This window comes from Bos taurus, chromosome 6 (genome assembly GCF_002263795.3).
Source record: "Bos taurus isolate L1 Dominette 01449 registration number 42190680 breed Hereford chromosome 6, ARS-UCD2.0, whole genome shotgun sequence".
NCBI classification, from domain to species: domain Eukaryota; kingdom Metazoa; phylum Chordata; class Mammalia; order Artiodactyla; family Bovidae; genus Bos; species Bos taurus.
Genome location: NC_037333.1, coordinates 109608799 through 109680887, shown reverse-complemented (window position 1 = coordinate 109680887; position 72089 = coordinate 109608799).

Sequence of the window (72089 nt, the reverse complement as noted above, 5' to 3'; positions counted from 1 at the left end):
TGTAAAGCATGAGATTAAAAATAAATTCTTATTTTAAAAAATTTCCATACCATCTTGTGAAGCTCATGTTGAAGATCATTGCGTTAGACAAAATTATTCTCATTATACATATACAAATTATATATAAGATAACTGAAGTGATCAAGGTTATTTTCAAAAGATAATGTGGCTTAAGAAAGCTAGTTATAAACATTTAAAATGGAATTAAACTATGTGCAGATGCTTCAAAATTGCACAATATGTACAACAGAGGAATTCTAGTTTGCAAGTTAGTTGGAAGAATAGAAGGACAAAAACAAGATCAGAAAAATATTTACTTGTGTCTCGATACATAAGACCACTCCAAAACGGCGAGTACTGCTGATATGGATGATGTACTGCATTTCTTAGTAATTTTTTAGGCTTTTGAAGTGCTCGTACATACTAATCTTATTGAATTTTTATAAAAACTTTGTGAGGCAGGTTTTGTTTATTTTACAAATGTGGAAAATGTTCCTCTCACTAAAAGCAAACATTTAAAATATTTTCTTTCATGAGTGTGTGTCATAACACTTTAACATCACTATTTGTATTATATTCACTGAAACAATACAATTTATCACTAAAATTGATAACATTTGCTTCTTTCTGCCATGCGTTATATCTCAGCAGAGTATTTTTATACAGTAACAATAGTATTACACTAGTTGGTCATTGTTGTTCAGTTGCTCAGTTTTGTCTGACTCTCCGTGACTATGAACTGCAGCACGCCAGGCTTCCCTGTCCTTCACTATCTCCTGGAGTTTGCTCAGACTCACGTCCATTGAGTCATGATGTCACCCAACCATCTCATTCACTGCAGCCTCCTTCTGCTCCTGAGCTCAATCTTTCCCAGCATCAGGGTCTCTTCCAATGAGCCAGTTCTTTGCATCAGGTGGCCAAAGTATTTAACTTTGGCTTTAGTCCTTCCAAAGAATATTCAGGGTTAATTTCCTTTACGTTTGACTGGTTTGATCTTCTTGCTGCCCAAGGGACTCTCAAGAGTCTTTTCCAGTTGAAAAGCATAAATTCTTCGGTGCCCAGCTTTTCTTATAATAGTATCATTACTGATTTGAGTGTTCTTCCTTGAGCTATGTGTTGAAATTATCCATAATTTTAAAAGTTCACTAAAATCTGGTCTTTTCAACTAAATCCTGACTATTATTACCATCTCACGTCCATTTGGTAGGCCTGAAGTGCCTGCCTGGACTCCACTGTGTAGTATCTGGGGTAGCTGGATCCCAACAGACAAATGACACTGTGTCTCTGCCTCAGCACTAAGGCAGTGACAAAGTGAATAAATTCTCTGCTCAGGTGTTTCCATTTTAACTGAGTTTCTTTAATAAAGACCTGGAAGATTAATTGAAAAGAATCAAAATACCATTACGAGTTGAATCATTTGATACTGCACTTCCTCTGTGGGCCTGTCATTATCCACCTAAGGACAGGCCAACATTGTCCAGGAAGCCATTACTCAGGTGGCTCTGGTTTCTAGTTTTTCTCCTTTTTAATTAGCATTTATAATTCTGAAGCCCGAGTAGATATGAGATCGCTTACTCTTTTAGAATGGAAATTTCTTGCAGCAAAGACACATATCATATTCATCTGATGGTCTCAGTGCATATCCATATTTGTTTACTAGAACTGACAGAACAAAGTATCGCAAACTGAGTACCTTAAAGGACAGAAATGTATTTTCCCAGTTCTGGAGGCTACAAGTCCAAGATCAAGATGTCAGCAGTATTTGTTTCTTCTGAGGCTTTTCTCATTGTGATGTAAATGGTCATCTTCTCCCTGTGATGTTACATGGCCTTTCTCTGTCTCATCTATCTCTTATTTCTAAGTGGAGGCAGATATTCTTAATTCAATCAAGTACTAAGTTAGCAGAAGCTTAGCTTCAGTCATTGTGAAAGCAGGCTTTTTTCAGATTCATACTTAATATAGGGAGAAGATCTTCAAGGTGTTAAGGAAAACTTCTGGTATTTAACAGGAATCCTTTACTTTGATGGGTCCTGAACTTTAGGACTTTTGCCTCCCAGGTCTGTGATCCTGTCCCATCCATGCTCAGCTTCTCAGCTTTACAGCCTCTGCTTTAAGAATAATCAGTTATCTCATGGAGAAACGCAGTACCAAATGAATTGAAAGCACTCTTTCAATTTTACTTCTCTTCCTGGTTTGGGATTCTCAGTTTCTCCCTGCCTGGGAGCTCCGTGTGCCTTCAAATAGATGTTTTAATGGATTTTGCGATCTTTTCTTGTTGTTCTCAGAGGGTTGGTTGTTTCAACAGTCTAGATCACATTGCCAGAATCCTATCTTTTATTTTTCCTTCTTAATAATCTGTCTGCAGCATGCTGGAATGCTCTAGGACCTGGATGCGTACTTTTTTTTTCTCCTTTTCTATATACTTCTCTCCTAGGTGATCAGTTCCAGCTCACAGCCTTACTTTCATTTGTCCTTTGTTTTATTTTCCCAAAAGTATTAAAGGATAATGACAACAAGAAAAAATTCAAACACAAAACAAGAAAGATCATTAATAGCCTTCCCCTAAATCTTCACCACCCAACTCCCTTGAAATAAAATATATTGACAAGTATAGCAATCTAGCTTTTCCTCTCATTTATATGCACATGTACATGTGCTCCCTTACATACTACCCACAAATACAGAAAACTTCTGACTTGCTCATTTTCACAAAAGGCAGCTTATGTAAGTCTTAGTATATATTAAAATTTTCTTTTCATAATTAAATGTAGTCTATGTGTCATGAACAACTCTCCAGGCCAGTGCATGAGCTTTTAGCTCCTTGTTTTTAAGAACTGCATAGTGTTATACAGTTTAAACATGCTTTTATCAGCTATTTTCATATTGAAGGACAATTAGTTTATGTCCACATTTCTATCTGGATGATGCTATAATACTCACTTATATGCATAAATCTCTAATCAAGACTTATCACAGTAGGACTACTGGGTCATAGGTTCTGAGTATCATCAATGGAATGAGTGTTGTTTCATAGCTTTGGGAAAAGTTTTTATCCATTAACATAAACATTATTTATGAACCCACAATTCTCCAAACTTTCTGTTGTATAGACACTTTTGTGATTTTTTTAAAAAAATTTCAGCCAATCTGAGGAATAAAATCCTCTTGTTTGTTCATTTTGCATCTCTCTGACCAATAGAAAACCATTGGAAACTGATTATGTATATATAGCCAAGTCTTTAAAATCAATAATACCATCCCTGGTAACCATACAAAGTCAAAAATACCCACTTCAATGTGCCAAGAAAATGGCAGGATGATTTCAGTGTAAATCTATAGAGAAATCATTAGAATGCCAACATGAACATTTTAAAAGTCAATCCATGATGAATGTATTGACATCTGAGACTGACTGATATTGTCAAATTGAAGGAGGATAAGAGACTATCAAGGAATGTTTGTGAAGATCAGACTGGTGAGACAGGCCAAGCTGAGGGCACAAAATCTCACTGCAGGAACGACATTATAAAATTATGAAATTAAGATGAAAGCAAATGTTTCCCTCCCTTGGGAATTTATTCAGTGTAATATTATAATTCTAGAATTTCATACGCCATTCATCTGAAATGAACAGCACCCTGAGACTGAAATTTGAGAAGATGCTAAGGGAATTTGACTCAGTCTTATGCATGCTCGACTTCTGAACTTTTTCTTTAGCTGTCAGATATCACCCATCTAAAGTAGCTATCTATTTATAATAATGCCTAAGGGACTGGCCTCTGTGATAGACAGGTAGGAATTTTCTTTAAGGCTCATGATATTCTTAGACAATTTGCCCTAATAGAATGGCTAGACTTTGTTTTATGGTCTTTATTCTTTTAATCTTTGCTTAAATATTTCTTTAAAACTCGAATTGTTGATTACCTCTCTTTCCTAAATAATTTTAAACTTTCCTTCTCAACTGGATTCCTATTGTCAACATTTCAACTTCCTCAAGTCTCTGATCATAAGCAAAATAAATGAAGAAACTCCCAAATCATACCTGCCCCTAACTCCTGCCTTCTCCCACTATCCTTCAACAAAGGACTTCAAAGACGGTCTCTATTTCAGCTTCCTCCTCCTCCATTCAGTCCTTAGCCCACTGCAGTCCAGTTTCACCCTCTTCAACAATCCCCACTAAGATCACCATGATCATTTTTCTTATGTTACTGTTGTCTCTCAGCAGAAGTACAGGAAAAACAAGCAAACAAACAAAAACAAAAAAGCCTCCTCAGTGAGTTTCTCACTTTCATTCCTGCCTCCCTCACCTCTTCTTATGCAATGTAATCAGAATGCTATTTCCAAAACAGACACTTGATTATGTTATTTTCCTATGGAAGGTGTTCAAAGGCTTGCCACTGTTCTTAGGATAAAGACCCAAATCCTCCAGCTGTTCTACAAGGCCCAGCGCAGTCTGGCTCTGCCATGTCTTCAGCCTCTTTTATTCCACACCCTTCATACTGACCATCCGCATACCGTGTTCCCTCCACCAGAGTCTGGGTACATGCTTTCCATCTGACCATCACGCATTTTCCTTCCCAAGTCTTATTAACACTACTGGTTCTTCAGATTTCAGTCTGAGGATTCTCCTCTGAGAAACCCTGTCTGATGCCCAGATTTGGTCACATCCCTTTTAGGCACCCTCTTAATAACATGGATCTGTCCTTTATATCGTTCATCACCATTTGAAATTACACATTTCTTAGTCTAATTGTTCTATGTTTTCTGTAAACATCTTGAGGACAAGACCCAAGTCAATTTTTACTCACTAATGTGTTCCTAGTACCTAATATGATTACTTGCATATGACAAGCACTGAACTACTGTTAAATTACTGTCTTCTTTAACTCATTTTTATGGAAGGATTATTTCTCTCAACATATTCTCAAAAAAATATTAATAGCTATCCTGTGCTGGAGCTCTTTGTCTCAGCTTTTTTTTGTTTTTTATTCCTCTCAGCAATTTATTCAAATGTGTATCAAAAATACCTACCCTATAGGGTTGTGTATGCTAAGTTGCTTCGATCATGTCTGACTCTTTGCAACCCTATGGACCATAGCCAACCAGGCTCCTCTGTCCATGGGATTCTCCAGGCAAGAATACTATAGTGGGTTGCCATGCCCTTCTCCTGGGGATTGTCCTTACTCAGAGATCCAAGCCGTGTCTCTTGGGCCTCCTGCATTGGCAGACAGGTTCTTTACCACTACCTCCATCTGGGAAGCCCATACAGTTGTTCAGTTCAGTTCAGTCGCTCAGTTGTGTCTGACACTTTGCGACCCCATGGACTGCAGCACATCAGGCTTCCCTGTCCATCACCAACTCTTGGAGTTTACTCAAACTCATGTTCATTGAGTCAGTGATGCCATCCAACCATCTCATCCTCTGCTATCCCCTTCTCCTCCCACCTTCAATCTTTCCTAGCATCAGGGTCTTTTCTAGTGAGTCAGTTCTTTGTATCAGGTGGCCAAAGTATTACAGTTTCAGCTTCAGCATCATTCCTTCCAATGAATATTCAGGACTGATTTCCTTTAGGATGGATTGGTTGGATCTCCTTGAAGTCCAAGGGACTCTCAAGAGTCTTCTCCAACACCACAGTTCAAAACCATCAATTCTTCAGTGCTCAGCTGTCTTTATAGTCCAACTCTCACATCCATACATGACAACTGGAAAAACCATAGCTTTGACTAGACAGACCTCTCTTGACAAAGTAATATCTCTTCTTTTTAATATGCTATCTAGGTTGGTCATAGCTTTTCTTCCAAGGAGCAATCATCTTTTAATTTCACGGCTGCAGTCACCATCTGCAGTGATTTTAGAGTTCAAGAAAATAAAGTCTGTCACTGTTTCCATTGTTTCCCCATCTATTTGCCATGAAATAATGGGACCAGATGCCATGATCTTAGTTTTCTGAACGCTGAGTTTTAAGTCAGCTTTTTCACTCTCCTCTTTCACTTTCATCAAGAGGCTTTTTACTTCCTCTTCACTTTCTGCCATAACGGTGGTGTCATCTGCATATCTGAGATTATTGATATTTCTCCCAGCAATCTTGATTCCAGCTTGTGCTTCATCCAGCCCAGTGTTTCTCATGATGTACTCTGCATAGAAGTTAAATAAACAGGGTAACAATATATAGCCTTGTTGTACTCCTTTCCCAATTTGGAACCTGTCTGTTGTTCCACGTCCGGTTCTAACTATTGCTTCTCGATCTGCATACACATTTCTCAGGAAGCAGGTCAGGTGGTCTGGTATTCCCATCTCTTGAAGAACTGTCTGCAGTTTGTCATGATCCAGCTGGACAGAGGCAAAAACAGGGAATTGTGATGGTAAAGATGGAAGCTTCTGAGCATCATCTCTTCTTGGAGTTTTATTGATTGTTTTTATGGTAAGTTTACCAACTCTTCCATTTCATTTCTTTTCTTCTCTCTGCTATTTTCTTATTCTCTCTTTGAGTTTGCACTGTTTCTCTTTTTACTACTCAATTCTTACGTAGAAAAATGCCATATACCTTTGATCTTTCTTATTCTCTCGTATAAACATTAACAATGAGCCATCCCCTCTCTCCCTTCCCCACACCACCCCTCTCAACAAGGATCACTTTTTTCAGAACACAGAGCTGTTAAGCTGGAGCATCAGTGTAACTGTAAGGGTTAATTCTGAATCTACACTGAATCTGCTTCTGTGACTTTAATTTTTATTTTGCTGCTTTTGTCATTATAGGCATACATAATGGCCTGCCTCAGGGAGTCCTGCCTGCCCCACTTCTGCCTGACCCCAGGACTAGGGCTTTGGTAGATACATAGGGAGATAGCCTGACCCTGCCCACCTGTGAAGGTTTTAAGGAAGTGAAGGTAACACATCCCCCTGCCTGAGGCTTACCATTCTAGGAGTTATTTGCAAGAATTATATGCTCATTTTATTTTGTTTCCTCACCACCTCCCCCTGCCCCGTTCCCCCCCCCCCGCCCCCCCCCGCCGCCCCTCTCAGATCCATAAAAGAAGCTGGCATCCAGGCCCTGACAAAAAGTTTATTTTGAGGCACTATACTGCCATCTTCCTTTCCAGCTGGCTTTCCTAATAAAGTGATATTCCTAGCCTTAATACCTCTTCTCTCAGATTGATTGGCCTATCAAGCCTCAAGCAGATGGAGCTGGGACTCGGCAACATCAGGACTCAATCTCACAATACCACTGTGCCTACCAGACATTCAAATGGTTGATGAAGAAATGCCTAAATGAAACCAATGGAGTAAGAAGCATCTTTGTTCTTTGGCTTGCCTTCAGTGATGAAGAGAGTGGCAGTGGCAAGGCTTTTGCTTTCTGCCCTTCACAAGTGAAGGGCACTCCCAAGAGGCAGAGATGCCCTGGACATTTCTGAGTGTGGAACTCTGCCTCCAAGACACCCAGAGGTGACAGGATTAACCCCGGGTGCCGCCTCAGTCAAAGCAAGACAATCTGAAATGTGGTACTGGCATTTTGGGACTGCTCAGTAATTCATCATTCAAGTCCCTTGCAAATGCTATGCATTTCTTTTCCCAATCATCCCAATCCTTTTTCTGTCCAGTAGTCACGTTTAGAACAAAGCAAATGTTAACAGAGGAAAAGGCAGCCAATATTTTAATCCAGCTTTAATCATTGGCTGCATTTCAGATGATGCACAAAGAGCTTTGAAGAAAAATATCTATCACCTGTATTATTTCAAGAGAGGGGGGAAAAAGCTTTACTTGAGTTCAATTATTCAGTCGAGAAATCAGATTTTGATTTCCAAAACAAATATCTTGTTTAAAATCTCAAATAGAAGTGTGAACATTCATGGTACTATTTGAAGTTACTATTCCATGTCCTAACTTGTCTCGATGGCTTTTATCTCATCCTCAGAGCATCAGCACATAGCACAGCATTCAGACTGATCCTGTTAAAATACAGCTCAGACTGAATCCATCTTCTGCTCAACTCATCCTAGGAGAGTAAGAGCCCAAATTCTAACAACAGCCACAAGGCCCTACAAAACCGGGCCCTTCCTTCTAAACTGCTGACCTCTTCTTCTTTGACCACTCCCGCCTCTTGGCTGAAACTACTCCAGCCAAATTGGCCTCATCATTGTTCCTTGGACCTACCTGATCAGTCTTCCTCTGGGTCCCTAGTTCTACCTCTTTTCTATGCTTGTTGTGTTCTTCCCCTTGAAAGTCTCGGAGCTTCCTCCCTTATCTTCCATCTTTGTTGTTGCTGTTGTTCAGTCGCTAAATTGTGCCTGACTTTTTGTGACACCATGGACTGAAGCACATTAGGCTTCCCTGCCCTTCACTATTTCCTGAAGTTTCTTCAAACTCATGTTTATTGAGTTGGTATTGCTATCCAACCATCTTATCCTCTGCCACCCTCATCTTCTTTTGCCTTCAATCTTTCCCAGCATCATGGTCTTTTCCAATGATTTGGCTCTTCATGTCAGGTGGCCAAAGTATTGGAGTTTCAGTTTCAGCATCAGTCCTTCCAATGACTATTGAGGGTTGATTTCCTTTAGGATTGAATTGACTGGTTTGATTTTCTTTCAGTCCACGGGACTCTTAAGAGTCTTCTCCAGCACTACAGTTCAAAAGCATCAATTTTTCGGCACTCAGCCCTCTTTGTGGTCCGATTCTCACATCTGTACATGACTACTGGAAAAAACAGCTTTAACTATATGGACATTTGTTGGCAAAGTAATGTCTCTCCTTTTAATACACTGTCTAGGTTTGTCATAGCTTTCTTTCCAAGGAGCATGTGTCTTTTAATTTCATGGCTGCAGTCACCATTTGCAGTGATTTTGGAGCCCAAGATAATAAAATCTGTCTGCTTCCACTTTTTCCTCATCTATTTGCCACAAAGTGATGGGACTGAATGTCACAATCCAATCATATCTGAGAAGTCCGTGTTGCCATGTGAGATACCATTTTGAGGTTCATTGTTATGAGGTATCTTTGGTTGGCGGGAGTGTGTGCATTATTCTTCATATAGCTACTGCTGCTGCTTAGTCACTTCAGTCATGTCTGCCTCTGTGTGACCCTATGGACTGCAGCCTGCCAGGCTCCCCTGTCCTTGGGATTCTCTAGACAAGAGTGCTAGAGTGGGTTGCCATGCCCTCCTCCAGGGGATCTTCCTGACCCAGGGATCAAACCTGGGTCTTCTGCATTTCAGGCAGATTCTTCTCCCTGAGCCACCAGGGAAGATCATTCATCATACTGCTGCTGCTAAGTCGCTTCAGTCGTGTCCAACCCTGTGCGACCCCATAGATGGCAGCCCAACAGGCTCCGCCGTCCCTGGGATTCTCCAGGCAAGAACACTGGAGTGGGTTGCCATTTCCTTCTCCAATGAATGAAAGTGAAAAGTGAAAGGGAAGTCGCTCAGTCGTGTCCGACCCTCATCGACCCCATGGACTTCAGCCTTCCAGGCTCCTCCATCCATGGGATTTTCCAGGCAAGAGTACTGGAGTGGGGTGCCATTGCCTTATCCATTACCATACCTAATACCATGTAAATGCTACCAAAACAGTTGCCAGCAAGGCAAGCTCAAGTTGTGTTTTTTAAAACTTCGTGGAATTTCTTCTGAATATTTTCAATCCAAGGTTGGTTGAATCCGAGGATTTGGAACCTCGGACCCACGGTGGAATGCAAACATCACTTTGCTTTAAAAGTTCCTTTGCTTATAGCAGACTTAAAATCATCACAACTGTATGAAAGTACATCATACTACATCATGTTAAAAAGTTTAGGCTTCCTTTGCGGATGAAGGAATAGCTACCCATTCCAGTATTCTTGCCTGGAGAATTCTGTGGATAGAGGAGCCTGGAGGACTGCCATCCATGGGGTGGTAAAGAATCAGACAGAACTGACATTTTCACTTTCTTTCTGAAGCTGAGTAGGGTCACTGAAGGAGTTGCAGCAACATGTATGCATATTAGAAAGATTCCTCAGCTCTAGATTTCAAACTAAAGATAGAGGAGTGGTCATGTTAATCAATAACAACTAATTAGTGTGGAGTATTAACCACACTCCTGATGCCATTTGAAGTGCTTTGCAACCCTAATTCATCTAATCCTTATAAAAGTGAAAGTGAAGTCATTTAGTCGTGTCCGATTCTTTGTGACCCTGTGGAATGTGGCCCACCAGTCTCCTCCATTCATGGGATTTTCCATGCAAGAGAACTGGAGTGGGTTGCCATTTCCTTCTCCAGGGGATCTTTCTGATCCAGGTATCAAACCCAGGTCTCCCACATTGTAGGCAAACACTTTACCGTCTGAGCCACCAGGGAAATCATGAATCTTATGAGCCACCAGGAAGTCATGAATCACCAGGAAGTTATAAATCCTTATAACTTAGACAATGTTACACTAACAATAACCCCATTGTGTAAATGATAAAATATGTGCACAAAGAATTTTAATAACCTTGCCCAAGATTTTATAAGTAGCAAGCACCAGAGCCAGGATTCAGTCTAGGCTCTCTGGCTTTCAGGATAAATGTTCTCCTTATTGCATGAAACTGCCTTTAACAGTGGAAATAGTTCCTCCTCCCAGAGTTTGAAAGAGAGACAAAGCCTGGACAAGCATATTGGTCTGGGAATACTTTTATAGATACAGTAGGACATTCAAAGAGGATATAAAGAAGAGGGAGGGTTTGAGAGTGCAGAGAGGAGTGGAGAAAGCCTTTTGATAAATAGCTTAACTACAGTCCAATCTACGTCCTCCCTTTTCTATAAAACAGGATCCTTGGCCCCTATAATTGCTCAACTTCTTATATGTTTGAAAGAGTGAATCAAGGGCACCACTGAACAATGTGTCCTGATGGGTGTAGCTTTCCCCTTTGATTGCTACTCTGCAAGTTTCACAAATAACTAACCACCTGAGAGCTGTCTCTCTCATTCTGAATTCCATTTTGATTTTTTCATCCCTCTTGATTCTCATCTCTTTGTGCCAAAATTGTATTTTTCCAAAGATGTTTTCAAAAGTGTTTTTGTCCTGATTTAATAGGCTCAGTTTTCAATGTTTGGGCTGAAATTGAGGAGGTGCTTTTATGAAAAGTGAATGCATTTGAATGGTGAAGTTTCCCGTGAACAGAAATACGGTATTGTTCTACTCTGTAGTTCCTAAGAGTCAGCCTCTGTTATTTTATTTCTACATTCCCTTCCATCTTCTTTAAAAACTTTCAAAATGACATCAAACAGTCTTCCTTTGGCTATGAAATAGAGAAAGCCTTTTCATCTGTAGGTAGGCTGATGGCATGAGGATTACAAGGAGGGACAACCAGAGCTATTGTTCTTGTAAAATATATTAACTTAAAAAAAGGAAACCTTCCTTTCCAGATACTCTCTGTGAAATACTGTCTCTGCATCTCTAATCCTTAAAATAAGAGTTGGTCACAGAAAGAGAAAGCCTATCAAAACCAAGGCAGTGGGCCATCTTGTATATTTCCTTTAAGAATGCATCAATCCTGAAACAGAGAGAGAAAAGGAAGAAGCATTTCTTGATGATCTACTTTGTGCTGAGAGAAGCACTGTGTTACATAAGGTACCTTAAGTCACTGGGTCTTTTGAAACTCCTCTAAGCAAACTTCTCTTATCTCCATTCTACAGATGAGCAAACTGAGATTCAGAGGAGGTAGGCAACTTAGTCAAACGTTTTGTGAGTGTCAACATCAGACATTGAATTCAGATATTTCTTGCAATGATAAGTCATATAATTTACCTTGTCAACTTTAGTATTGTTCTGAGAAATGATTATTTATGGCAGTTTCTGCTTCTTATCAGAAATGTGAAAGAAACAGAAGTTTAGTAAATTTGTGCAGAGGGAAAAATAATCACTTACTGACATCATACGTGTTGAATAACGTACCCCTAAACCTATACGTTAAAAAATCACTTAATAAAATGCTAAATGGAATCCTTCCCTAAAAAAATAGTGTATGTTGAAAAACTAGCATTTCGTATCTAGAGTGGAGATAGTAAGTAACATTTTATTGGTATTCAATTTTATATCACAGACAATACTCTTTAGTGTTTCTTCAGCAGTTTTGAATTTTCAAACAGTTCTAATGCTTTGTCTCACTGAAATCCCCATCTTTCCATGAGATAGGAATTACTTGAGCTCCTATACTTTTATTAAACTATTGGAAGCAATTCAGCCATGTGAGCGATATAATGCAGCTAATAAATTGTGAAGCCAGACCTGGAACATAGTTCTTCAGCTACCAGGGCATAATTCTTCAGGCAATGTCGATTAACATCCTAATTAATCTATGAATAGAAACAGTGAATCTTATAAATACAAAAAGAAGACAATCTCTGTAGGACAGCCTAGGGCAGTTTGACCAATAAGAAACATTTATTCTTCTAGCTTTATAAAATATTTTCTATGTCTTTCTTACTTCAAACACATACCTTGACCCCTTCAGAATTGGTGGGTATAAACCCTTTCCATTGTATTTCAGTTCAACTTTCTTCTACAGCTTTCACTTTGGTTTATGATTAACCATACCAATATCCCCTATATGGTTAGAATTTTCTGCCATGGACATGGACACCCGGATTCTAAACCACACATGCCTAGGCCAGTTTTGGATCCCATTGCAGAAACAAGTAGGACCGAAAGCTGTGAATAAAGGAAGAAATCCTAAGGGGTGGCTTGGAGAAAAAAAGAAACAAGATATAGTCCATGAAAAATGCAGAAGATGCAGTGAGATGAGAGGAGCAACATGGTGAAGTTAAAAGAACCCAAAGCAAAATGAAAGAAATATAGGCTGGGGAGCACAGTCTGTACATGGAAAGAAATGAGAGGCCAAACATTATTCATTAAATCCCAAAGCTGATGCTACAAACCTATGTCAGTTTCAGTTCAGCACCTGAATTATTTGCAGATACACACACACACACACACACACTCTCTCTCTCTCTCTCTCTCACACACCACAAACAGATATGGCTGTTACTTAAGGCTCACAGAATGTTCACTTTCTAGTTAGAAACACATGGACACAAAGGGTTTTGGAGAATTTTGTCAAGATGTAATTATTCCAAATGCACAGTTTTGTCCGTTTTTCTTTTATAATCAAAGTGCTGCAGGGATTTCAAAGTAAATACAATCTTTGTTATGTCAGAAAGCTCTGAAGTCACTGTCTTAAAAACTATAGTAGGGACTGCTGCTGCTGTTAAGTCGCTTCAGTCATGTCTGCCTCTTTGCGACCCCATGGACTATAGCCCACCAGGTTCCTCTGACCATGGGATTCTCCAGGCAGCTTCAGCACATAATTGCAAATCTCAAAGGCATAAAATTCTGATGTATAACTCCTATCAGTAATATCCTCAAGAAGTCATATCTAATTGACATGGCCCACTGTCTGTTTGACACTTTATGATACATAAAGGGGGGAAAGGAAGAAATCCACCAGTTACCGGTCACCTTCTAAGTGACAAGAGCTAAGTGTTTTTCTTGATATTTTCCATGCCATTATATTCTCACAATAGTTCTACGTTAAAATATCATGTGCATTTATAAGATGGCAAAAATGAGAAACAGGTCAAATAGCTCTGTGGAGGTCAGACACCTATTTTTCAGAACTGGGCTTTAGTTCAAGTCTGTCAGTTTCCAAAGGCCATGATATTCACATATTTTCAATTGCACGATTGATTAGTTTATACAGACCTATATATGGGCTTCCCAGGTGGTGCTAGGGGTAAAGAATCTGCCTACCAGTGCAGAAGACACAAGAGACATGGGTTCAATCTTGGGTTCCAGTTATCCTGGAATAGAAAATGGCAACCCACCCCAGTATTCTTGCCTGGGAAATCCCATGGACAGAGGAGACTGGTGAGCTACAATCCCTGAGGCCATAAAGAGTCGGACATGACTAAGCATCTGAGCACATACATATTGCTTTCACTCTGAAAGCTGCATATATATGTCCAGAAAACGGCCATAGCATGACCTCTCTTGATTTATTCCTTTGTTCTATTGATGTACTCATGAACTTAAATGCAAGTTTTCATTTTTGCTTAACTTTGGAGATGGAATACACTTGTAACAATAAGATCTGTCATTTATACACCATAACTTTAATTCCAGAAATTGTCTCTACCAAAATAATAATAATAAAAATAGTTTTGTTCCTACTGGGTCAGAAGAGGCTCACTTCTTTAATGAAAAATCCTAAGTGTCCTTGGGTTAACTTAAGACAAGTTTATTTTTCTCTTACTTTAGAGTCCGCATGGATTAGTCAATAACTTGTGGGTAGACAGTGCTTCTGTCTCAAGTAGTTTTCTGGAGCACAGTGGCAGGGGAATCCAGACTCTTTCCTTCTTTGAATTCCCCATCTTTAGTACATATGATCCAATAGGAAGTGACCAAGTGTAAGGTATGAAGGGCATGTTAAAACCTCAACCCAGAGGTGGCACACATTATTTCTGGGAATATCACATTAGCCAAAACTGGTCACGTGGTCTTACTTTATTAAAGGTGATGGGGGATGTGGTCCTGACTGGAACCCCTTTCCAATAATAATTCTAAACCATGAGAAAAGCCAGTGAATTATTTGGTGGTCTGAAAAGCCCTCTCTTTCACCTTCTATCCTTCTGGTCACTGAATATCCAAGCACAAGCTATACGAGGTGTCTGTTACTTCCTAATGAATTACCACAGACCTAGAGCCATAAAACCACTATATCAAATTTTCCGTAGGTTCAGGAGCTCAAGCATGGCCTAGTTGGGTTCCTTGTTCAGATTCTTGCAAGACCGAGGAGGATCAGGGATCAGTTCTCATCTGGAAGCTCATCTCGAGAAGGGTCTATTTCCTTGTTCTTGCAGGGCATCGGTGAAATTCATTTGCTGTGGGAATAGGATTCACAGGACTTCTCTGGTAATCCAGTGGCTAAGACTCTGATTTTCCAAGACAGGGGGCCAGGGTTTGACCCCTGGTTGGGGAGCTAGATCCCACATGCTGTAAATTAACCCAATCCTTCATAGCAGCCTCCTTCTTTAAAGCCAGCAGTAGACTGAGAGAGATTCTAGAATGTGTCTGTAACATAATAGTCATGTAAATAGCATAACAACAGGAGGAACGTCTCATCACTCTTGCCGTATAATATAATGTGATTATGGTACTGGCAACCCACTCCAGTGTTCTTGCCTGGAGAATCCCAGGGATGGGGGAGCCTGGTGGGCTGCTGTCCATGGGGTCGCACAGAGTCGGACACGACTGAAGCTACTTAGCAGCATGGTACTGGAACTTCATTACCTCTGTTCTTGGTGATTGATAATTGCTGTTGTTCTATTTATCAGAAGCAAGTTATCAATCTTGCCCACACTTCAGGGAAGGAGATTATTAAAGAATGTGAATACCAGAAGGGGAAAACCATGAGGGCCACCAAACATAAGTCCTCAACTACAGAATATATTCAGCTTGACCCCACCGAAGAAAACCAAACACTCCATTCAGTCACTCTATCTTGCTTAAAGTACATAATTTCTGGGTTAGGTATAGTCTTTGCCATCTGTACAGAATGCAGCTACTCTGCATCCAACAAAAATATAAGTTGTCTGCTCCCACACAAATCACAAGAAGGTAAGTCTGAATAGGCCCAAAAGACTGCAATAAAATATTTGCTTCAATAATTGGAAAACTAGAAGGTCTATAACAAGTACTGATCAACAGCAGTTATAGGATCCTACTGGGTGGACATTATTAAGATTGTCTCTCCTGAGAGTGGCAACATTACTTGATCAAGTACTGCTTCTCATCTCTAAGTGGAGCTGAGACTTCCTTAGGCCATCATCAAACTCTATACCCTGACTTTGCTGGATTCTTCCTATTTCAGTACATTTTGGACATATTTGAAGTGGGTATGGATTATCTTGGAATGTCTTGTGTGTATAAGAGGATGTCCAATCTTTTCTGTTGCCCTAAACTATTTGAAGGCTATTTGTTTTTTAAGAAATACTTTTTGTTCAGTGTCTTAGTAAGATGCTGATCTATTGGCTTCCAGGTGGTACCATGTACCAGAAACCACATCTAAACTCCTTCCCTACTAGTCTTTACTTTTCCTATTCTTCATCCATAACACCTTGTGCCTTACACTTTCTTCTCTCTCTCTCTCTTTGGCTAATATTAACTTTAAACTATTGGGATTGAGTAAGAAGTATTTAGCATGCTTGCATGCTAAATTGCTTCAGTTGTGTCCAACTTTTTGCAACCCTATGGACTGTAGCCTGCCAGGCTCCCCTGTCCATGGCATTCTCCAGGCAGGAATACTGGAATGGATAAGAAGACTATACCCTTAATCTGGTAGTGTTGCCTTTCAGTTGTTTAGTTATGTCCAATTCTTTTGTGACTCCATGGACTGCAGTCCTCTAGGCTTCTCTGTCCATGGGATTTCCCAGGCAAGAATACTGGAGTGGGTTGCCATTTCCTTCTCCAGGGGATCTTCCTGACCTGGAGATCAAACCTGTGTCCCCTGCATTGGCAGACAGATTCTTTACCACTGAACTGTTGAGGAGGGCCCTAATCTGCTATGCGTGTATATATGTATGTAGATGTATATTTATATATATATAGATATCGCAATGCTGGATTCTATGAATTCTAATGGGTTTTTGTTACTCAAAGGCCTTCTCAACTTTATTCCTTGACACTTTAATTTTAGAAGAAGTTGACTCCTTCCAAGTCAAAGTGTCAAATTGTTATTCTTCTGTTGTGCGTGCTTGTGACCCAATTGATTCTTTCCCGAATTAATTTTCTTTTATATACTTTGGCATATCAATAACTGCTATCATACATTACTGACATTATGTTTTACCATTTCTTCCCTTGGGCTACAATCTTCTCAATGGAACATGCTCATCATCTTTCCAGCCCATAGCATCTGTTTCCTTTCCACTCACTAAGCCATAGATGCATTGAGATGCATTTTCTTAGGCAATTGCCTATTTCTGGCACCATGTATTCAGTCAGCCACAGTCTGATCAAGAAATTACAAATCATTCTGAGTTGCATATAAAATATTACTTAATACAGAGATTTAGAGGCTTACAATTATCGAGATAGTTGAGGGTATTGGGACCAGCATTTTTATGTATGCATTTACATATTACTTGGCAAGATTCAATCTTCCATATAGTGTTAGTGGCACTGAGTGGAAAAGACAGAATTGTATAGCACATCATAAGTATTTAATTAGTAACAGAGCCATACTTCCATCCCAGAATATTGGGAATGAACTTAGCTATTATGATTTCTGCAAATGGATGTAGAATTCTATTCAATAAATATCTGATATGAAGAGAATGATGAGGAATTAAGGACAGAATTGTATTTCTTGTGATTATTATACAACAAGTCCTTGGTATTTCTATGAGAGCATGTTTGTATTGATGTATTTTTGCCAAGGGGGAATGAAAACATCCATGATCTCATCTTAAACCTTTTCATACCTAATGAGCCAGAGGGAAATTTTCATTGCTTTGTGGCCAAGCAGTGTTATTCAACTAAACAGGAAAATAAAAAGAAGAATAGCCTGAAGGTATATCGAAGATCCGAGAGCCCATACTGACAGAGATCACCACTCAGCCAACCTCGTAGAGAAGGAAATCACTTTTATGTTCTTTCATATCTCTAGAAATATGATTGCGATTCAGAGTTTGAATGACTCTGCCACTTAAGAGCTGTGTGATCCTGGGGAAACTATTTAAAATTTAAGCAAGTTTTCCTTATTATCAAAGATGGAAAATTTTCTTATTTCAAAGGCATAATGGGAATTAAAGGAAAATCAGTATTAATAAAATGAATGTTCAATAAAAGGTAGATGATTTTACATTATCAGAGGATGAAATGAAGAGAGGTAAGAAAAAGAGAGAAATGTAAAGAAAAGAGAATGAGAAAAAGATAATAAATAAAAGGGAACAGACAATATGAGAATAGGATATTATAAAGCTAAAAAGTAAAATGAGTCGTGTTCCTAGCAAGTAGACCAGAGACTGACTTCTGAGCCCCTTACTTGTTGATGGATTCTCGTATTGCTTATGTGTTTAGTTGTCCTCTCTAATATTACATTGCTTCAGTTCACATCAATATTGAACATCTGCTGACCAAGTATTGTGCACTTTGCCAGGCATTATGAGGTAGGTGGTGCTGAGGGGACTCGAGGCAGATGGTGTGGGCAACTCCACGAATGCCACCAGGGCAATAAGAGAGACACCCGCCTGAACACTGTGAAAGTGAAGTCACTCAGCCTTTCCCACTCTTTTCAACCCTGTGAACTGTGTCCATGGGATTTTCCAGGCAAGAATACTGGAGAGGGTTGCCATTTCCTTCTCCAGGGGATCTTCCCAACCCAGGGATGGAACCTGGGTCTCTCACATTGCAGGCAGACACTTTACCATCTGAGCCACCAGGGAAGTCTGTGAGTAGATCTCAAACATAGAAAAGAAGTTACAACAGGAATGAAATGTGGAGGGGTTATTTTTTCTTCATTAATCAAGCACATAATCTCAATAAGATTGACAGCATGTAGCAGCTATCATCAAAAGATCCACTTTTCCATTGAGTTATAAAACATATCGTAGTAACTATAAGCTGCTGAGAACTTTCAATTTCTGAATACTAGATGCTGAAGACATTGCCAATCACAAAATTAAAAAGTACAGATTTAGAATGCTATTATATTTACTTAAAAAAATAGAACCTCATCAGTTCCTAAAGAGCTGACAAAGTATCTCCCAGTGATTTCAAGGTATTTGTTAAATTACAATAAGAATTCATATTTTAATAAAATTCCCCATGAATTCCCCAGAAAAATATTCAGGAAAGTTTATTAACACAATCAAAATTATTTTCTTTCCAAAACAGTTGGTATGAGTAGGCTTTCATTCTGAACAGACTTAGCTTCAAATTCTAATTTTTTTCTATTTTCATATTTGAATTCTCTGATATTTTACTTAAACTTCACCTGTAAAATATGGGGTAAAATGGTGTCAAAAGTGTTGAAGATGATAATAAATGTGTGGAACACAACTATTACAGTGTATATGCTCAGTAAACAGTAGATTTTCCTGCTAGGAGTCGGTAACAGAGGATGAGATGGTTGGATGGCATCATCTACTCAATGGACATGAGTTTGAGCAAACTCTGGGAGCTGGTGAAGGATAGGGAAGCCTGCAGGGCCGCAGTCCATGGGGTCGCAACGGACATGACTGAGAATGTATAGGGAAGTGGTGCCCTAGTGACTCAAAATACCTTTCTTGTGTGGTTCCTGACCTACTTACATTCCAGATTTTAAGAGAGAGAGATCCTTGCTTCTCTAATTAGCACCAGATCCTAATTTCTAAATTCGGGAAAGTTAGAATTCACAAGAGATGGAAATGCCCAGTTCAAGTTCTGGGTTTTACCACAGTGATTTTACAGTTTCACGTCTTATTCAACTCTTTGTTCCTCAAAATCATTTATAGCATATGGATGCAATGCCCGTTTCCTACCTGTGGCTGTAGCATCAGGATTAAATGGGAAAACATAAAGGAGAGCCCTTTATAAACTGTAAAACATTATAGCAACATAGTAATTATCCTCCAAAATTATATCATGCCCAAATACAGTGAGTGATGAATATGTTTGTTGAATTGATTAATTTATTAATTAGTTAATAATCAAAGAATTAGTCTATTTTGCCTCCAACCCCTCCATCCTCAATCAGTGAAGCAGTTTCTGTGAAACCAAAATCTAGACCCAAGAATGCTGAGAGCTCCCTTAGAGCTTTCCATTTTTTTTAATACCAAGAATTTAAAAATATTACTTAGAATGCTATTTCATACATTTAAATATACATTCACAGGGGGAAGGGATATGGTACTGAAGAAAAGGTTAAGAGCTGTGGTAAACCTGATAATTGCCTACACAATATCTATGTCGCATCTTATTAAACAGCCTCTGAGCTTTGTCAGTGTGATCAGTTAAATGAAGACTCTTATACCCCCTTGCACATAGAGATGGGCAGTGACATATAAGTAGAGGTCGAAAGTTCTTTAAAGACATTGACTCAGCTGGAAAATATTGTTTCGTCCTTCCCTCATTTTCCTTCTTCCTTCTTGAAGCCCTGATATAAATCCAGAGCACCAGTTACCCATGAAAAAAGCTTAAGGTTGAAAATCTAAGTGCTAAGAAAGAGAGCAGAAAGACAGAAGGCACTCAGGTGTCTGATACTACTGTGTCTCCTGTGAACAGACAACTTCTGATATTGGTGTTTTGTAAAAGAAAAATAGCCCTTATTTGTCTTGCTGCTGCTAAGTCGCTTCAGTCGTGTCCAACTCTGTGCGACCCCATAGATGGCAGCCCACCAGGTTCCCCCATCCCTGGGATTCTCCAGGCAAGAACACTGGAGTGGGTTGCCATTTCCTTCTCCAATGCAGGAAAGTGAAAAGTGAAAGGGAAGTCACGCAGTCGTGTCCAACTCTTAGCAACCCCATGGACTGTAGCCCACCAGGCTCCTCCATCCACGGGATTTTCCAGGCAAGAGTACTTAAGCCACTGTAATTTCAGATCTCTGTCACTAGAAACAAAATATAATCCCTAACTCTTATAAGAGACTCATTTTTTTCAAAGTTTTGCACAGCAGTTAAAGAAAAGAAATGCCAAGTTAATTATTTTAATAGTATGGAAGTGTTAAAAGTGTTCGTTGCTTAGTCGTGTCCAACTCTAGCCTGTCTGGCTCATGTGCCCAGGGGATTTTCCAGGCAAGAATACTGGAGTGGTAGCCATTCCTTTCTCCAGGAGATCTTCCCAACCCAGGGATCAAACTTGTGTCTCCCACATACTGTCTGAGCCACCAGGAAAGCCCCACTTAATAATCTATTTCAATAAAATATTAATCTAGGACATATCAGTAAGTGAAATAAATATGAATAAAACAATCACTACATAATATTTACTAAATATAACGTTTCTCAAACTAGAATTTAAATTTTATTTAAAATATTACTGTGCATATTTCAATGTCATTCTCCCAAATCATCCCACCCTCTCCCTCTCCCACAGAGTCCAAAAGACTGTTCTATACATCAGTGTCTCTTTTGCTGTCTCGTAACAAGATGTCTTGTTACCATCTTTCTAAATTCCATATATATGCGTTAGTATACTGTATTGGTGTTTTTCCTTCTGGCTTACTTCACTCTGTATAATAGGCTTCAGTTTCATCCACCTCATTAGAACTGATTAAAATGTATTCTTTTTAATGGCTGAGTAATACTCCATTGTGTATATGTACCACTGCTTTCTTATCCATTCATCTGCTGATGGGCATCTAGGTTGCTTCCATGTCCTGGCTATTATAAACAGTGCTGCGATGAACATTGGGGTACACGTGTCTCTTTCAATTCTGGTTTCCTCAGTGTGTATGCCCAGCAGTGGGATTGCTGGGTCATAAGGCAGTTCTATTTCCAGTTTTTAAAGGAATCTCCACACTGTTCTCCATAGTGGCTGTACTAGTTTGCATTCCCACCAACAGTGTAAGAGGGTTTCCTTTTCTCCACACCCTCTCCAGCATTTATTGCTTGTAGACTTTTGGATAGCAGCCACTCTGACTGGCGTGAAATGGTACCTCATATGAAACGAGTTGCCAGTCCAGGTTAGATGCACGATACTGGATGCTTGGGGCTGGTGCACTGGGACAACCCAGAGGGATGGTATGGGGAGGGAGGAGGGAGGAGGGTTCAGGATGGGGAACACATGTATACCTGTGGCGGGTTCATTTTGATATATGGCAAAACCAATACAATATTGTAAAGTTAAATAAATTAAAACAAACAAACAAACAAAAAATAAATAAAATAAACTATTACTGTGCCTTAAAATTCTCTTCTCTTCACTGGATTGTATGTGGGAAATAATACAATGAAATGTATGAAAAATATTCTAAAAGTTTAATGGTGGTCATCTCTGGATAGTAAAATTACAAGAAATTTTTTTTCTTCCTCTTTTGAATATGTTTTTCAAAATGTTCAAACTGAGAATTATAAAATCATAAAACTATACACAAAAATATTTGTCTCATGTTATGAAAATTAAAGAAAGTTAAATAGTAGGAAGCTCAGAGCTGGCGTTTTCTATCCACTCTTTTTACTTCCATGGCCTTTTCAAGTTTCTAAGATGAATATGAGTGCATGCTAAGTTGCTTCAGTCGTCTCTGACTCTTTTTTGACCCTATGGTTGTAACCCACTAGGCTCCTCTGTCCATGGTATTCTCCAGGCATGAATACTAGAGTGGGTTGCCATGCCCTCCTTCAGAGGATCTTCCCCACCCAGGGATTGAACCCAAATCTCTTAAGTCTCCTGAAATGGCAGATTGGTTCTTTACCACTAGTGCCGCTTGGGAAGCCCAAAGATGAGTATGTTTTGAAGTATGGGAAAATTATTTATTATAACTTATAGAAGAAAGTATATGATAAAACATTAATATTTTATTTATATTTAATCTTTTTTCCATTGCATATATATGTATACACATCTATTTTATATATTTTATATTTTATATAGCAACTTTCCAATTTTTTCTGCTTCAAAATATTTTCATCATATTTCTTTGATTGCATATGCCATTACTTACTTTAGTATTTTATAGATATATGACTGTGATACAATTTTCACTATTACAAATAGCAATCCCATGAGCAGTTTGTACCTAAATATTTTTCTGAATCTCAAAATATTTCGTTATGGTAGACTCTCAGACATAGGAATACTGAATTAATGGATGTAAACTTTTACCCTTTATGAGATATAGCTAAATACCTGCCTATGACTGTTTTAAATTTTTATAATCTTTGCATTTGTGGTAGGCTCTGCTTCATACAGTAACTCAACTTCTCTAAGCTTCAGTTTCTTCATCCATAAGGCAGGCCTAATACTGCCTCATGAAAATGAAAGTGAAGTCGCTCAGTCATGTCCGACTCTTCGCGACCACATAGACTGTAGCCTGCCAGGCTCCTTGATCTATGGGGTTTTCTGGCAAGAGTACTGGAGTAGGTTGCCATTTCCTTCTCCAGGGGATCTTCCCAGCCCAGGGGTCGAACCCAGGTCTCCCACATTGTAGGCAGACACTTTACTGTCTGAGCCACCAGGGAAGCCCTAATATTGCCTCATAGTTTCAGGCAAAGATGCCATGAAGTGATTCACCCACAGGATTTCACACAGTGCACAGAGCAGAGGACCAGCAGTGATCATTTTCTCACCCTCTCCCCTGCAAGATAACTATGTCTGCTGAAATTTCACTTTTCTACCCCTAATGCCTTCTGCAATTCATTTTTCATCCAGCCATCAGCAACACCCCTCTAGCTCTGTTGTTTTGTAGCTCTGTCTTCCTTTTTACATTGCTTATTCCCAGCCACATTGCCTGTGTCCCATCTATATTAGAAAGAGCTTATCTTATTTCTGCACTCTATAAATAACAGACTGCTGATAAGAATAATAATGGAAAGTCAGACTGCAGTAGAGCAGAATCAGGAGAAAATAAGGGTAACATTGAGTGAACTGCAACAGGAAAGAAAGGATGCATGGTGGATAAATGATTCTACACTCAGAGGTGATGAATGCCATCAAGCAACAACTATGCCAGGAAAACACAAAAAGGGTCAATGTGAATAAGGGGGAGTGAAAAGAAATCAAGGAGTATTGAGAAAGCCAAACAGGGCACAAAAGGACAGCTCTTCACCTAAGAAAGTAGAGAAGTAGATGTGGGCATGGATTGGAGGATGGAAGACAAAGAGGCAGGGGTGGGGGAAGATGGAGCCTGTTATGAATGCCTTTCAGGCACAAAAGGAAGACACAGTCTGTGAAACAGCCAGTAACTCCAGCAAAGGCAGAATGGCACTGATAAGGCATTGCTATCTGAGTCCAAAGGAAGCCAGATAGAATTTAATCACCTGCAGATGGGCACAAAGGACAAGAGTGAGTATTAAAAACTGATATTTAAAAATCAACCACAAACTCATGCAACATTGGTGACTATGTTTGGTACCTGGTCAGGTGTTGTTTGAACCACAAACAATTTTGAAAAATAACTCAATGTTCAAAATGAGTCCAGCTTTGAGTTATGTCTAATCTTTCTGTGGCCCTTGGCTCCTTGTTGCCTCTGTAAGGCATGATTTCAAGCTTTTTTGGTCGACTCCTTCTTCTCTCCCTTAGGGTGGAGTCCATCAACAAAGTTCCAGTGGATCCCTCTATTCCCAAACTGGCTGTCTGATGGATCTTCCTGAAGCATGGCTTGGGGAATGGCACTCCATTATCCCAAAACCTTCAATGTACTGCCTGCTCAGTTGAGCCCAAGTTCTGGCACAAAGATCTCCACCAGGTAGCACCAACTGATCTTTCCAACTGGACTCCCATATTCCTGGTAAATTGTCTTAGACTCTGGAGTCTGCAGACCTTTCACTTTTGTGTAGGTAGATACCTTATTCTCTGGTACTTGAGTACACTAAGAAGCAGAACCCAAAGGCCAGGTGAAGGACTTCTTAAGCCATTTGTCCTTAAGAAAAATGATGACTCATTACGCTCACTTCATATGAATGATCTTTTAAGAGCCTCCATGTCATAAATGGAAGGGAAATAAAACAAAGAGGGGGTATATGTATGTGTATAGCTGATTCACTTTGTTGTACAGTAGAAACTACCACAATATTGTAAAACAACTTTACTCCAAAAAAAATTAATTAGAAAACAAGCAAAATAAAATAAAAATAAGAGCTATAACACTGATCCTTATTGTAAGTATACACACATATATCTTTAAAATTTTGTGTTTATTGAAGTTCCCTCATAGCTCAGCTGTTAAAGAATCCACCTGCAATGCAGGAGACCCCAGTTCAATTCCTGGGTCAGGAAGATCCCCTGGAGAAGGGACAGGCTACCCACCCCAGTATTCTTGGGCTTCTCTGGTGGCTCAGCTGGTAAAGAATCCTCCTGCAATGCGGGAGACGTGGGTTCCATCCCTGGATTGGAGACATCCCCTGGAGAAGGGAAAGGCTACCCAATCCAGTACTCTGGCCTAGAGGATTCCATGGACTATACAGTCCATGGAGTCACAAACAGTGGGACACAACTGAGTGACTTTCACTTCACATAGCAGATTTGGGCTTCCCAGGTGTCTTAGTGGTAAAGAATCTTCCTGCCACACATGCAAGAGGCACAAGTTCAATCTCTGGGTAAGGAAGACCCCCTGGAGTAGGCAACCACTCCAGTATTCTTGCCTGGAAAATTCTATGGACAGAGGAGCCTGGTGGACTACAGTCCAAGAGGTCACAAAGAGTCAGACATGACTGAACAACGAAGCATATAGCTGACTTAAAATATTTTGTTAGTGTTAGGTGTGCATCAAAGTGATTTGAATGGGTGCATGCTCAGTTTCTGCAGCCACATCTGACTCTTTGTGACCCCATGGACTGTAACTTGCCAGGCTCCTCTGCCCATGGGATTCTCCCAGCAAAAATACTGGAGAGGGTTGCCAAGTCTTCTTCCAGGAGCAAAGTCATTTAGTTATCTTGTAAAATCCTCACAGCAACTTCATGAGATGGAAACTGCTTTCCTCATTTATCAGATAAGGTGGGAGGAATTATCTTCATTTTATCACTGAGGAGTTAAATAATGTACCTAAAGAACATGAAGTTAAATTCCCCACCAGTCTTTGCAACCCTCTTGCAAAGTCTATACTTCAACATTAAGCATTCTCTTTTTGGTCTCTAACTATTTGGTTCTTGAAATATTCTTCCTGGATCCTTTATCCTGGTATTATGACCATTTTGGTCTGATTTCCTTCTTGTAGAGTCTTTAAAATTGATATCTTCATATTCTGTTTTGCAGCATTGAGCTCTGTTCTCAAATAACCCATGCAATTCATCTGCAGGGGGTAGAGGGAAGGCAGGCAGACATGGGCTCATGTTCTCTTTGCAAAATGGAAGAACTTGGCAATAATATCCTCCTAGAATTTGAAGTCAGACAATCATTAAATTCAGTCTCAATTGTGCCACTTTCTAGTCTGGATATACTTAAGAAGGCCTTGAAAATGGTCTGAGCTTCAGTTTCCTTATCTCTAAGAAGGTGATTCCAATATTCTTCCTTTCTGTTCCCCAGGGTCATTGGAAGGCTAGGATTATGGGATGAATATGAAGGTCATTTATAAGCTATAACACGCTGCACAAATTATCAGAATGATTATGACATGATCTTCCCATAGTTGTTTGTGCCTTTTAATCCAGGTTCAGACCAGAACTGTCATATCTTTGACTGGTTCTTTGAATCACTTCAGTTCAATTCAGTTCAGTCGCTCAGCCATGTCCGACTCTTTGCGACCCCATGAATCGCAGCATGCCAGGCCTCCCTGTCTATCACCATCTCCTGGAGTTCACTCAAACTCACGTCCATTGAGTCAGTGATGCCATCCAGCCATCTCGTCCTCTGTGGTCCCCTTTTCCTCCTGCCCCCAGTCCCTCCCAGCATCAGAGTCTTTTCCAATGAGTCAGCTCTTCACAGGAGGTGGCCAAAGTACTGGAGTTTCAGCTTTAACATCATTCCTTCCAAAGAAATCCCAGGGCTGATCTCCTTCAGAATGGACTGGTTGGATCTCCTTGCAGTCCAAGGGACTCTCAAGAGTCTTCTCCAACACCACAGTTCAAAAGCATCAATTCTTCGGCGCTCGGCCTTCTTCACAGTCCAACTCTCACATCCATACATGACCACAGGAAAAACCATAGCCTTGAGTAGATGGACCTTTGTTGGCAAAGTAATGTCTCTGCTTTTGAATATGCTATCTAGGCTGGTCATAACTTTTCTTCCAAGGAGTAAGCGTCTTTTAATTTCATGGCTGCACTGACCATCTGCAGTGGTTTTAGCTCTTAACAAATACCATCAGGTCTGATAATGACCTTCTTAGAATAATGAAAATCATTTCTGAAATGTTTCAATCCTGGGTTGAATCCAAGCTCAAGGAGGACTTCCCTGGTGGTATAGTGGATAAGAATCTGCCTTCCGGTTCAGGGGGCCCTGTTCAAGCCCTGGTCTATAAAGATTCCACATGCTGTGGAGCAATTAGACACTTGTACCACAACTACTGAGCCCACGTGCTGCAACTATTGAAGCCCATGTGCCAAGAGCGTGTGATCTGCAGCAAGAGAAGCCACCACAACGAGAAGCCGGCACGCCATAACCAGAGAGTAGCCTCCACGTCCTCAACTGAAGAAAGCCCTCACATGGCAGCGAAGACCCAGCACAACGAAAAATGAATAAATATATAGCTTAATGATTTTGTCACCTGATTCAAATGTCAAATTATTATTCCAGGACTAGTGTGTGACTTTCTGTGTTTATTCATCTTTAGTGTTTCTATTCCTAAAAACTTGGGAAAAAGATGAATACCAGTAAAGACAAAACAATGCCACACTCAGTGATTCATTTCTACATCCAATGGTGTCATTCTATAGTATGGAAGGAATACATCTTCCCTGATTTATTGTTTTGCCAATTAAAAAGTAATTTAGTCAGGTTTCCTCACAGCTTCTCCATTGTGAAGGAGCCAGAGGAAAAGCTTTAATTTTTTAAAGGCTAATCTTGCTCTATTTCATCTAAGAAAATTGGAAAACACCAGACTTTTAAAAGTTTTAGGGACTCTCCAGTCCTCAATCTCTGTCTCTGTCTCTTTTATTTTTTTCCTCAAAACTCAAGGTTGCGGATGGGGCAACTTTATTTTTCTCAACATTTTGATGAGTTGAAATGAGTTGAGAAACTCATCAAAGGGAGGGTTAGGAAAAATAAATCTATAATCAAATAATGACAGTAATGGTGTTAAGTTTTTGGTCCTTTACAATTTATATGGCATGATTTGAATATATTTTTACATTAGCCACTATGAAGTAGATAATATTAATCCCATTTATTTAGATGAATAAACTGAGGGTCAGAGAGGCCCAATGCTTTGCTTTTGAAAATTGAAGATACTGAGGCAAGAATTAGGGTACTTCCTTTAGTTGTCCTGCCAGTGAAGGGCAAAGCCAGAGGGAAAATCCAAGCCTTTCTGCCTCTAGAACCTTGGAAGACCCATGGGGCCACATTCATTTCCTTCTTGGAAATCAGAATAAAGTCCAAAGAGTTCACCAGGGGAGTTTATCTGTTTGGATGAGAGCATGTCACTGTGACCACAGCAGGATGTTGAAATGGTTCCTTGGAGTTCAGAGTTTTAATGAGGACTGTGGGTAAGGGCAGCACACTCAGAGGCCAGTGGATTCCCTGGGGGAAGTCTGCTCTGAGTGTACCGGATAGAAACACTTTGGAGCACAAAGTGGTCAGTTGTCAACCCTGCAGAACTCAGAAGAGCCCACGGACTTCAGCCCTGGGAGGTTATGTGTTCAGATCAGTTCAGTCGCTCAGTCACGTCCAACTCTTTGTGACCCCATGGACCACAGCATACCAGGCCTCCCTATCCATCACCAACTCCCAGAGTTTACCCAAACTTATGTCCATCACGTTGGTGATGCCATCCAACAATCTCATCCTCTGTCATCCCCTTCTCCTCCTGCCTTCAATCTTTCCCAACATCAGGGTCTTTTCAAATGAATCAACTCTTTGCATCAGGTGGCCAAAATATTGGAGTTTCAGCTTCAATATCAGTCCTTTCCAATGAACACCCAGGACTGATTTCCTTTAGGATGGACTGCTTGGATCTCCTTGTAGTCCAAGGAACTCTCAAGAGTCTTCTCCAGAGGTTATGTGTACATGTTCTCTTTGCAAAACGGAAGAGCCTTTGCATATGGAGCAAGACATGAGCTGAGCCTCTGGGAAGCTGAGCTGGAAGAGACCTTCACAGAAGCCACTGTGGGCCAGAGGATCATCTTGTTAGTTGCAGAGGAAAGAGTAATCAGGAGCCATCCCTTAGTCGGACATTCTATCCCAACCTCGATTTCTCTCTTCTTGTTCTCTCTGTCTGTGTCTCCTCTGCTTGGTTAAGAAATGAACCCACTGCCCCAGGAAACTCTCCTCTATTGAGGGCAGGGTGTGGCTGGAAGTTTAGAGGCTTCCTCTCTGATTATTGGTCTGGAGGACTTTGGGGCCCCGGGTCTATTCCATGTGCCGGTTAGATTGCCAGAGCAATTGAAATACTTCAGAGGAATCATGGCATGGAGTTCAGTGCTGGCCCAAAACTACTCAGCCTGTTTTTCAAGAGCTTTCCACTGACCTCTTACATTCTGAAAAAGGCCCTGGTAGTCTAAGTAGGAGCAACATCCAGCATTATCTATGTGTGTCCCGGACTCTGTTCTCACCCATCTTCCCTCCTAAGAGCAAAAGTTCTGAGAACCTTTTGGTAACTGACCTGGTTCCCAATATCAAGTGTTATTATAGAGACCCTGCTCCCGTCTGTCTCCCTGTCTCCTTGTTTTTGTGTCTGTTATTGTCTCCTGTTTTCTCTTTTAAACTTCAATGTGTATTGGGCTTAGACAGCCCAAGAACAAGTTATTTTAAAATTTACATCAATAATGTTTGCACATTCTTCTACAAAATTGCACATACTCTGTTAGCTTAATTCCTAGATGTTTTATAATTTATGTGGCTATGAAAATCATATCATTTTTCTAATTGTTTATTTTGGCCTCTGGGGCCACTATCTGCAATAACATTGCTGAACCCTCCAATAGCATTTAGTAGATGACCTATACATTATTTTGACTATCGATGTTCATAATCCAATAGACTATTAGACTATTAAATATTGAGATCAATCGCTTGCTCCCCTGGCCACTGATTTGGGATGTTTGTAAATGATTTAATTTTAGGGGAGACTCAGATTTTCAATTTTCAAGATGTGGTTGACTTGAATTTCATAGGTGAAAGGGGAAGAGTCACACAGTGAATGCAGTTCAGATGCTTGGTTCAGTGTGGCTCCAGGCCTGGCCTAGAACTCAAGTCACGTGGCCAAAGTCGTTTTTCAGAAGGAACACATTCCTTTGTTCCTAGCACATAGCTATGTGCTGTGTGCTCACATAGCAGCTATGTGTTCCTAGCACATAGCTGTGCTAGGAAGAAAGGAATGTGTTCCAGTCATTGCCGCAATGCTTATCTCTCTCTCTAATTTGTAGAGATTTGAGTTTTACTTTCACTGAAAGAAAAAAACTACAGCATATTTTTTTCTGGCTCCATATTTTCTGTTGTAATTTTTTTCTTTCCGTGACATCTCCATGGAAGGGGAACTGGTAGGAAATAGAGGAAATTAAATTAAAACAAAGAGACTATAAAAATAGATATTTTAACATTTTTAATCTCTATGTTCCCAAAAGGAAATTTATATATACATACATGCACAGATTTATAGGTATGGAGATCAGACAGAACTATAAAGGATTAATGAAAGAATTTCATTATGTCATGGATTTTTCAGCTTAAGTCCAAATTTAAATATTTTGGCTGCAGCCATAGAAGACAAATCGGTAACTAACAGGGCATTGAAGATGTATTTACCACCAGAGTGATATTAAAGCTTGTCACCTAGATGGGTTCAAAATGTAGATGTTCACAAAGTGCATGGTGGCTTGCAAATCCACTGCTGGTCATGCACATGTGGCTCTATGCAGCCTTCAGATGGTCTCAAACGCACTGTCTATAAAGTGTCAAACTCTCTGCAAAATGCACGATGAATCATACATCACTGAACCCAAGAAGTCACAATGCTTCATGTATAACTGTCTGAGAAATGCACAGCTTCCTGCCAAAAAACACACAGCATTTTCACCTGACACTCATCTGTATTCAAAATAGAGATCTGTTAGGACTTCCCTGGAAATTCAGTGGTTAAAACTTTCAATTCCAATGTAGGAGTTGCAGGTTCGATCCCTGGTCAGGCAACTAAGACCTATGTGGGGCGTGGCCCAGAAAAAAAGACATGCTCGTGTGATACCACTCTGATGGCAGAAGACGAAGAGGAACTAAAGAGCCTCTGATAAGGGTAAAAGAGGAAAGTGAAAAGGCTGGCTTAAAGCTCAAATTAAAAAAACTAAGATCGTAGCATCTGGTCCCATCACTCCATGGAAAATAGATGGGGAAAAGTAGAAGCAGTGACATTTTATTTTTTGGGGCTCCAAAATCACTGTGGACAGTGATTGCAGCCATGGACTTAACAGACACTTGCTCCTTGGAAGAAAAACTATGATAAGCCGAGACAGCATATTAAAAAATAGAGACATCACTTTGCCCACACAGGTCAACAGTCAAAACTATGGTTTTTCCAGTAAACATGTACGAATGTGAGAGTTTGTTCATAAAAAAGGCTAAGCACTGAAGAATTTATGATTTCAAATTGTGGTGCTGGAGAAGACTCTTGACAGTCCCTTGGTCTGCAAAGAGATCAAACCTGTCAATCCTAAAGGAAATCAACCCTGAATGTTCTTTGGAAAGACTGATGCTGAAGCTGAAGCTCCAATACTTCGGCCACCTGAGGTAAAGAGCCAACTTATTGGAAAAGACCCTGATGCTGGGAAAGACTGAAAGCAAAGGAAGAGAGTGGCAGAGATGGTTAGATAGCATCACCGACTCAGTGCACATGAATTTGAGTGAAAGACGGGGGAACCTGGAGTGCTGTCATTCATGGGGTTGCAAGGAGTAGGACATGACTTAACAATTGAACAATGATGGAACACACAGTTTTCTTTGAAATTGTCAAGCACTCCTGGTATACAACTGTAACAATGAGTTTCTGGCTTACCCAGGTCCTGGAAGTGGGGTACATGCTGGCTACCATGCATAGTATGAAATTATTTGTGAGCATACGCTCATGAATTCTCCAACTGTCTAGCATCATTCCCTACTATTGTCTGCAACTTACAGGTGAGGACATGCAGGCTCAGAGAAGTTTGGGAAAGTTGCCAAATATCACCCATGTTAATAGATAGTATATTTGTGAATTAATCCCAGGTCTGACTGCAGAGGCTTTATTTTCTTTTGCTCTAACCTACAATGAACATCTCAGTGAATAAATTTTAGGCTTGAAAGTTAGGAAGACAAAGACTTGAGTCAGGAAATCAGTAGACATGTTGTAGAATCAGAAAGCAGTTCATCTCTGCCTAATCCGTGGACACACAGGAACCATGAAAAGCAAAGTGAAAGTGAAAGTCGCCCAGTGATTTCTGACTCTCTGTGACCCCATGGACTATTCAGTCCATGGAATTCTCCAGGCCAGAATTCTGGAGTGGGTAGCCTTTCCGTTCTCCAGGGGATCTTCCCAACCCAGGGATCGAACCCAGGTCTTCCTCATTGCAGACGGATTCTTTACCAGCTGAGCCACAAGGGAATCTTTGAAAAGGAAGCAATGAAGAATTAAACTGAAATTGTAGATTGGGATTTTGGAGGAGCCATAGTAGAAATTCCTTCAGATCAGATCAGATCAGTTGCTCAGTCGTGTCCGACTCTTTGTGACCCCATGAATCGCAGCACGCCAGGCCTCCCTGTCCATCACCAACTCCCAGAGTGCACTCAGACTCATGTCCATCGAGTCAGTGATGCCATCCAGCCATCTCATCCGCTGTCGTCCCCTTCTCCTCTTGCTCCCAATCCCTCCCAGAATCAGAGTCTTTTCCAATGAGTCAACTCTTCCCATGAGGTGGCCAAAGTGCTGGAGTTTCAGCTTTAGCATCATTCCTTCCAAAGAAATCCCAGGGCTGATCTCCTTCAGAATGGACTGGTTGGATCTCCCTGCAGTCCAAGGGACTCTCAAGAGTCTTCTCCAACACCACAGTTCAAAAGCATCAATTCTTCGGAGCTCAGCCTTCTTCACAGTCCAACTCTTACATCCATACGGGACCACAGGAAAAACCATAGCCTTGAGTAGATGAACCTTTGTTGGCAAAGTAATGTCTCTGCTTTTGAATATGCTATTCAAATATTCAAATATGCTAGGTTGGTCATAACTTAAGTTAGGAGAACTGTGTATTTTTTTCTTCCTACTCAGGTAGTTAAGGTATAGTATCAGAGGGGAGAAATACAGGTTCCAATACTGACTAACATTCATTGCATGTGTGTTTCCAAATGAGTTTCTTCATTTCTCTGCATCTCAATTTTCTTATCTTTAGAATGAGGCTAGTCATAGTATCCATTGATGAGTGAATAAAATAATGAAATGTTATTGTTATCATTGTTAATTAGGAAACCTATTTTAACACAACTTTATGTATGAGACATTCCTCTAAGGACTTCCCTGGTGGCTTAGAGGTTAAAGCATCCGCCTGGAATGGGGGACACCTGGGTTCGATCCCTGGGTCGGGAAGATCCCCTGGAGAAGGAAAATGGCACCCCACTTCAGTACTCTTGCCTGGAGGATCCCATGGAGGGAGGAGCTTGGTAGGCTACAGTCCATGGGGTCCCAAAGAGTCGGACATGACTGAGGGACTATGGGATGGGATATATGAGACAGCACACAGGATCTGGAGTCAAGAAATGTTGAGTAAAATGTTATATGAGCTCTCCATGGAGCCTGACTTATCTCAGCTTCCTGAGTTTTTAATTTTAAAATTTTTCCCACGATAATATATGCTGCTGCTGCTAAGTTGCGTCAGTCGTGTCCGACTCTGTGCGAGCCCGTAGACGGCAGCCCACCAGGCTCCCCCATCCCTGGGATTCTCCAGGCAAGAACACTGGAGTGGGTTGCCATTTCCTTCTCCAATGCATGAAAGTGGAAAGTGAAAGTGAAGCCGCTTAGTCGTGTCCGACTCTTCGCGACCCCGTGGACTGTAGCCTACCAGTCTCCTCCGTCCATGGGATTTCCCAGGCAAGAGTACTGAAGTGGGGTGCCATCGCCTTCTCCGATAATATATGCACATGGCTGAAAAAATAAAGACAAAAAAAGTAAAGTAGGGATTTGGTATGCAATCATTTCCTACTAGATCCATCCTTACTTCTAGAGACACCCTTTAGAAATACAAAGCTAGTCACTGATTTTTATATTTATGTTTAATTACTATCTCCTGATGTATCAATTTTAGATATATTCAGCTGGGATTGATGTTAATCTAGCTCCTTTACCCTTTTCCCCCTGTCTCTTTCCCTTCTTTCAATTTTATGTTTGCCCACTGTTTTTTTTTTTTTTTATGTTTGCAATTCATCTTTGTTCTTTATTTCTTATTCATCAAACACAAATGCATATCTTGACTCCCCACCTGTATGATGAGAATATTAATGTCCCTGCTGTTTCCTTCAGCCCTCTTTCTATTTCTACTAACTTTCATTTATATTTATTTATTCAGCATCAAAATTGGTATCACTAGATCCTAATCTGTAACCACCTTACTTGTGTGTGTGTGCTAAGTCACTTTAGTTGTGTCTAACTGTTTGTGACTCACTGGACTGCATCTCACCAGGCTCCTCTGTCCATGAGATTCTCCAGGCAAGAATACTGGAGAGGTTGCTGCACCTTCCTCCAGGGGATCTTCCCAGCCCAGGCATCGAACCCATGTCTCTCACATCTCCTGCATAGGCAGGTGGGTTCTTTACCACTGGTGCCACCTGGGAAGCCCAACCACCTTCCTTACTTCATTTATATGTTAATTCTAAATGTTAACAATAAATAGTTTACATAATTACAGTTTTATAAATATCAAAATACAGAGGTGACAAATTGTAGTTTAATTCCTTTCTTTTGTAGTGTCTATGTTCCTCTGTGCTTTAACTTGCTTTCTTTTTTTTTTTCTTAAACTTTGACCTTAAACATAACTCTGTTGATTAAATTTTATTACATCAACTGTTCTTTTGTTATCTCCCCTTTCTCCAGGGGCCTCCATCCAAAGCCTCCCTTTCTTAATTCTATATAATGAAGACTAATTACACTCAAATTATGTTCCACTGTTGGATTTATAGGTTGATCTTCCATAGCTCTTCTAGCTTGAATGCACTGTCCCATATTTCATTCTTGTTTTTGCTAGAATATTTTTTCAGATATTTTAGCAAGAAATTGCTTAAAGGAGGTCAACTTTCAGAGTCCTTTCATGTCTGAAAAGCATCTCAATTATTACTAACTTCAAAAGTAAATGTTAGTTTGGTTGGATAATGAGTTTCCATATCAAATTCACATTTCACATGAGTCATCCACCAGCTTTCCAGGATGCAACTCCTTAATCCTCAACAATTTATAAGTAAGGTTATATATACTTAACATTAAAAGCAGAATAAGATATACCCTATAGGGAAGCAGAATAATTTTAGAATTCCTCATTTAATTTCAATGATTATATTAAAAATGAATCATTTTAAAGCCCAGGTGTCTGCTTATAAACTTTTATTCTTATTTCTTCTGTTTATTCTAACATTGTGGTTCTCAAACTTTAGCGTGCATAAGAATTACTCTGCATGGCAAATGTACCAAACTATGTACAGGTCTTTGTAAAGGAAATTTATGGAATTTTTAGAGATTATTTTTCTTTTCGTATTTAAAATCACATATACCTTATAAAACAATGGGACTTTACAATGTTTTTGTTTTGTACTTTTTAGTGGTATAGAGAATTATAAAGCTGCTTACATTTAATGCTGTATCTAATTCATCAAAATATATCAGACTTCATAATAGAATTCAAGCGAATTTTAGAGGCATCGCTTTTTGTGTGCGTTCAAGCACCCATTTTTAGTCATCAAAAATTTATTTTAATTGTTTCTTTTTTAGGCAACTTTCAGGATCTTCTTATCCTTGATGTTTTGAATTTCATATTGATGCTCCAAATGGGGATCTTCTGTTGTTGTTTCTTCATTACACTTAGTAGTCGTTTGCTTCAAGTGAAATACCATGTTATTTAGCTCTTACAGATACTCTTCTGTTATTCCTTGAATGATTTCCTTTCTGTTTTCATGATTTCTTATCCTGGAACCCCTTTCAGTAGTATATTGGCTCTTAAGAATGATGCTTCGGAGAATGCAATGGCACCCCACTCCGGTACTCTTGCTTGGAAAATCCCATGGACGGAGGAGCCTGTTAGGCTGCAGTCCATGGGGTCGCTAAGAGTCGGACACGACTGACGCGCCTTAGCATAGCAAGAGTGATGCTTATGATTTCTTCTTACTCATTTTATGCTTCTTTTTATTTTTATTATTTAGGTAAGAGGAATTTATTCTTTGTAATTTTCAACTCTTTATTGAATCTTTTGTTTTGACAGTTGTATTTTTAATTTTTAAAAGTGTTTTTTTTTTTTCAGTTTTCTAATTTTCCCTTTATCCACAGCTTTTTCTTTCTGCTTTTTAATTGCATTTCACTTCCTCATATTCTTAAGGATATTAGTCATAGTTTTTTTTTAAGTTCTGTTCCTCAAATTCTCTGATTTTAGGGGATCATCCTCTTCTGTTTGCTTATCCTGCTCTTTCTCTTTTGTTCTTCTACTAGCCACTGCTGCACAACAAACCGTACTAAAACTCAGTGGCTAAAAACAACAGTTTGTTACTTCTAATGCTTTTTTGTGTTGCTTGGGCTTGGCTGATCAATTACTGCTTTGTGTCTCTCATAAAACTGCAGTCATATGACAGCTGAGTTATAGAAAGGATTTATTATTCTTGAAGTCTAATGTGGCTTCTCCATTCATAAGCTGAATAGCTGGACTGGGTTGACTGGACTAGCTGGTGATGTCCAAGATTCATTCTTTCTATACACAGACACCTCGCGCTGCTGGATTAAGTCTCCTCACAGCATGTAAGGGTAGATTGCATGGATACTTGGACTTCTTACATGGCAGATGGCTTCCCCCAATGTGAATGTTCTAAGGGTCTCAAACAGAAACTTCAGGGTTCTTTGCATCTAGCATTGGGAGTCCCAAAATGTAATTCTTATGACATCTTATTGGTTAATCAAGTCACTAAAGCCAATCTAGATTAATGGGAAAGAGAATAACACTCAACTTCTTGATTAAAGAAATAGCTGCTGCTGCTACTGCTGCTAAGTCCCTTCAGTCGTGTCTGACTCTGTGCGACCCCATAGATGGCAGCCCACCAGGCTCCCCCGTCCCTGGGATTCTCCGGGCAAGAACACTGGAGTGGGTTGCCATTTCCTTCTCCAATGCATGAAACTGAAAAGTGAAAGTGAAGTCGCTCAGTCGTGTCCGACTCGTAGCAACCCCATGGACTGCAGCCCACCAGGCTCCTCCGTCCATGGGATTTTCCAGGCAAGAGTACTAGAGTGGGGTGCCATTGCTTTCTCCAGGAAAAACCATAGTTGAAGTCAAACTGCTGGTACACGTTTAGATCATAGGTATTTATATTTTCTTGTCATATCATCATGTATTTTCCCATGTCATTAAAATATTTTTAAAACATTATATTTAGTGATATAATTTCTATACATATAATTTCCCAAGTATGATAGATTTTTTTTAATTTTCATGCTATTTCAAAAGCTTTTAGAGTAAAAAAATGTATATATATATTTTTTTTTTAAATAATTTTTATGTAAGAAAAGTGAACAGAAATAGTGTTATACAACACTTTCTCCTGTCTTTGTTTAGTAATTTTGTTTCCTGTATTGCTGTTAAGAGTACTGCTTAAACGATCTTTTTTTTTTTTTTTTCAAAAATGGTCCAGAGACCCATCTTTTGGTCCATTTATATAGGAGATTGATTTTCTATGCTTCTTTCATAAAAAACTATTTGCTAAGATGAAGGGTTCTTGGGTTATGATCATTTTCTCTAAAAATTCACCAGATCTTGCTCTGTTGTTTTCTTTTCTCTTGAACAGCAAGTCTGAGACATTGATTTCATTCTGAAAGTAACCTATATTTATCTACCCTGGAAGGCTATGGAATTTCTCTTGATTTTTTAAAATTACTTTTTAATATGATCATAAAGTGTCCTATTCATTGTATTTCCTTGGACTGTAATGAGCTTTTAGCTTTCAATTGCCAGATACTTTTATTTTCTTCTAGGAAACTTTAATCTCTTATTGATCTGAAGGCAGATTCCAATATTCCACATTATCTTTTTGGTCAGGTATTTGTTCTCTCTTCTCCAAACTAATTTTTTTTTCCCATAATTTGTATCTCTTTGTTTTATTCTAGGAGGTCTTTTTCCGTTTTCGCTGCACAACATTAGTTTGACTGTCAGTAATTATATGCAAGGTAGAATTTAATTTTGTGTTGGGTCTTACTGTCACTCTTATATCTCACACAGATCTCCTTCCACTGTGCTGTATTATCTGTCTGACTGTTTCCTTTCAATGTCCAACTTTCTCTGACACTCAAAACAGAGATAATGCCTGAAAAATCATCAAGGTTCCCTCTGTCTTCTCCTTTAACCACAGCTCCTGAGGATGTTTTCATAGTAATAACACTGTGAATCTGAAAGCCATAGGAATAGAGACTTTAATTATATGAAAAATTTATGTGAAGCCACCTTGGGGAATAGATTTCTACCGTAATTAGTGATATTTGAGAAACATGAGTTCAAATTCAGATCAGCTTCTTAGTACAGAGGAAGTTTTGCTAATGATAATACCTCATATGAGGATCAAATGAGTTTTATGGATTGAGCCAAAAAATAGGAAATGATTTGTAAATGTTAGGGAAAAGCAAATTAGAGCTGAAAAGAAAAAAAGGCAGAGGAAAAAAATAGAAGAAAAGATATATTTTTGTGATGCCTCTGTGGTGAGAAAAAATGAGTAAAAATGAAAAAAAAACTAGAAAAAAGTACTTTTCTATCCACTAGCAAGTGGGGAGCTGAGATTGATTATGGCCTGAGGAGTCAGTTAGTGGTCAGCAAGGTTCTGGTTTTCTATTGCATGGAATTATCATGTCATTCTTGACAATGATACTGAACTATATATGCCCTCTTTTCTTTCAGTGATTCATTTAGGGGGTCAACAAATTTGGGGGGTCCAATGATTATTTAGTGTAAAAGAAATGTAGCATTGTTGCAAGGAAAATCATGACTGATTTACACTAAAATATTACTTTTATGACCCTGCTGCCAGGGACTGTCTGGATGATTTGAAGTATAGATGGTGTTTCCAAGCATGTATGTGATGGAACTGGAGTTAAATATAGAAGGTGATCTAATAAAATCTCTACTGATTTCACTCCTTGTCTCTCCAAAAATATTCTATTATTGATAGGGACAGATAAAAGGACAAAGTAACTGCCTAAATAGTTAATCCCACTAGGGGATTTTAAGTAGAAAAAAAATGTAGGAAACTCCTGTAAGTTAATGATTATTCTAGAAAGCAGGTTTGCTTAGCCATAAAGCCAAGCAGACTTGTCTAACAATAAAACCGTGCAGCAGAAGCATAAGACATGCCTTCAAACAATAAAACAGTGGTGGCGTGAGACCTAAATTCTGCCCAGTAAGCTCAAGACATGCTCTTGGCACACATAGACACAAAAACAATAATTTATAGAAAGCTGACATTTCAAAGTGAAAGCTCCTCATTGTACTGAGACCTGAAATAATTTTTCCATAGTGCCATGACAGTCCTGGCTTGACAACACAGAGATCAGAAGACTCCCTTGCCCAAACTGGAGGAGGAATTGATGATGGAAATTTGACATCTACTCAAGAATGAGGAAGAAAGTGGTCTTTCCCCTCTCCTCATTTTTCCTTTGATTATAAAACTGTAGCCCACTAAGTTCTCAGGGTGTGGCACTCTCTTACTTGCCTCTTGTAAGCCTCACAAGGGTCCTATTCCAATAAATCAATTCTTATCTATCACTTTGCCTCACACTGAAATCTTTATGAGCTGAGACATAAAGGACTGGAACTTCTCAGAACCCCCAAAATGCCATCTAGCAGTTTCATTATTAGTTGCTTTCAAGAAATAAAATGGTAATACTTTTGAGTCTTCCTCTTACCTAACCTCTCAACATAATTTGACCCTGTAAACTGTGCCTTTTATATTAAATCTTCTCAGTTTTTACCCTCTATGGTGTTCTTAAGGGTTGAATATTGCTGTCTCTATTCCTTTTCTGCCTTCTTGCTTATGTTTCTACCAGTATTTCACCAATAGGTTCTCAACATTCAGTTTGAGGCACACATTTATTCACTCTAATTCCTTTAGAAGTGCTGCTGCTGCTAAGTCACTTCAGTTGTGTTCAACTCTGTGCCACCTGATAGACGGCAGCCCACCAGGCTCCCCCATCCCTGGGATTCTCCAGGCAAGAACACTGGAGTGGGTTGCCATTTCCTTCTTCAATGCATGAAAGTGAAAAGTGAAAGTGAAGTCGCTCAGTCATGTCTGACTCTTCACGACCCCATGGACTGCAGCCTACCAGGCTCCTCCGTCCATGGGATTTTCCAGGCAAGAGTACTGGAGTGGGTTGCCATTGCCTTAGAAGTGCTAGATTCTATCTATTCCGTTAGTTTTAGCTGTACTCAGTTCACTAATACATGTTTCAAAGCCCATAGCTTTCTTTTCAAATCATGAACAATATATTTAAATGTTTATTTAATAATTCCTCTTGGGTTTGTTAAACATACCTAAATCCCATGACCTAAAATGAATTACTTCATTATTCCTCAACAAAATTGGCTCTTTTTTTTTTTTTTTTACTGTTCTTTTATTCACTATAAAATTAAGCCATCTATTGAGTCAAGAAAACAAGGAATCCAGGAATCATCCTGACACAGACTTCTGTCTCTTTCTCTCTCTCTCTCTCTTTCTCTATCCATGTATATATAGACATAATTCATCACCAAACACTGTCATTTTCCTTCCTAAATATTGCACAAATCATCCCACTAGTTCATATTAACTACCATCTACTTAGCAATAACCTCATAACTGGTTTAGTATGGTCCAACTCTCTCTAGAAACATTGCTTTAGCAAGAATAATCTTTTAAAACCGTATTTGATCACACTACACTCAGCTAAAGATTTCCATACATATCTCATAATTCAGAAGATAAAGATAGCACTCCTTACTATGACTCATAAGGCAAAAAGATAAGACACTGAAAGATGAACTCCCAGATCGATGTGTCCGATATGCTACTGGAGAAATAGCTCCAGAAATCATGAAGAGGCTGAGCTAAAATGAAAACAATGCCCAGTTGTGGATGTGACTGGTGATGGAAGTAAAATCTGATGCTGTAAAGAACAATAATGCACAGGAACCTGGAATGATAGGTCCCTGAATCAAGGTAAAGTACAAGTGGTCAAACAGGAACTGTCAAGAGTGAACGTTTTAGGAATCATTGAACTAAAATGGACTGGAATGGGCAAATTTAATACAGATGACCATTGTATCTACTACTGTGGGCCTTAGAAAAAATGGAGTAGTCCTCATAGTCAACAAGAGTCCAAAATACAGTGCTTGGGTACAGTCTCAAAAATGACAGAATGATCTCTGCTCATTTCAAGGGAAAACCTTCAATATCACAGTAATCCAAGTCTATGCCCAACGAGTAATGCCAAAGAATCTGAAGTTGAATAGCTCTATGACCATTCAAGACCTTCTAGAACTAACATTAAAAAAAAATGTCCTTTTCATTATAGGGCTTGGAATGCATAAGTAGGAAGTCAAGAGATACCCGGAGTAACAGGCAAGTTTGGACTTGGAGTACAAAATGAAGCAGGGCAGAGGCTAAGAGTTTTGCCAAGAGAATGCATTGGTCATAGCAAACACCCCCTTCCAACAACACAAGAGACAACATTACACATGGACATCACCAGATGGTCAACACCGAAATCAGATTGATTATATTCTTTGCAGCTGAAGGTAGAGAAGCTCTATACAGTTAGCAACAACAAGACTGGGAGCCAACTGTGGCTCAGATCATGAACTCTTTATTCCCAAATTCAGACTTAATTAAAGAAAGTAGGGAAAACCATTAGGCCATTCAGGTATGACCTAAATCAAATCACTTATGGTTATACAGTGGAAGTGACAAATAGATTCAAGGGATTAGATCTGATAGGCAGAGTGCCTGAAGAACTATGGACGGAAGTTCGTGATATTGTACAGAAGGCAGTGATCAAAATCATCCCCAAGAAAAAGAAATGCAAAAAGGTAAAACTGTTGTCTGAGGAGGCCTTACAAATAGCTGATAAAACAAAAGAAGTGAAAGGCAAAGGAGTAAAGGAAGGATATATCCATCTGAATGCAGAGTTCCAAAGAATATCAAGGAGAGATAATAAAGCCTTCCTAAGAGATTAATGCAAGAAATAGAGGAAAACAATAGAATGGGAAAGACTAGAGATCTCTTCAAGAAAATTAGAGATATCAAGGGAACATTTTTCATACTGTTCTTGGGATTCTCAAGGCAAGAAAACTGAAGAGGTTTGCCATTCCCTTCGCCACTGGACCATGTTTTGTCAGAACTCTCCACAATGACCCATCCATCTTGGGTAGCCCTACATGGCACATCTCATAGTTTCACTGAGTTAGACAAGGCTATGATCCATGTGATAAGTTTGGTAAGTTTTTTGTAGTTGTGGCTTTCATTCCATCTGCCCTCTTATGGATAAGAAGCTTATGGAAGGTTCCTGATTGGAGGCATTGGCTGTGGGGGATTCTGGGTCTTGATCTGATGGGATGGGCCACATTCAGTAAATTTTTAATCCATTTTCCTGTTGAAGGGTGGGGCTGTGTTCCCTCCCTGTAGTTTGGTCTGAGGCCAAACTATGGTAGGGGTAATGGCGATAGTGGCGACCTCCTTCTAAAGGACTAATGCCAGCACACCCCGGGGCTCCCAGGACTGTTGTATTCAGTGCCCCTAGGCTGTGGCAGGCCACTGTTAGCCCAAGCCTCTGCCAGAGACTCCTGGAAACTCACAGGCAAGTCTGGTTTTGTCTCTTGTGGGGTCTTGTTCCTTTCTCTTGGGTCCTGGTGCACATAAAATTTTGTTTGTGCCCTCCAGGAGTCTGTTTCCCCAGTCCTGTGGAAGTTCCATAATGAAAACCCACTGGCCTTCAAAGTCAAATTCCCCTTTGCCAGATCTTGAGTTTAGGGAGTCTGTTGTGGGCCCTAGAACTTTTGCAATAGTGCAAGAACTTCTTTGATATAATTGTTCTCCAGTTTGTGGGTCATTTGCTTGGTGGCTGTCTAGTGGGGATAATGGTGACCTCCTCCAGGAGAATTTATGCCACACGCAATGCCTCCTAGGACTGTTGCAGCCAGAGCCCCTGTCCCTAAGGTGGCCACTGCTGACCCGTGCCTCTGCAGAAGACACTCAAATACTCAATGGCAGATGTGGCTCAGTCTCTTGCGGGGTCTCTGGGACCTGGGACACACAAGGTTTTGTTTGAGTCCTTCAAGTCTCTGGCAGGTATAGGATTTGAGACTAAATGTGATTTTGCCCTTCCTACCATCTTCTTGGGGTTTCTCCTTTTCCCTTGGACATGGGGTATCTTTTTTGGTGGGATCCAACTTTCTCCTTTCAATGGTTGTTCAGCACTGAGTTGCAATTTTAGAGTTCTAGCAGGAGAAGATGAGTGTACATCCTTCTACTCCGCCATCTTGAGACAATTCTCTAGGCTCTTGTGTGTAAGGGGGCAGGCACAAGCTGGAGTCAGGATTGCCAGGAGAAATATCAATAACCTCAGATATACAGATAACACCACCCTTATGACAGAAAGTTAAGAGGAGCTAAAGAACCTCTTGATGAAACTGAAAGAAGAGAGAAAGCTGACCTATAACTCAACATCCAAAAATGAAGATTGTGGCATCTGGTCCCACCACTTCATGACAAATAGATGAGGAAACAATGCAAACAGTGACAGACTTTACTTTCTTGAGATCTAAAATCAGTGCAGGTGGTGACTGCAGCTATGAAATTAAAAGATGCTTTCTCTTTGGGAGAAAAGTTATGACCAACCTAGACAGCATATTAAAAGGCAGAGACACTACTTTTCCAACAAAGGTCCATATAGTCAAAGCTATGGTTTTTTAGCAGTCATGTATAAATGTGAGAGTTGGACCATAAAGAAAGCTGAGCACCGAAGAATTGATGCTTTTGAACTGTGATGTTGGAGAAGACTCTTGAAAGTCCCTTGGGCTGCAAGTAGATCAAACCAGTCAATCCTAAAGGAAATCAATCCTGAATATTCATTTGAAGGACTGATGTTGAAGCTGAAGCTCAAATATTTTGGCCACCTGATGGGAAGAACTGACTCAGGAAAAGACCCTGATGCTGGGAAAGATTGAAGGTGGGAGGAGAAGGGAGTGACAGAGGATAAGATGGTTGGATGGCATCACCTACTTGATGGACATGAGTTTGAGCAAGCTCAGGAAGCTGGTTGTGGATGAGGTGAGGGAAGCCTGGTGTGCCCCAGTCCATGGCATTGCAAAGAGTGGGAACGACGGAGCGACTGAACAGAACTGGTTTAAGGGAAGATGCAAGAGTCTTGTCTTGCTGAATTCATCCCTTTGATATGTACCTTAGCTATCTGGGACCTGTATCCTGAGTTATTATCTGCTGAGTTTCCTCAGGGCTCACCAAGGTGAATGCCTGTGGTTTTATGACTGCTAGATGCCAGTCCACCATCAGCAATGACTGTGATATCCTTTGTTTACTGAGGTGGTAGGAAATATTCCAATTATCAGTGCCAAGAACACTGGCATTCTTTCAGTTTCTTTTACCTGGCTTTCTAACCTCTGAGACAAAGTATTTGTACATTTTGTTTTTGCCTTATTCCTTTTTTGTCCTATATAACTAATTTTTTTTTCTTTTCTGATTTTAGCTTAGACAGCTTTTCCTGCTCTCCCTTGATGAGGCCAACTTCTCCTACCTCCACAGCATACCATTCTTCCCTTTACACCACTTTGACAAGGTGAAATTATATGTTTGTTTTTGTAGTTATTTCACATTTTACACCTTGATTCCATGAGGGATGTACCATTTTGCTTACTCAACATCTATTCTGATACCTGGCCTTTAATAAGATCTTAAAAATGTTTGTTGAAAGAAAAATGAATGAACAATAATCCAATTAGTTACATTTAATAAACATTGCCTCACAATATTTTGGAGAAGGAAATGGCAACCCACTCCAGTATTCTTGCCGGGAGAATACCATGGACAGGGGAGCCTGGTGGGCTACAGTCCATGGGATCACAAAGAGTTGGACACGACTGAGCACACAGCACACAATCTTTAATTCACATTCATATGTGAATGTTAATTTTCACATTGACTCCAGGAGCATCTTAGAGCAAAGGTAATTATCTTCACTTTCTGGGTGGGGAACTTTATTGGTACATTGCATTACCATGGGAATCAGTAAAAAGATGTTTGGCTTTGGCAGACCCTGAATCTCCATAAAACAATGAACCCTGCTGGGTGAGTTTCTTTGTATTTCTTGCTAAAAATTGACATTAAAATTGCCTATCAGAGCTCAGAAATGCTGCTAGACTCTTTTGTATATGTTCTATCATTAAATACCTTTATGATTTTTCCAAGCAGTTATTAGAAACCACATTTTACAGATAGAGAAATTAAGAGTTGAGTACTTTCAGAGGTTGACCAAGGTCACATAGCTCTCTCTAGGACTAACTGAAACTTTTGGTTGTAAGCTATTAGGACACAGGCTACAACAGGCTTATGCTTATTCTGGGAGTGGTATTTATCAACTTATAATTTATTCTACCTCTCTTGAGATTAACCCTCAGAGCCAAGTAATAATGCCTTCCCCCAAAGCCAAAGTGATAGTCTTACTTGAGATAGGTTGACAGACTCCTAATTCTAACAGAGGGACCTTTCTCTTTCCCTCTGCTTTATTCTCCATTCCTTTAGTACAATATGGGAGAAAAGTAAATACCTCCCTGGCACTGATCACGTTGTGATTTAATGTGTTTCTGATGCGATCTAGTGCACAGAAATAGAAAGCTCAGTTGGCATCATCTATTAAACAAGTTTTAAAATTGTGACTTCAGCCATGAAGAGGACAGCACAGAAAACACAACACTTGCTCTATCAAAGTAATATGAATGTCACAGAGCTTTACTGTAATAATGCTCATAGAGCCACATTCCACAAAGATTGGTGCTGGCAGTCATATGACTATTTTACTACCTCATGACCTGAGAAGAGTTCTCCTCAAATGAGGTATTGAATATTGAAATAACTGGTACCCTGAACACATATGTAGGAAGATAAAACTCTATCAAATATGCTCGCTGGTCATGTAAAATCAGAAACTTGGAGCTTATTAACAAACCTCTCTAGCAATTGAACTTTGTGTGTGTGTGTGTGTGTGTGTGTGTGTGGAGGGGAAGAGGAATTATGCAGTGGAATGAATTTAGGCTTTAACATCAAATTGAGCTTATTTTGTCTCTATGACTCATCATGGACAAAATATTGACTTTATTCAATCATTGGAAATTAAGAGACTGAGAAATGGAATATTTCCTGCCTTATCCGTAAACAAAGGATGTCATAGTCATCAGCAATTGCAGACCTCCAACGTGAGCCAGTAAGCCCTGAGGAAACTCAGGAGAGAAGAATACCAGCCATCTAGCAGCCATCAGATTGCAGCCACTTTCTATAGTGATCCCTGAGGAACTCAGAATGTGAAAACACAGGATACTGGTCCCAGAGAGCTGAGGTGCATGTCAAAGGAATGATTTCAGTAGGCCGAGACTCTTGCATCTTCACATACATAGAAAAGCACTAAAGTCCTTAACTTTCCTCTAATTAGCAGTAACCTTTTGATGTCAGACTACCTTCCCTTTGTTGTACAACTTCTACATAACTTGGCTCCTCCCCTGGCCTCCTTGGAGCAGTTTTCTCAGGGTTACTTGAGATGTCGTATGTTTCTCCTTTCTTACTTCACTCAGCATGACAATCTTTAGGTCCACCTATGTTGCTGCAAATGGGATTGTTTCATTCTTTTTAATAGCTGACTAGTAGTCCACTGTACATATGCACAACGTCTTCTTTATACAGTCATCTGACGATGGAAGTTTACATTAATTCTGTGTCTTAGCTATTGTAAATAAACACTGGGAACACTTCTTAATGGCAGCTCCTACTCATGTTGCAAAAGGTAAAAGAGCATGGATTCAGGGAGGAGGAAGATAAATTGGGCCATTTTCACAATAACTCAATTATATCTCCCAATTTCTAGTAGTAGGTTTTTTTCAAAAGATATTCTTAGTTTGTGTGGGGAAGACACAGTAAGAGGAGGAAAAATGTCACACTGTTCTCCCCAGGGAGAAGCTTCTTCACCTAGTGTCATCTCCTTGCGTTCCTCCTGCTGTGTTTAGATAAGCTGAAAGGGAAGGCTTCCCAGGTCACTCTAGTGGCAAAGAACCTGCCTACCAATGCAGGAGACATGAGATGTGGGTTTGATCCCTGAGTTGGGAAGATCCCCTGGAGGAGGGCACGGCTCTAGGAGGGCACCCACTCTAGTATTCTTGCCTGGAGAATCTCATGGACAGAAGAACCTTGTGGGCCACAGTTCATAAGGGTCACAAAAACTCAGACATGACCAAAGTGACTTAGCACACAGGCACACAAGCTGAAAGGGAGGTTGAATGATCTTAACAAGATAATTATGCACCTTTCTGTAGCTTCTCCAGCTTTAGAGTTGTCTTCAACTTTGCTTTCCACAAATATGCTCTGAATAACTATCACATGCCTGATGTTCTTCTAGGTACTTGGGTTTCATAAGTAAATAAAATATATCAACCTTCTGCCCATAGGGAGATTATATTCTAGTAGGAGGAAGAGATTTTGGATAATACTCATGTGAATAAGCAAATTAAAGTTTAAATATGATATATGTTATGGGAAAAAGGAAAGTACAGCAAAGTAAGGAACATTGGGGTGGTAAGATAAAAAATTTCTAGATTAAGTTTCACTGAGAAGGTTGCCCAAGATTGAATTGAAAATGTTAATCATGTAGATTCCTGGTGTCTGAAATATTCTTTGGAGAGAGAAGACTAAGGGCAGGAGATTGATTGTCATGTGTGGGGAATAGCAAGAAACTGGTGCATCTGGGATGCAGTGATTAAGAGACAAAGTATAAGAAATAAAGTCAGGAATAGTAATGAGTGAACAGGAATTATATCCTAAAAGGTAAGGATCTGCAAACTATGGCACCATGGGCCAAATCTGGACTACCAGCAAGATCTCAATTATTTACATTCTGGCCCTTTACAGAGAATTTGCCAACACCACATATCAGGGCTTATAAAATACTGAAGAGGGGCTTCCCCAGTGACTCTGTCGATAGAGAATCTGCCTGTAATAAAGGAAACGAGGGTTCAATCCCTGGGTCAGGAAGATCCCCTGGAGAAGAGCATGGAAACCCACTCCAGTAGTCTTGCTTTGAGAGGCCCATGGATTGAGAAGCCTGGTGGGCTGCAGTTCATAGGGTCGCAAATCCAGACACAACTGAAGCATGTGAGCACACCCACACGCAAGGCACTGTGGAAGTGAAAGTCGCTCAGTCGTGTCCGACTCTTTGCAACCCCATGGAGTTCATGGAATTCTCTAGGCCAGAATACTGGAGTGGGTAGCCTTTCCCTTCTCCAGGGGATCTTCCCAACCCAGGGATCGAACCCAGGTGTCCCGCATTGCAGGCAGATTCTTCACCAGCTGAGCCACAAGGGAAGCAAGGCACTGAAGAGCTTTCTATTCTGATAAAACAGTGCCCAGCCACTGCAGAGGAGTCACATGATCTGACTTGGCCTTTTCTAAAATACAAGATTACCTGGTTAAGGTTAATCTTTAACAGTAATACAAGATTACTGTTAAGAAAGGACTCTAAGGAAGTTAGGCTAAAAAGAGAGCAACAGTTAAGAACTATCATGATTAAGAACTATCGTGAAGGTCTAGGCAAATGGATGGCAATTTGAATCTAGATAACAGCAATGAAATTGAGTTGACTATGCATATATAAGGAAGTTATAATGGCCTATAGATTATTTAGCTACAGAAAGAGCCCCACTCATTAGCATATTATGAGAGCAAGAAGGATACAGGAGCAAATCTCTACCTTTTCAGCTGAACACTGGACAGACATTGTGACCCATATGAAGGGACTCCTCCAAACTCACTTGGAGCAAAAGAGGAGCAGTTTTGTGATGTGTAGCCCAGGGATCCATCTGTCTAATATTTCAAGTGAGTTTTCCTGACTTTTTCTCCTGTCACCGCATCTCTTTTATCATCTAGTACAGGGTACCCCTAGAGTCTTTTGGCCATCATCATTGAGTTCAACTTTGCATTCAACTCATGCTTTCTGCCTACAGAATTTTGCTATGTGGAATAAACCATGCATTTGCAGTCAGGAGACCTGGTTGCCACTCCTGGTTCCATGACCTCAACTAAGCTGTTTAAGCTCTCTGCACCTCAATTTTCTAACCAATAGAGTGAAGGCTTAATTGCATTTATTCCACTCTGTTTTTTTGGTAATAAATCCGATCCTTTCTATTTAAGGATGTCACAGCAATTAGTAACTGGCACACGGTAGACTTTGAACTGATGTGAATTTATGGATAATTTTCCCTTCATCCCTTTTCTTTTCCAGGGGAGGTGTTCTCTGATCTGCATGGGGAGGATGTTTTTCTGTTCTTGACAGTCATCCCGGCATCAGGGGTGTCCTCAGTTCACCCTGGCTGGAGGCATTTGCCTTCAAATTTGAAAGTTTTGCAGACTTGCTGTGAGGAAGGATCAAGCAATATCACAGTCCTGGCCAAGGAGACTGCAGGAAGACATCCTGACACGGATTATTCATGAGGTACCGTATAATCAGCATCTGCAGACAGAGATACCAAGCACCGGGAGCCAGTTCAATTAAAGAGCCCTATGCAGTGAGGCAGGAGGACTGGAGGAGGTGATCAACTTCTGGAAGTAGGTGATTATTGGGGTGGCTGGAGACACTATTGAGGGGTTGGACAGAAAGTTATTTGGGGTGGGAGAGGCATGGGGGAAAGTGATAGCAGGGGTGAGAAGTTTTTAATGAGAGGGAAAATGCCTTGCTGAGCTCTCTCCATTAGAAAATGAAATCTTTCCCAAGATGTCTAATGGCACAGCCTAGATAGTAAAAGTAAACCCTAGTGTGAACCAAATTGACCTCCCTGCTTTCTCCTTGTCTCCTTTGAGAAGCTCTGGAGGTGTGAACTGGTCAGTGGAGTAGGAATTCAATTTTTTTTTTTTAACTTTAGCTTTATATATATATATTTTTTCCAAGCAGTGCATGCTCAAAGAAGATTCAGAATCATAAAAGTAAAAAGAGATTTTCTCTCTCTCTGCCAAACCATATATCACCCTTGTTTATATTTTAGTGTTTTTATTGTAGTTTATTTCATATAAATAATTGGTAGACCCCAAATTAGTGAATAAAGTTTCCTGGGGTGTTTCATAATCATATTTCTGCCAAAAGTCACATACTTCATTCTCTTCATGACAAATTTAAGCACCTATGTAAGCATCATTAAATGTCTGTGTCTATCTCACTGATTACTTTTTGTCAAAGAAAAAAACTCATTACAAAAGTTGTTTCCTTGAAGAATAACTAGACAATAGCCAAAATTTGTGATGTGAGATGAGAAACATCAAGTAGGTTTGAAAGCTTTTCAAAACACATGGTTCCAAATCATTTGTAAGCAACATTGCGCATCAATATGTGACGTGATCTTGGGGTTCACATGCCTACAAATATTTAATGTCATTCATATTGTTGTTCACTCAGTAAGTCATGTCAAACTCCTTGTAACCCCATGGACTGTAGCCCGCCAGGTTCCTCTGTCCTCCACTATCTCTTGGAGTTTACTCATATTAGCATCCATTGAGTCCATGATGCTATCTAACCATCTCATCCTCTGCCACCACCTTCTCCTTTTGCCTTCAGTCCTTCCCAGCATCAGGGTCTTTTCCAATCAGTTGGCTCTTTGCACCAGGTGACCAAAGTTTTGGAACTTCAATTTCAGCAGCAGTCCTTCCAATGAATATTCAGGGTTTGTAAAAGCACATACAGATTTATGTAATTAGAATTGGTACCATATATGCAGTTTTGTGTCATTTCCCCTTTTACCACAACAGCAGGACACTTTTCTTGATAAAATTATTGAAAGGCTAAAGGTTTTAAAACTGCATTATGGTCATGGTGTCATTAAGCCATCACTCATTTGCACAATCTGCCATTGTTAGGTATTTTGAATGCTTCAGATTTTGGCCACTTAACTATTAATAATATTGGTATTTCCATTGTTGTGAGTATATATTCATTGTATCTTTAGTATTTCTTTGGGATAGATACCTATTCATGAAATTGGTGGCTCAAAAGTTTTAACAATTTTAAAATTACGCATATGTGTGTCTGTGTATATATATACATAGAGAGAGAGATCTAGAGAGATTGAGAAACCTGGGTCTCCTTCATTGCAGGTGGATTCATTACCATCTGAGCCACCAGGGATCCCACATATATAGAGAAAGCATATATATACATATATATACATACATACATAGACAGAGAGCGAGAGAGTATAAAAGTAATTTATATATATATATCTTATATATATATATATTAGATATCTAATACATAATATACATCAGAACTGTTGAACAAACATCTTCCCTCGCCCCCTGAACCCACTTTGGACATGTTTTCTTGCTTCATTTTCCATCAACATTAGTATCAGACAATAAGCTTTTACAGCAGCTAGGACAATTTGACATGGAAAGATTTGTCCTTGTTTGTTCAGTTTTGTTTGTGTTATAGTGGTGAGGTTGAATGTTATCCTCTATTCATTAGCTATTTTTTCTCCTGTAATGTTCTGTTCGAGTTCTTTGGCCATTGATCTTCTTGAGGTTAAGTGCTTTCCTAACTGATTTGTATGAACTATTGAACATTATTGATATTTTCTTTTTGTACTTTTACGGCAGTTTATGAGGGTGTTTCATTGTAATTTTGCACATGACATCTTTGACTTTTAAATATACATTTATCCAAATCCTTTTCCCTCTCCTTTGTGGTTTTCCCTAAGATTCTTAAGACTCTCTCATCCCTGGATTACTTAAATTCTTACCTTAAGTAAACATTTACGTAAGGTAAGAATTTAAGTAAAAACACTTTCATGCTGCATTTGCGCATATGGTGATGAGGTAAGGTGGTAGAGGCTGAAGAGATAGACAAGAGCCTACACATAAGGAGATATTAAACATTTATGAAAGAACTGCAGATGGCCAAGACTCTCTCTCTCTTTTGGGTCATTTGTAAGACGTTTTGCACTCTGTTTTATTTTATAAATAAGAATCTTTGTTAAAAACTAATTCCTTATCATCTCACTTCTGGATAATTGCAATCACTTCCCAATTTTCTCTTACTCCAGTTTTTTTTTTTTTTTTTCCCTCCAACTCCAACCCCTTCTGCACATTAAAGACAAGGTGTGTGCTCAGTCACTTAGTTGTGTCTGACTCTTTGCAACCCCGTGGGCTGTAGCCCACCAGGTTCCTCTGTCCAAGGGATTTTCCAGAGGAGAATACTGGAGTGGCTTGCCCTGCCTTCCTCCAGGGGATCTTCCTGACCCAGGGATCGAACCTCCATCTCTTGCACCCCCTGCTTTGGCAAGTGGATTCTTTACCACTAGTGTGACCTCGGAAGCTAAAAACAAGGTAGCCTTTCCAAAATAAAGAACCCAGCTTTTCACTTTCCAATGGAATTCTCCCCATAAGCCTTAATATGCACCTCCTAAAGCCTCTTAGCATTTTTGTCAATAAAGGTCCATCTAGTCAAGGCTATGGTTTTTCCAGTGGTCATGTATGGATGTGAGAGTGGACTATAAAGAAAGCTGAACACCAAAGAATTGATGCTTTTGAACTGTGGTGTTGGAGAAGACTCTTGAGAGTCCCTTGGACTGCAAGGAGATCCAACCAGTCCATCCTAAAGGAGATCAGTCCTGAATGTTCATTGGAAGGACTGACATTGAAGCTGAAACTCCAATACTTTGGCCACCTGATGCGAAGAGCCGACTCATTTCAAAGGACCCTGATGCTGGGAAAGATAGAGGGCGGGATGACAGGGGATGAGATGGCTGGATGGCATCACTGACTCAATGGACGTGAGTTTGGGTGGACTCCAGGAGTTGGTGATGGACAGGGAGGTCTGGTGTGCTGCAGTTCATGGGGTCGCAAAGAGTCGGACATGACTGAGCGACTGAACTGAATTGAAGCCTCTTAGCACAGCTAAGGTCACCCGTCTCTGACCCTGACATGTGGTTTCTGTCTCTCACTCCAGGTTCTCCTTCTACCTCTCTTCCTCTCATACGTTACATTCTCAGTAATTTCACTTGGTGTCTTTCTTCTTAATGGAGCTCCTTCTGCTTAACATTGTTTTGTATTCCCTTACACTGAAGACAGGCAGCCTCTCCCGAAGAAAGCACCTCTGTGAACCCACACTCTATTATGTCTCTCCTTTCTGTCTGTGGCATCCTGTGTGTGTTCATGCTAAGTTGCTCCAGTTCGGTTCAACTCTTTGTAATCCGTGGACTATGGTCTGCCAGGCTCTTTTGTCCAGGGATTCTCGAGGCAAGAATACTGGAATTCCCTGCAGGGGATCTTCCTGACCCAGGGATCAAACCTGTATCTCCTGCATTGCAGGTAGATTCTTTACTGCTTGAGCCACCAGGGAAGTCCCTGTGGCAATCTAGTTGTACTATATCATAAAAAACTTTTATGCTGAAATAGCACTATATGCATGTATCTCCCATTAGATCACAAATATCTCAACATCAGAGGCTCTCCTTTTCCTTCATATATTAGGCCCTGTGTTTCCAGGGCCTAATATACCCCCACATACTTTAGGTGTTCAATATTACACAACTCATTGCCATCCAATTAATGCCTATCACCAGTCACATCAACAATGGCTTCTTCTTTAAAACCAATAGATTGCTGCATCTTCTTGTGAAATGAGAATATAAGCTCCTGCCATATCTTCCACTCTGGGCAAAAGTGAAACTGATGGCAGTAATCCACATGGATGACTTCGTAAATGGTGAGAAATTGTGTATGTGTTCATGTGTATGTATGTGCATTTGTGTGTGCAAGTATTTTTACTGCTATAATTGTTTTTATAAAAATATGACACTAAATTACAGAATCACAAAGTTTTAGAATTTTAGATGTGCATGTGACCTTGACATAACGTGGACCAATGGCTCACAAACTGTGTTCCCAGGTGACCTTAGGTTCCTTAAAGATGTTTTATGGACCATTTCTGAATGACATTGGAAAGAGGAAAGCAGATCTGGAAGGATTTCCAGGCCCCATCTCAGTATCTGCCAGAGCAGGACCAGTTTTGACTATTTCATATGCTAGATTTAATATTTTTTAATCTGAAAAAATTGGAAAAAATTGATTATTCTAATGCTTTATGCCATAAGAATAAACTAGAATCCAGAGAGGTCAACAGGCTTGCCTAAGGTCACACAGCTTGTCAGTGTCACACTCCGGCCAGTGTTCTTTTCATTACACACACTGCCTTAGGGAGCTCCTTGCTCCCTGCTTCCATGGCATTTTTCATGCTTTTCTCTATGAAATAGGTTTTCAGCCCCAGATCCTGCTGCTAGCATCCTGAGGTAGAATTCTATTCCATTCCCATATATACTTTTATCTTTGAAAATACTGAGCACTTTCCTAATGCTTGTCTTTCCATCATACACAATTTCAAAGAGTATCTTGCTCAAATATTCCAGGCACACATCTTCCAGGCCACCAAGTTGTAAAATCCACTCCTTAATAAGAGTTTTACCAATAGCAATCTTTTCCAGTTTGGTGGCTTGTTAATCAGTACATTTTCATGAATTGCTCCAAAATAGCTTGAGTCTAAAAGATGATCAAATTTCCCTTTACAATGCCCTGGAATTGCTGGAGATTGCTTTGCTGGATGAATGAGAAACCTACCACTATTTGGAAATCAGAACAATGAATCAGCACACTGGCTGAGCTTCTCTGAAGTGTTATGCCTCTTGCAGGTGTAGGACCACCAGGATCTCACATCCCAGAGAAGCAAGACACACATGTAAATATAAGCAACTCAGGGAAAACATGAAATTAAAATGTGATGTACAAATTGAGAACAAGAGCTTTTCTCTTCCCTGATGGCTCAGCAGTAAAAAATCTGCCTCCAAATGCAGGGGATGTAGGTTTGATCTCTGGGTCAGGAAGATCTTCTGGAGAAGGAAATGGCAACCCACTCCAGTATTCTTGCTTGGGAAATTTCATGGACAGAGGAGCCTAGTGGGCTACAGTCCTGGTGTTGCAGAGTCTGATATGACTTAGCAACTAAACAAAAACAATGAAAACTTAGCAATAAAGATGAAGGAGGGGCAGATATTTAAACAGTAACACTGATTTTAGGTGGCACAGGATCAAATGACATCCCAAAGATATTCCAATTGTTCATTTAGTGGTCTTCTTTTTCTTTTTCTTCTTAACCCATAGTATGTATCAGGAGTTGGGTTTGCAACCAGAAACAAAAATCAGTTCTTATGGTCACAGCAGTGAGGGAAACAAGTTAACAATTAAAATTCCATGTACTCAGTTGGTAAAGAATCCACCTGCAATGCAGGAGACCCCAGTTTGATTCCTGGGTCGGGAAGATCCTCTGAAGAAAGGATAGGCTACTCACTCTGGTATTGTTGGGCTTCCCTTGTGGCTCAGCTGGTAAAGCATCTGCCTACAATGTGGGAGACCTGGGTTCGATCCCTGAGTTGGGAAGATCCTCTGGAGAAGGAAAAGGCTACCCACTCCAGTATTCTGGCCTGGGTCACAAAGAGTTGGACACAACTGAGTGACTTTCGCTTTATTTATTATATACGGAAAAGTGGAGACAAATGATTTTTTAAAAAAATATAAGAGTGTTGTAAGCCCATGAACAGTCATAGCAGGTAAGGCAGTGGCCAGAGGCTGGAGGAAAGCTTGTATCCCACAGTGAAGAGCGTGATCTCCGTCCTGATGACAACGGGAACCTCATGTTGAAAATTTCTGAGTAGGGGAATACTACACCTCTTTCATTAGAGAGAACTAGATCTAAAATAGCAAAGGCTATAGACAAAGGACAGTGAAGTCCAGAGTGAAGTAACGGCAGACTGCAGTGTCAGGGAGGTGGATCTAGAGGTGATGGATTTTGAAGGTATGTGTAGAATACCAGATGAGCAAATGCTGTGGGTGCAGATTAAACGCATAAGTGATGTTCCCAAGCCAGACACTCACTAAAGGTGAGAGTGAGTTTTCAGGTCAGTTATGTTTCACTCAATAACTTTTTTTTTAACTGTAAATTATATGCAAAGTACCCTCCAGGCTCAAAAGACTGGAAGAATCATGATGCTGTCTCTAGTCTGGAGGAAGTTTTGACAAGCTGAGAGGATGAACAAGAGCTCAGCTGACAGTGAACATTCAGTAAGGGCTTACTATGTGCGGTGTTTTATGGAAATTTTCCATTAGGTTTCACAACATCCCCATGAGCCTAGTGTTTTTATGACACTCTGACCTCTCATGCCTCCACACTAATAAAGGGTAGGTAAAAACAGCACCAGTTTCATGGGGATGTTTGTGATCCTCGTGAAATAAGAATGGGTCTGCTTGCCAAATGCCAAGCTTTCATCCATTTCCCACTACCGTATCCCAAATAATTATGGCAGCAGGGGATGGGAATGTTTAAGTTGCATAAGTAAAGTGCTTTGAGAGACAAAATGGCCAGGACATTAGAGACTAAGTTTTGAAGGGGTTCTAAAGAAGCTAGAATGATTTCTGAACCTGAAAAAAGAATGACCTGGCACAAAATATCAATGCAAAGCACACATCACCTCCTGAAACCACAGTGTTCACCTTCTACAAATGGTTAAAGACCAGGATAAAAAAGGTAGTTTGAAACTTTCAAGGTAATCACACAGGATAATGGGGAGGCAGTCACACTTTGTCCTTCAATTGTGAGGCAAGGTAGAAAGAAAATTAAAGTCTTTGATTTAAAATATTTAGGAAAGTTGACAACATCCTCAGAACAAAAACAAATTAAAATATATATGCATTATATTACAGGCACCAGGCATCAAATTGCAAGTCTATAAACTTCACACAGTGCAACTTTTGGGTAATGAATTCCATGAACTCTTAACTTGGTGGGGCTTCTCCCTTCTCTTCTCCTCCCACCTTATTAAACACAAGATTGGAGTTTTACAAGCTTTGCAGTAAATGTGAGTCCTCATGGCACTCATGGTATCTGCAGAAAAGCTTCAGTTGTCAATATTTCACAGTTAATAGATGATGGTGGGCAGGAGAGGAAGAGAGAGGGAAAGATGTGATGCATGATCGTCCTTGTTCCAAAGTGCCCTTGACAATCTATCTTAGAATGCTCCTCAAATTCACCAAACAACTTCCAAACACTCTACTTTAGGGCAAAAACTCAGTTGGTTTTACGTGCTGCTGGATCGATGGCCTATTTCTCCAGACTGTAAAGTGGGTTCAGGGCTTGCTGGATACTTAAGAAAAGAAAAATAAGAAGCTCATTTGATGGCTGGTTGCATAAAAGTCAATACCCGCTACTTGGATTTTTTTTTTTAGTGTCTGGTTAAGGGAAAATGTCAGGGGCTTTTCAAATTTGCATCAATTTGAATAAAACTATTGTTATACCACTTGCAAAAAGTCAAAATACTTTGGGGGAAATTAGAACAGATTTTTTTTTTTTCCCTTGCAGAGATTGACATAAAAGCAAAACCTCAAAGATCTTAATCTGAAGTAATCTCATGAGAATTGCCCAAGCCTGTATTTGCCAATTAAACTCATGTTCCAGAAGATAAAGCATTTGCTGAATTAGAGTATATAATCTAATAGATAAGGGAACCTCTCCTCTTCATAAATATTTTATCAGGAAGTAAAAACTTTTAAGCTTATACTCCTGATAAAGCCAAGAATATCAAGGAAAAGTGATCTTCTAACTTGTGGTTTCAAGGGAAATCATTTTCACTGTGGTTGAATAATTGGATCATCTTGATTCAAGTTCATAATATGTTTTTCAGTAAATAAAGGGCTATATGTCTGCAAACAAAAAGAAAACAAAACATGAACAAAATAGTTGCTAATGTATTTTATGTGAAAAGATAAATTAGAAAATAGATGCAACATCTATTTTTCTTCCCTCAAAACATTTAACATTGAAAAAACAAGTATCTCTAATTGCTATTAGCTTGATAATTAGCTCTCAGGAAGATTTATGTGGTTTGGGTACTCAGGATAAGTACCATGGTGTGTGGGAAAGAGCTGCTTAAGTGGGCTTTGCACTCCTAGTTGTTATGAATTGTTGAATAATGTGGACAGCATTAAAATCGGTATTTACTTGGACAAGGGTGTTTAGCAAGGATTAAAAGGATTTATCCAAGATGGACATGAGTCATTTAGGCAATATCTAGTTGAAAAAAATTTATTTTAACTCTCTTATCTTGGGTCATTAAATTTGCCTATTAATCACTTACTAATTAATATCTGAGAGCTGTTGTCATGAATGAGTTGATGCTTAAGATACTCTGCAAAATTAGTGAGAGACCAAAAAGATTTTCCAAACTTTTTGGTGGGCTCTTTGATATCCATCCCTAAGAAGATAAGGATTTAATGAAATCCTCTGACTCCCCATCTGAGCTAAAGCATGATGCTGTGAATCTTCTACTTGTAAGACTACAGAGGCGAAACCTTCAGTCTTAGGGCCAGAAAGCCTTTTTGGAAGTAAGATAGTAGAAATCAAATAAATTACTTCCTTGTCCTCATCTTTCTGTTTTCTTATGTATTGGACATAAACTTGTACAAAGTCTGGGAGATGTCGAGGGACAGGGAGGCCTGGTGTGCTGCAGCCCATGGGGTCACAAAGTGTTGGACATGACTGAGCAGCTGAACTGAACTGAGATGAGACAGAGTTTGTAGAAACAGAAGAAATAAACCCTTCAAGGCTGTAATTCTGAAGGAAGATTCTTCAGCTACAACACAGAGTAGGGAATATCAGATCAGATCAGATCAGTCACTCAGTCATGTCCAACTATTTGCGATCCCATGAATTGCAGCATGCCAGGCCTCCCTGTCCATCACCAACTCCCAGAGTTCACTCAGACTCACGTCCATTGAGTCAGTGATGCCATCCAGCCATCTCATTCTCTGTCCTCCCTTTCTCCTCCTGCCCCCAATCCCTCCCAGCATCAGAGTCTTTTCCAATGAGTCAACTCTTCACATGAGGTGGCCAAAGTACTGGAGTTTCAGCTTTAGCATCATTCCATCCAAAGAAATCCCAGGGCTGATCTCCTTCAGAATGGACTGGTTGGATCTCCTTGCAGTCCAAGGGACTCTCAAGAGTCTCCTCCAACACCACAGTTCAAAAGCATCAATTCTTCGGCACTCAGCCTTCTTCACAGTCCAACTCTCACATCCATACATGACCACAGGAAAAACCATAGCCTTGACTAGATGGACCTTTGTTGGCAAAGCAATGTCTCTGCTTTTCAACATGCTATCTAGGTTGGTCATAACTTTCCTTCCAAGGAGTAAGCATCTTTTAATTTCATGGCTGCAGTCACCATCTGCAGTGATTTTGGAGCCCAGAAAAATAAAGCCTGACACAGTTTCCAATGTTTCCCCATCTATTTCCCTTGAAGTGATGGGACCAGATACCATGACCTTTGTTTTCTGAATGTTGAGCTTTAAGCCAACTTTTTCAGTCTCCACTTTCACTTTCATCAAGAGGCTTTTGAGTTCCTCTTCACTTTCTGCCATAAGGGTGGCATCATCTGCATATCTGAGGTTATTGATATTTCTCCCAGCAATCTTGATTCCAGCTTGTATTTCTTCCAGTCCAGCATTTCTCATGATGTACTCTGCATATAAGTTAAATAAACAGGGTGACAATATACAGCCTTGATGAACTCCTTTTCCTATTTGGAACCAGTCTGTTGTTCCATGTACAGTTTTCACTGTTGCTACCTGACCTGCATACAAATTTCTCAAGAGGCAGATCAGCTGTTCTGGTATTCCCATCTCTTGAAGAATTTTCCACAGTTTATTGTGATCCACACAAGGAACATTAAATATGCATATGACTCCATAATAGATATCTTTACATAAAACTTCACTGAATTGCCATGATGGTTGTGTGAGGGAAAATGTCCCAATACTACATAAAGAAAATGGAGGCTTAGAGGGGTTGACAATTAACTCAAGGCTCTACATCTAAAGTAGAAGAGTTAGGGATGAATCCATATCTATAAGATTCAAAAGACTTAGCACACACCAAAACCAAAGATCATCAAAGCAAAAATAAATAAGACTACATCAAAATAAAAAGTTCTGCACAGTAAGTAAAAAAACCATCAAAAAATCATGAAAAGGCAGCCTACAGAATGGGAGAAAATATTTGTGAATCATATATTTAATAAGAGGCTAATGTCCAAATTATAGAAGGAACTCATGCAACTCAACAGTGAAAAGAAAAAAAAGGAAGAAAGAAAACAAACCTCACTCAATCCAATTGGTGAATTAAGTGGACTTTTTTTTCCCAAAAGAGTACAACATACAAATGGCCAACAGTTACTTGAAAAGTGCTTAACAACACTAATCACAAAGAAAATATTGATCAAGACAATGAGATTTGACCTCACACCTGTTAGAATGGCTATCATCAAAAATATAAGAGATACCAAGTGTTGGTGAGGAGGTGGAGAAATGGAAATGACTATGAAATGCTTATACTGTTAGTGCGAATGAAAATTGCGCAACCACCATGGAAAATAGCATGAGTTTCCTCAAAAATAAAAAATAGACCTGCTGTTCAGTTCAGTTCAGTCGCTCAGTTGTGTCCAACTCTTTGCGACCCCATGAATCGCAGCACGCCAGGCCTCCCTGTCCATCACCAACTCTCGGAGTTCACTGAGACTCACGTCCATCAAGTCAGTGATGTCATCCAGCCATCTCAACCTCTGTTGTCCCCTTCTCCTCCTGCCCCCAATCCCTCCCAGCATCAGAGTCTTTTCCAAAGAGTCAACTCATCACATAAGGTGGCCAAAGTACTGGAGTTTCAGCTTTAGCATCATTCCTTCCAAAGAAATCCCAGGGCTGATCTCCTTCAGAATGGACTGGTTGGATCTCCTTGCAGTCCAAAGGACTCTCAAGAGTCTTCTCCAACACCACAGTTCAAAAGCATCAATTCTTCAGTGCTCAGCCTTCTTCACAGTCCAACTCTCACATCCATACATGACCACTGGAAAAACCATAGCCTGCTGTATGATCCAGCAATTCCGTTACTGAGTATGTATCTGCAAGAGATAGTAATATCACTCTCTTAAAGAGATAGCTGGGCCCTCATATTCATTGAATTATCATTTATGAGAGCCAAGACATGGAAATAATCTAACTGTCCATCCATGGATGAGTAGATAATGTGGTATAGAGGTTCCAGTTCCTTGTAGGATGACCCTGAACTCACCTCTTGCCATAGACACATGGAATCCACACTTACTTATAGACCAAATTCTTCTGAAGAACTGTGGGCTGGCTGAATAACAGCTTCTGTATATAACAAACAGTACATTTGTACCGGGACCTCATACAGACAGATAGGAGAGGCAAAGACACAGTGTTAACAACCTTGAGGGGACATCTGAACTAGAATATCACTGAGTGGCCTGTGCAAGACATAGCAACACTGGGGCATAGTGAGAAAATAGTGACCCCAGAGTAACCTAGACGATACATGAAGGAAATCCATTGACTAACCTAACAGCATCTGCCAAACACCTACGAACTGCAAAAATTCTCCAGGAAAGAGGTGCCAGTGAGTGCCAGTTTTTGTCTTCCCCTTCCATGTTGATCGTGCAGTGAAATGGAGACAAGTAATTTACCTGAGAGAGTTCAACATAAAGGTCATAAAAAAGCTCACTCATCTCAGGAGAAGAATGAAATAACTCATGAGAACTAGAAGAAAGAGTTAGAAAACATAGAAAAGAAGCAATCACATCTGAGGAATATAATAACAGAAATGAAAAATGCACTATTGGGAATCAACAACGTATTAGATGATACAGAAGAACAGATCAGCGATCTGGATGACAGAGTAGTGGAAAACAGCCACAACAAAAGTAAAATGGAAATAAGGAGAGTTTAAGATAACTCTGGGAGAATATCAAGGATACTAATATTCACATATAAGCGTCCCAGAAGAAGAATAAAGAGAGGAAGGGACAAAAAACTTATTTGAAGATAAAATGACTGAAAACATTCCCAGTATGGGGAAGGAAACAGATGTCCACATCCAGAACACATCGAAGCATGACACAAGGTGAGCCAAAAGCCATCCACACTAAGACATTTCACAACTAAATTTTAAAGTTAAAAAATTTTAACTTTAAAAATTTAAAGTTAATTTTAAAATTAATTTTAAAAATTTTAAAAAAGAGAAAATTTAAAAAACACTAAGATTTTAAAAGTACTAGCCACCTACAAGGGAACCCTTATATTGCTGCTTGATGATTGTTCAGCAGAACTTTTGCAGGCCAAAAGGAAGTGTCATGATATATTTAAAATGCTGAAAAAAAAAAATAGAATTAAGAATACTCTATCCAGCAAGCTTATGATTTGAAATCAAAGGAGAGAGAAATAATTTCATAGACACACAAAAACTAAAGGAGTTCATTATCACTAAACTAGCTTTGAAAGAAATGTTAAAAGGTCGTCTTTAAGCAGAAAATAGAAAAGCTATTAATAGAAAAAAAAGACAATGGATGAAAGAGAAAATATCACCAGTAAAGGAAAACATGCCGTAAAAGCAGTAGAAAGGCTATATAAAAAGCTAGTGTGATGATTAAAAGGTAAAAGTAGCAAAAGCAACAATTATTATAATAAATGAAGGGATAGACAAAATTAAAAGGTGTGAAATATGATATCAAAATCATAAAATGTTTTGGATGGAGTAAAAATGTGGTGCTTTTAGAATACTTTCAAACTTAAGTGACTCTGAGCTTAAAATAAACAGCTATATAATACAAACTGCCATATATATTCACACACACATGGGTTTCCCCAGTTGGCACTAGTGGTAAAGTATCCCCCTGTCAATGCAGGAGATGCAGGTTCAATCCCTGGGTCAGGAAGATCTCTTGGAGGAGGAAATGACAACCCACTCCAGTATTCCTGCCTGGATAATTACATGGACGGAAAAGCCTGATAGGCTACAGTCCATGTGGCCATAAAAAGTCAGATACGACTGAGAGGCTGAGTACATAAATATACAGATACATCCCTTATGGTAACTACAAAACCAAAACGTTATAGTACATGCACAAAACATAAAGAGAAAAGAATCCAAACATAACACTAAAGAAAATTATCACATCACAGGGAAGAGCTTAAGAGAAGAAGAAAGGAACAGAGAGAAACTACAGAAAACAAAATGAAGCAATTAATGAAAAGCAGTAAGTACATGTCTATCAATGATCCCTTTAAATGCAAATGGACTAAATGCCCTAATCAAAATACATAGGGTGGCTGAATAGGTAAAAAATTAAGACCCATCTATATGATGCCTACAAGGTACTCACTTCAGATCTAAAGACATAAAATGAAAGGACAGAAAAATTTATTCTATGAAAATGGAAATGAAAAGAAAGTTTGAGTAGTAATACTCAGACAAAATGGACTTTCTAACAAAGATGGTTAAAAAAAAATGGAGTTTTACTCAGTGATGAAGGGGTCAATCTGAAGAAAGGATATAGCATTTGGAAATATTTATGTACCAAACAAACATCAGTTCAGTTCAGTTCAGTAGCTCAGTCGTGTCCAGCTCTTTGCGACTCCATGAATCGCAACACGCCAGGCCTCCCTGTCCATCACCAACTCCCGGAGTTCACTCAGACTCACGTCCATCGAGTCAGTGATGCCATCCAGCCATCTCATCCTCTGTCGTCCCCTTCTCCTCCTGCCCCCGATCCCTCCCAGCATCAGAGTCTTTTCCAATGAGTCAGCTCTTCACATGAGGTGGCCAAAGTACTGGAGTTTCAGCTTTAGCATCATTCCTTCCAAAGAAATCCCAGGGCTGATCTCCTTCAGAATGGACTGGTTGGATCTCCTGGCAGTCCAAGGGACTCTCAAGAGTCTTCTCCAACACCACAGTTCAAAAGCATCAATTCTTCGGCACTCAGCCTTCTTCACAGTCCAACACTCACATCCATACATGACCACAGGAAAAACCATAGCCTTGACTAGACAAACCTTTGTTGGCAAAGTAATGTCTCTGCTTTTGAATATGCTATCTAGGTTGGTCATAACTTTCCTTCCAAGGAGTAAGCATCTTTTAATTTCATGGCTTCAGTCACCATCTGAAGTGATTTTGGAGCCCAGAAAAATAAAGTCTGACACTGTTTCCATTGTTTCCCCATCTATTTCCCATGAAGTGTTGGGACCAGATGCCATGATCTTTGTTTTCTGAATGTTGAGTTTTAAGCCCACTTTTTCACTCTCCACTTTCATCAAGAGGCCTTTTAGTTCCTCTTCACTTTCTGCCATAAGGGTGGTGTCATCTGCATATCTGAGGTTATTGATATTTCTCCCAGCAATCTTGATTCCAGCTTGTGCTTCTTTCATCCCAGCGTTTCTCATGATGTACTTTGCATAGAAGTTAAATAAGCAGGGTGACAATATACAGCCTTGACGTACTCCTTTTCCTATTTGGAACCACTCTGTTGTTCCATGTCCAGTTCTAACTGTTGCTTCCTGACCTGCATACAGATTTCTCAAGAGGCTGGTCAGGTGGTCTGGTATTCCCAAACATAGGAACACCTAAATATGTAAAGCAAATATTAGCAGACATTAAGGGAGACGTTAACAATAATACAGTAAACACAGAGGACTTTAATTCCCCACTTACATCAAGGTATAGACCATCCCAACAGAAAAAATAAGGAAACAATAGCTTTAAGTGACATATTCAAACAGGTAAACTTAATAAATATAAACAGAACATTCTACCCCAAAACCGCAGAACACACATTTTTTTTTTCAAATGCACATGTAACATTCTCTACAGTAGATCACATATTAAGCTTCAAAAGAAGAAACAAATTTATAAGGAAAATATCATCTATTTATCTCTGTGTCTCTTTCTCTCTCTGTTTACACAGTGGACTATTATTTAGCCAGGAAAAAAAAAAGAAATTCTGTCACTTGCATCACCATGGACAAACCTTGAGGATATTATCCTAAGTGAAATAAGTCAGAAAGAAAAAAAAACACTGTATTAATCTCACTTATATGTGAAATCCAAAAGAAAGAAAGAAACTCTTAGTAATGGAGAACACACCGGTGGTTGCCAGGGGTAGGTAGTAAGAGGTGGGAGACATGGGTAAAGGTGGTCAGAGGATACAAACTTCTGTGCTGCTGCTGCTAAGTCGCTTCAGTCATGTCCAACTCTGTGCGACCCCAGAGATGGCAGCCCACCAAGCCCCGCCGTCCCTGGGATTCTCCAGGCAAGAACACTGGAGTGGGCTGCCATTTCCTTCTCCAGTGCATGAAAGTGAAAAGTGAAAGTGAATTTACTCAGTCGTGTCTGACTCCTAGCAACCCCATGGACTGCAGCCCACAAGGCTCCTCCGTCCATGGGATTTTCCAGGCAAGAGTATTGGAGTGGGGTGCCATTGCCTTCTCCCACAAACTTCTAGTTACAGGATAAATAAGTTCTGGACGTGTAATGAGCAGCATGGTGACTATTGTTAACAGTACTGTATTGTGTACTTGAAAGTTGTTAAGAGAGAAGAATTTAAAAGGTCTCATCTCAAGAAAAGTATTCTACTCTGTAAAATAATGAGTAATATCGAAACTTATTTGGGTAACCATTTCACAGTACATACATATATGAAATCATTATGTTGTATACCTGAAACATGCAATGTTTTATGCCCCATTATATCTCAATAAAATCAGAGAAAAATCAAATCTTAGTACTCTCACACTCCACACTGCCTTAATTTACTGATTCTTCTTTGACAAACCCCAAAGGTATCATCACTGTCCTTTAGGAAGGAAATTCATTTATGCATCAGTTAGGGTTACTTTACCTATAAGTGATCAAAATCCAACTCAAATTCCCTTATGAATAGAAGGGAAATTCTTCATGGAGATTGAGGTACCCTGAAGGAAAGTGAAGCTACAAAAGGAGAAAGAAGCAGGTAGACTTAAAGAACATCCAGAATTGAAAGCTTAAATACCATTAGAGCTGCTCCTCTGTCTCCTAGGTTTTTCCTATTATTCTATTCATTATCCCTCACTACAGACAGGACCATAGACAGCTCCCAAACACAAAGAGCTTCATCATCCAAAGGGAGAACACTGTGACTCTGAGGCTTAAATTTAGAAATATAGGGCAGGGCCCCATTTGACTGAGTAGAGGCCCATGCCTCCCCTGCCTGAGCAAATGGAGGCTAAAGGAATAAGGCAGAAAAGACCATTCCACAGTGCAAGAGGAGGACTCACATAGACCATTAGACATACTCCTCCCTGTGCTGGGATTGCACCAGGCTAGGTGAGAAGAGGAAGCATAATTAGGGAAAATGGTTCCTAGATGCAGAACGTGTTAAGTCCCGTATTCCTTAAGATTCATTTATTTTTCTCTGTATTTTTTCTACCAAAATTGTTGGCTCTTGGAAACCTGGATACACTAACATTTTTTTCTTGTCAAGTAATAAAAGTTGGTATACATATTTCTATTTCATGTTCATCAAGTTATCTTTTAATCAAGGGTCATCAAGTTTGGGTACATCCTGGAAAAGTTAAGTGTGCAGATCCAGGGTAAGACACAAAGTAGATTTGTCAGAATCATGAAGTTGTCATGTTAGGAAAACAGGAGGCTTCTGGATTTGCTAAATCTCATTTAGGGAAAGAGAAAAAAATCTACCTGAAAAAGGACTCCTAGAGATATCTCAAAATGGTGTTTTCAACATGTATTCTTTCTAATCCCTATGGTAGTTACACCGAGTTACATGTTTTCACTTTTTTTTGTTCTTTGTAATGGTATTTCAGGGAATTTTTCCTGTGAAAATATTCTGAAATATGGAAAAATAAACACTAAGTAGAGAGAATAGTCATTACTTCATCTGATGAAGAGTGGAAAATAGAGATCATAAGATGAGACTCAGTTTTGGTTAATCTACCTCAATGTAACATTTTTCAGACTTTAAAATAGATGTGTATGTGAAGTGTATACAGTTATTTCACAAATTTCTTAAATTTTGATGTTAAATTAGGAAAATAAGAACATTTGAGTGAAATTATAGTTATGCATAGCAAAGTCACAAAAATACCATTGTATTTGGAAAGACCAGAAGGAATTGAATGATAGTGGTTCATGGGATTATGAACAATTTTCTCCTTCTGTCTGCTTTTCTTTATTTTCAACATGTTACTATGATAAACAGATATTACTCTGCCACTCTGATATTAATTACCATGTAATAAAAATTAAATAAAATACTGTTTTTATTAAGTTAAATACAATTCTTAACAGTCGGAAATTTGAAAACAATTGCCATTTCCTGCCTGCCTCTGATATATGAATATTATGAAACCACATCCCTGTAACTGGCCCCTGTGGTTGTGGGTGGCCCCTGTGGTCCTTCCTTATCTGTTACTTCATTTTCTGGTCCTGAGGCCCTGGGTACCCCTGTCTGGATACATCCCTTGCTCTTACTTCTCTTCACGGCTGCAATCCTGCCTCAACATCCCAAGAGATAAAGCTGAGACTCCCCAACAGTTTCTGCTGAGTTTCTCAGTGACCACCATTATGCTTGTATCCTGCCCACATAGGTCATCACTTTCTCTTATACCCTAGTACTGCAGATCTATTTAGAACAACACAGACATCCATGTCACTCATTTTAATATAGAAAACCACAGGAGAATTAAGAAAAGATAGAATGAGTATTTTACTTGTGTTTCTTTTTATACATTTCTCTAAGTATAATTTTTTTTTTATTGAGGTACATTTGACTTACCATGTTGTTTGGGTATCTGGTGTAATGCAGTTTTCATCTATATATCTTCTTTATCATATTCTTTTCCATTACAGATTATTATAGGATATTCAATATAGTTCCCAGTGCTATATAGTAAGACCTGTTGCTTATCTATTTTACAAATAGTAGTGTGTATATTTGGAGAAGGAAATGGTAACCCACTCCAGTGTTCTTGCCTGGAGAATCCAGGGAGAGGGGAGCCTGGTGGTCTGTCGTCTCTGGGGTCCCACAGAGTCGGACATGACTGAAGCGACTTAGCCGTAGCAGCAGCAGTGTGTATATGTTAATTCCAAATTCCTAATTTATCTCTTCCTCTTTCAGTAACCATAAATTTGTTTTCTACGTCTGTGAGTCTGTTTCTGTTTCATAAATAAGCTCATTTGTGTTATATTTTATATTCCACATATAAGATATCATATGGCATTTGTCTTTCTCTTTCAGACTTTTTTTCACTTAGTATAGTAATCTCTACATCCATCCACGTTGCTGAAATGATATTACTTCATTCTTTTTTTGGCTAAGTAGTATTCCACTGTGTGTATATACCATATCTTCTTTACCCATTGATCCATTGATGGACATTTAGTCTGCTTCCATGTCTTGTCTATTGTAAATGGTGCATGTATCTTTTCAGATTAATATTTTGAAAATATTATGAGGTGCATGTATCCTTTCAAATTGATATTTTATCCAGATATACACCTGGGGTATGATTGCTGGATTATACGATAACTCCCTTTTTAGTTTTTTAAGGACACCCAATCTTCACGACCCAGATAATCACAATGGTGTGATCACTCACCTAGAGCCAGACATCCTGGAATGTGAAGTCAAGTGGGCCTTAGAAAGCATCACTACGAACAAAGCTAGTGGAGGTGATGGAATTCCAGTTGAGCTATTCCAAATCCTGAAAGATGGTGCTGTGAAAGTGCTGCACTCAGTATGCCAGCAAATTTGGAAAACTCAGCAGTGGCCACAGGACTGGAAAAGGTCAGTTTTCATTCCAATCCCAAAGAAAGGCAATGCTAAAGAATGCTCAAGCTACTGCACAGTTGCACTCATCTCACACGCTAGTAAAGTAATGCTCAAAATTCTCCAAGCCAGGCTTCAGCAATATGTGAACCATGAACTTCCTGATGTTCAGGCTGGTTTTAGAAAAGGCAGAGGAACCAGAGATCAAATTGCCAACATCCGCTGGATCATGGAAAAAGCAAGAGAGTTCCAGAAAAGCATCTATTTCTGCTTTATTGACTATGCCAAAGCCTTTGACTGTGTGGATCACAGTAAACTGTGGAAAATTCTTCAAGAGATGGGAATACCAGACCACCTGATCTGCCTCTTGAGAAATTTGTATGCAGGTCAGGAAGCAACAGTTAGAACTGGACATGGAACAACAGACTGGTTCCAAATAGGAAAAGGAGTTCATCAAGGTTGTATATTTTCACCCTGTTTATTTAACTTATATGCAGAGTACATCATGAGAAACGCTGGACTGGAAGAAACATAAGCTGGAATCAAGATTGCCGGGAGAAATATCAATAACCTTGGATATGCAGATGATGCCACTCTTATGGCAGAAAGTGAAGAGGAACTCAAAAGCCTCTTGATGAAAGTGAAAGTGGAGACTGAAAAAGTTGGCTTAAAGCTCAACATTCAGAAAACGAAGATCATGGCATCTGATCCCATCACTTCATGGGAAATAGATGGGGAAACAGTGGAAACAGTGTCAGGCTTTATTTTTCTGGGCTCCAAAATCACTGCAGATGGTGACTGCAGCCATGAAATTAAAAGACACTTACTCCTTGGAAGGAAAGTTATGACCAACCTAGATAGCATATTGAAAAGCAGAGACATTACTTTGCCAACAAAGGTTTGTCTAGTCAAGGCTATGGTTTTTCCAATGGTCATGTATGGATGTGAGAGTTGGACTGTGAAGAAAGCTGAGCGCTGAAGAATTGATGCTTTTGAACTGTGGTGCTGGAGAAGACTCTTGAGAGTCCCTTGGACTGCAAGGAGATCCAACCAGTCCATTCTGAAGATCAGCCCTCGGATTTCTTTGGAAGGAATGATGCTAAAGCTGAAACTCTAGTACTTTGGCCACCTCATGCAAAGAGTAGACTCATTGGAAAAGACTGATGTTGGGAGGGATTGGGGGAAGGAGGAGAAGGGGAGGACAGAGGATGAGATGGCTGAATGGCATCACTGACTCGATGGGCGTGAGTCTGAGTGAACTCTGGAAGTTGGTGATGGACAGGGAGGCCTGGCGTGCTGCGATTCATGGGGTTGCAAAGAATCGGACATGACTGAGCGACTGATGTGATCTGAATGCTGTTTTCCATAGTGGCTGCACCAATTGACACTTCCACTAATACTGTAGGAGGATTTCCTTTTCTCCAGACCCTCTCCAGTATTCTTAATTTTAAACTTTTTGATGATGGCCATTCTGACCAAGGAGAAGGAGTGACAATGAGATGGTTGGATGGCATCACCAACTAGATGGGCATGAGTTTGAGCAAGTTCTGGGAGTTAGTGATGGACAGGGAACCCTGAAGTGATGCAGTCCATGGGCTCATGAAGAGTTGGACTCAACTGAGCGACTGAACTGAACTGATTCTGACCAATGTGAGATGACACCACATTGTGGTTTTGGTATGCATTTCTATTATAATCAGCAACACTGAGCAAATTTTGTCTATCTATTTGCCATTTTCTTTGGAGAAACATCTATGTAGGTCTTCTGTCCATTTTTTTAATTGAGTTGTATGTTTTTTGTTGTTGATGTTATTGAGTTGTGTGAGCTATTTGTATGTTTTGGAAATTGAGCCCTTGTTGGCCGCATCATTGCAAATATTTTCTCTCCAATCTGTAGGTTGCCTTTTTGTTTTGCTTATGATTTTCTTTGCCATGCAAAAGGTCATAAATTTGATTAGATACCGTTTATTTATATATATATATATATATATTTTATTTTCTCCCAATCTGCAGGTTGACCATCTACTGAACAGACTGTGTTTTCTTCATTGTACATGCTTGTCTCCTTTGTCAAAAATTAATTGACCAAAAATTCATTAATTAATTGGATGTGTGGGTTTATTCTGTTCTAGGTATAATCTTTGAGGTTACTTTTAGTCTTTGTTTCTTCTTCATAACCACAACATATTTCCTATTTAATATAATAGATTCTTTATTTGCAGCCCCTGATCCAGTGAGATTTCATCATACTCTTTTTTTAGCTCATTTCAATTCAGTTCAGTCGCTCAGTCATGTCTGACTCTTTGTGACCCCGTGGACAGCAGCACGCCATACCTCCCTGTCCATCACCAACTCCCGGAGTTTACTCAAACTCATATCAAATTCATACTCCTTTTTATGTCTTACAAATTTACATGTTTTTAATCTAATGTTGCATTAGGTTGAGACTTTCATAGTTCAAATTTATAATTGATCTCTGAAAGGGACCTCTCTAACTGTATGCATTTATACATCTGTGTATGTATATATGTATTACATCGCATCCCCATCTTCCACTTTTATTTCCTTCCTCTTCCAAAAGCAACTATTCTAGTGTCTTTGACTTCTGTCTTTTTACTTGTTTATAGTCATATAAAATATGGATTCTTTTGTTGTGACTATCTAGCTTACATTATACAGCATTATATTATCAAATTTATGTTGTCTTCTTTTCTCACTCAGCATTAAATTGTGAAGGCATTGCCATTTTTCATAGACACATCTGGCCTATAGCTGCTAATTGCTATACAGTTTTCCACAGAACACAGTCTACACATTTTAATTACCATTCCTCCAGTTATTAACACCTACACTAACTCCAATCCCAATGGGTATTTGTTTTCAAATTACTTGTGATAAGATACCTGTGCTGCAATTATTTTATTTACCTTTAAGGGGAATAGAAGCTGAAAAAAATTGTCACCTAAAAATGGCAAGCAGTTTCTGCCTTTTAATTGGTAATAAATTAAGTTGAACTTTGGAACAAACATTTTCTTTGTTCTGGGGGAAAAGAAAGAAAAGGGACTTTTTCCTTTTGGTTATGAAAAAGTTGAAAAATTCTTACCCTGGGCATGGAGGT